Source organism: Cupressus sempervirens, chromosome 4 (genome assembly GCF_028749045.1).
Source record: "Cupressus sempervirens isolate cs-2001-9-10 chromosome 4, ASM2874904v1, whole genome shotgun sequence".
In the NCBI taxonomy this organism is placed as follows: Eukaryota; Viridiplantae; Streptophyta; class Pinopsida; order Cupressales; family Cupressaceae; genus Cupressus; species Cupressus sempervirens.
In genome coordinates, this window is record NC_143121.1 from 708649860 (window position 1) to 708721948 (window position 72089).

The following is a 72089-nucleotide window of genomic DNA, read 5'->3' on the forward strand; positions in this document are numbered from 1 at the left end:
GTTCGGCATATCATCCAAAGACTGATGGTCAGACAGAGAGGGTGAATCAGGTTTTGGAGGATATGTTACGGATGTATGTGATGGATAGGCAGACATATTGGGAGGACTATCTGTATCTAGTGGAGTTTTCTTATAACAATGGGTATCATAGTTCTATTGGCATGGCACCTTTTCAGGCATTATATGGTCATCCTTGTCGTACACCCTTGAGTTGGGACAACCTTGAGGATTGCATTTTGTTGGGTCTTGAGATGCTTCGTGATATAGAGCAACAGGTAGTGCGTATCCGCGAGCATTTGATTACGGCACAGGATAGGCAGAAGAAGTATGTGGATGCTCATAGGACTGATAAGCAGTTTGCAGTGCGAGATAAGGTTTTCTTGAGAGTGCGACCGCGAAAGAGTCTGATCCGTTACGGAAAGGGTTCTAAGCTAGCACCTCATTTTGTGGGACCATTCGAGATTCTAGAGAGGATTGGCCCGGTTGCTTACCGCCTTGCTCTACCGCCCAGCCTAGCTCGCATTCATGATGTTTTCCATGTTTCAGTGCTTAGGCAGTATATTCCTGATATTGTGCATGTTCTTGATTGGAATGCGTTGCAAGTAGAGGACGGGCAGCTTTATCATTTTGCTTATGAAGATTATGCTCATTTTGTTGAATTAGTTGATTAATGTCTTCTTGTGACTTCATCATTCTTTCATTGATTTATTTTGCAATATTTAGGTCACTCTTTAATTTTTCAACAATTTTCTTTTCACATCTTAGTTCTCTCAGTATTCTTTCATTAATTTCCCTTTCACTATTTAGATCACTTCTTATTCTTTCATTCTATGCCTTGAGAATCCTGATTTCTTCATTTGCTCCAGAGATTTGATCCATGAGGTCTTCATGCTGATTGGATTGATTATTTCTTGCCTCCAAGTCTTCATTTGCCTTGTTTCTTTGTTCCAAAACTTCACATAGCCAGATTGATTGGATTTCTTGTTCTCTTTTAAGTTTTCTTACTTCTTCCTGCAAAGAGTCATTCTTTGCTAGGAGTTTCTTGATTGCCTCATTAGCTTCATCTGAGTTGCTTGATGGTAAAAGGTCTTCAGTCTTTTCTTCAACATACTGATGGTCATTCATTTGTCTTGCAAGTTCCTTCCTTCTCTTCAGGGATTGAGAAAGATGCTCCTTTGCTTCTTTGAGTTGAGCCATGGCCATTTCCAGATCTAGTTTTTCATTTTCAATTGCCTTGTCAAGTCTGAATATCTCCATCTGTCCTTAGATCTTTGCTCAAGCTGCTAAACTTTTATCCTGAGAACCACAAAGCTCTGATACCAATTGTTGAAAATATTCAGGATATGACAGGTTACTGAGAGAGGAGGGGTGAATCAGTAACCTTAAAAAAATTTATTACTTTACCACACATCCATCTATACTATTGCATGCATAAATTCTGAAACATAAAACAATCATTACACAAGTGAACACAGTATTTGGTGACCCAGAAGCCTTCCAAATAGAAAGTAAAACTGGGGTGGGGATGATACCCACAAAACTTCAATACTGTAGTATAAAGTTGGCCGGTTAAGGCTTACATTGACCACTTCTAGTGATTTGCTCTATTAGGAGCACAAATGACTACTAGATCCACCTTGTTAGAGGATTTGCAAACATACAATGAAGTATGTACTATGTTAGGAGATTTGTACAAAGACTATTAAGTCTACCTTGTTAGAGGATTTGAAAAATCTAATTCACTTATTAGGATGAAGCAGTGGATCTACTTGCAACTAATTGCTGATAAGATCCCTTATGCACTAATCACCTCATGTGATGGATATAACTTTTCAGTCTCTGAATTCACCTTGTTGTGTACCTTGAACTGATGTTGATGATCTTTCGCATATACTTCACATTACTTCGCAATTCCTTCTCATTCCATGCATTATACATACAATACATACTTGATATCTTACAATACATCCTACATATATACCTTTCAAACTTACAAAATTACAAGGTCAGCCAAAATACAAGTAAACAAATACATTACAGAGTCAACCCAATAGTAAATAACTGGGGTTCACTAGACTGACTCGGTGATATTTTGATGCTCGGTGTCCACTACATTACACGGCATCCTCATGCAATCGGGTGATATTTTGATACTCGGTGTCCACTACATTACACGACATCGTCATGCACTCGATAGAAGTGAAGGCACAGTTCATACTAATCACTCGATGTAGTTCTAAACTCGATAACCACTAGTGACTTGGTAGATGTAGTGTCACTCAGTAGATACTGTACATTGAGTTTACCTTGCTTCACTCGGTAAACACTAAACACTAAGTTTACGTTGCTTCACTCGATAAACACTATAACTGAGTTTACCTTGCTTCACTCAGTAAACACTGAATCTTTCATTGCTCAGTTTGCACTGAATCTTCACGACACAGATTATCTGCTCGGTAGACACTATGAAGCACGGTAGATACTGAGAAGCTCGGTAGACACTGCTGAACTTCACATTATCTGAATTTGCTCAGTAGCCACTGTCTGCTTGGTGTAAACTATTGAACTGCTAAGTTTACAAGGTAACCACTTGATTCTCGGTAAGCATACAGAATTGAGTAAGTGTTGTCACTAATGACAAAATAATCATAATGCCAACATACCTATGCACTATATATACTCTCTAATATAGGTTAATAGCAACCAATAAAGATTTTCAAGCCATAACGAAGAAACAACTCTTGTATGTGTTGTATGGTGCCCAAGCATCTTATAGAGACCACAAATATAACCCAATGCATTATCTAAGCAGCTTTGGGAGTGATAAATGACACTAATGATAATTCAAATGATATTGAGTGTGAGCCACATCTCCTGTAAATCTAATGACACTGAGCTCACTGGGTTTTTCACTCTTATTCTCCAAAGAGTAACCCAAAACAAGATTAGAAAAAACTATAACATCTATCAAATCTCAAGTTGAAACTCATCAGACCCACGGGAGAAATATCAAGGAAATTTGTGGAAGAATTACAGTCCATAATAGAAGGAGAATAGGACCTTATTGGATGACTTAAGTCTTCAACGAGAAGTGAATTTAGATCAGCCAGAATACAATCTTACACCAAGGCAATTGAGATTATTTACTGCAACCCATTCCACCCAAATTTAAAAAATGTATAGGTTGCTCGATTATGGTGACAAACAAAGATTTCATCCTCCTTTGTGGGAAAGAGCAAGGGAAGTCATCCCAAGCCACTGCTAAATCCTTGAGACATGCAGAGACAACGTTGTGTATAAGGTTAACATGGATTTAGAAAAATCTTGCAAAAGTCCACCTGGTAGACATGACATCAGCAAGGGAGCGATCGCTAATCTAACAGACTTGCAAGATCTCAAACCATCTACATCCAACTTATACCACTCATCTCTAGCATCCATTAAACCACAATCCATAATGCAGCCCCAATCGCGGTGAAGTGGATCCCTCTCATCACTAAAGGGTATGTTCTACTATTATCAACCTATGGTTGTCTCTTTCAACACAATTTCCTGAGTCGAGATCCACAAAAATACCATGAGATTTGATCTCATAGACGCAGGCTCTCTAGTTTACATTCATTTCAAAAAAATGTGATTCAATAATTAATTGACCCTCACAAGCTTCTTTGTAATTACCATTTCAAGTATGGGCAACTGCAGAATGATTATCTTCAATTCAAATAATTTTCCATCTTAAAAACCTTCTATCAAGGTTACCAGGAGACAGGGAGACTTAAAGGTCTCCGGTACTGGTACTGGTACGAGTACCAGTACAACAATTTTCAAAAATAGGAGACAGGGGTACTTGGACACATAAATTTTCTTAATAATTTAAATAGTCTAATACTAAATACAAAATAGTAATATTATAAAACTAAAAAGACTAAAGTAAATAATAATAGTAATGTCACATTAATATAGAGTCAAATACTTCAAAATTCACATCATCACATTATTGTATCTCATAGTCATACTTGTTTTCTGAATATTGCATATGATCATCATCATATAAGATTGATAATCGCTGAGATTATCATTAATTATAAATTCAATAAAGTATAGTTTGATGCTAAATTTCCAATATGCAAACAAAAATGAACAAAATTAGTACAGTAAACAAAAACCAGAAATCTATCTAGTACTAGTATGTTGATGGTACTAACATCTACTCCATAAGGTTGTGATTATCCATCTCAAGGTCTTTGTTAGAAATTTGATGTGGGAATAGTTGCCCCTTGAGCCAAATGCCCACCTACCACCTGACGGCCTATAAAAGCAACAGACAAAAATATTAAATGCGGGTAGGTGAATTCAAGTCTGAAAATGAGAGGGAAAACATTTTGCAGTAAGACAAAAGGAATGAATCTTATTCATTCGATGAGAGAGTAAGAGAGAAGAGCAGAGTGCAAAGACAAGAAGAAGATCAGCAGATCAGTAGAGGAAGAATATTCAAAATAGAGATTAGAGGACAAAAGGAAGGTTCACCTTAAATGTTTGTAGTAGCACGTATTGAATCTCTCTGTCATTCTATAAGTTCATTTAGTTTGTCCTGAGAAGTAGTGATTGCTCCAGGCATTCTTGCATGCATCCCTTGGTGTTGTAAATTTAAGATTAAGTTTATTAGTTTGAAGTATTTTCTAGTTTTCTGGTTGAAGCCGAATGCTCCCAAATTTTTTAATAGTTTTTAAACTAGTTGAATAGAAAACAAGAAAGCAGGCATACTAATCGATCCAGTTGTGTTGTTTCTTTGTTGTCTACTTTCTATTTGTTATTGCATGCTTTGTATTTGAGAAAGTTTATTGTTATGCTCTATGTGTTTTAAAGATGAAAATGCTCAGACTGTAAGTCTATTAAACAACTCACTCGATTCACTCCTTAACGGAGCTCTCCCTTTGTTGTTCCTACCAAGTTCACTCGGTCTAGGTGTTGGTTGTGTGTACAGCTCGCTAAGCTCCACCTTCCCTTTGCAATCGAGCTCACTTAGCATACTCTATGTCGAGCTCCTTGTAGAGCTCACTCAACATCAAGTGTTGAGTTGCCCCTTGCTATCAAGCTCACTTGGCTCCTTCATGTGTCGAGTTAACTCGACACCATCTCCCTGTCACTCGGCATCTTTGGTTGCTGAGTGAAATTTTTGAAGTTGTGATTTTTTTTCACATGGTATCAGAGCTTTGAGGCCCCACATCCAAGTGAGTTAGGGCATTTTTTTCTAGGTATATTTGACATGGCAAGAGATGCAAGAAAGATATGGGAGGAACCACCATCCTTTAATGGACAAAATTATGATACATGGGCAAAGAAGATGAGAATCATTATGATTGTTAATGATTTGTGGGAGTTTGTGATCAACAGGTTAAATGATGTGACCAACGTAGCACAATATGTTTCCCTCACAAACCCACAGAAGACTCAATTGGAGTCGAGAAGAAAGGATGCGAAAGCATTAAGTCTGATTGAAAAAGCAATGACATAGACAGTCTTTCCCAAGCTTGCAGTAGCAAATTACTCAAATGAAGCATGGGATATCCTTGAGGTGAACTTCAAAGGGACTGGTAAGGTCAAAGTAGTGAAGCTATAGATGATCAAAAGGGAGTTTGAGAACCTTCAAATGAAGGACAATGAACCTCTTGCACAGTTCAGCTCACAAATCTCCACTTTGATAAACTAGCTCAAGTCAAATAGAGAAGGGTATGACGAGCAAAGGATTGTGGAAAAGATATTAAGGAGTTTACCTCAGAAATATGACAACCTTGTGATGACCATTTTGGAAGCAAAGTATCTCACCACATTGCCCATGGATGAGTTAATGGGAACTCTTCAAACCCATGAGCACAAGATCAATAGATCAGTAACAACTTCCCAAGAGCAGTCTTTTAAGGCTCAAGAGAATTCAAGAGGAAGGGGGAGAGGAATAAATGACTCTGGTAGAGGCTCAAAAAGTAGAGGTTGTGGAAGGAATGGTCAAAGGAATGTTGGTGCAAAAAGCTCAGAATGAGCAAACAACCAAGAGGGAGCAAACACCTCTCAAAACAACTCTAGAGGAGGTAAGAAGAATTACAATTCCAACAAGAGCAATGTTGAATGCTACTACTTCATAAGTTTGGGCATTATGCAAGTGAATGCTGAAAAAAGAAAAGTGGTCAGTCAAAATAGAATGCAAATGTAGCTGATGTGAACATGAAAAATGCAAACAATCCCACAGCCTTTATCATGTGTAACATTGGTGAAGAAGGCAGCCCTAAGGTATGGTATTCGGACAGCGGTTGTAGCAAACCAAATGAGTGGTAATGAAAGTTTATTCTCTTTCATTGATAGAACTTTTAAATCTGAAATTAAGATGGGAAATAATGGAACCATTCTCATAGTGAGCAAAGGATCTATCATGATCTGCACCAAGCAAGGTGAGAAGAAGGAGAGACAGAATGTATATTTTGCCCCTAGTATGAAGCACAATTTGATGAGTGTTGGACAACTCATTCAAAATGGTTATAAGGTGCTGATGGAAAATTAAAAGTGTGTCATTTAGAGAAGGATAGGAGTAATAGATTACTTGCAATAGTCCAAATGACAAGGAACCAGATGTTCCCTTTGAGGATAGAGACATGTTTCTCTTCTCAAGTCAATGTTGCACCTCTCAAGCATGCATGTACAATAGTACATCAGCAATCAACTATTAGGAGCGTGATTGAAGACCCCTCCAAGCTTTGACATTTTAGGTTTGGACATCTTGGCTTTGCTAGTTTAAATCTATTGTCCAAGAAAAGAATGGTAGATGGTTTGCCAATCATTGTAGATGCATATGACAAGTGTTAAGCTTGTATTTTAGGTAAGTAACATAGGCTTCTCTTTAATTCAAGAAATTCTAGAAGGGCTAGAGCACCATTAGAATTGGTGCATTCTGATTTAATAGGCCCTATGCAAACTACTTCTATTAGGGGGAGTACATATTTATGACATTCATAGATGATTTCAGTCGTAGGACATGGGTGTATTTCTTAAAGAATAAATCTGAAACATTTGATAAATTTGTTGAATTTAAAGCCCTGGCTAAAAAGGAATGTGGACACTATATCAAGGTCCTTAGGTCAAATAGAGGAGGGGAGTAAACCTCCAATTTGTTTGTAAATTTTTGCAGGACTAATGGCATTAAGAAAGAGCTTATAGCTAGTTATAATCCGTAGCAAAATGGAATGGCTAAGAGAAAGAATAGGACCTGATGGAACTCTACTATTTTGGCAAATTTAGAGCCCCAATTCATGATCAAGAGAATGAAAAGGATGCTTAATTCATATTTGGCATTTTATTTGGGTCTGCAGTTTACAGAATTGGCCATTGTTGATCATATAATAATGCTTTCATGATCATAGAAAGGAAGTGTCATCATCAAATAAGGAAGTTGTAACAAGAGTATTTTTTCAGTGGTTTTACATAGATGCCATAGAATGCCTTCCATCAGTAGCACCTTGTTTTCAAAAAGGGTCTGCTCGTGATTCCCTTTATGATTCTTATGTAGCAATATTTGGGAAGGATCTCCAAAAGAAGCTTGCTCACGGACAATGGCTAGTTGTAGGTGTTGGGGCTATTGGATGTGAAGTTCAGTACAGAGGCTTGAGAAAGGCATTTCAATGGGTGTTTTTCTAACCATGCTATATGCACTGTTGGTTATTTTATAGGGGACTGTGCCAAGAGCAAGGGAATACACAGCAAGACCCTAGAGTTCACACACAGTAAAATACAACAAATAGCTTGTAGTAGCGTATGGTATGAGTAATGGTTGAAAAATCCTTCAAGTCCTGATCAGGTTTACTTTCTCATGACAACACAGAGGTGCCGTTGGGAATATGAAAAGGCGCAAAACAAAATGTTGCCAATCATGTTTATTGAAGCCACAATAAGAAATCAGACAAAGAAGTCCCGAATTAGTTTGGCATAAATAAAAATAGAATTGCCCAAACCTGAGCATGTAGAAGTAGGTGATTTGATTGTGATAAGGTCAAAGCAAGGCACCAACAGATCATTAGCGGAAATTCTACCTGGCCAACAGACTTGCATCACTTGCACACAAAGACAAAGCATACCAACCAAGGAATCTACTATATCAATCGTGTCATGTGGAATCCGCATGGGTATGGAGTTGCTTATTCAAAGCACATCCTACACATATATACTCAATTCAATATGCAGCGATCCCAGTCAGAGAACATGAACGCCGACAGCAATATTATTATCATACAGCCCTGATAAGAGCAGGATATTGAGTCCACCGGTGATGGAGTTCCCACGTCACATTATAATGGATTTGTAGAAGCGGAAATGTTTATGGTAAAGGTATTTGTGTGCTAAATAAAAATAACGAGCCAAGGTATAACATATGCAAAGGATTAAAGTAATGGCAAAACACCAAAACATTTTATGAAGTCAAAATACACCTCTTGCGATTCAGTTAAAGTTGTCGGCATGTGTGAAAATTGCTACACGATACCTCTAGAAGCCATATAACGTTTGAAACACAATTTCGCTGAACACTGCAATAAGGAAATGGTGTTCATGAATATAAGGGCGACTCATTTTGTGGAGGAGAAGACAAATATAGTGGAAATTGATCGCAGTCAGATATATCCCAATGTATATTTACATGACAAGAACCATGAGCGACAAGATTAAGGAACAATTAATATTGATAAAGCCAGATGAAATATAGCTGTAATATTTCACGAAGCAAAAGGTGTCATTAGTTTGCCGAGTCAATAAAATCATGAAGATTTTTGAAGGAACGTAGGAGTATTATAAAATAATCATAATATACCTATAATTAGTTATAATTTAAATGATGCGATTGAGGATGATGTTTTTTATTTGTTAAAAAGAAATGACTTTACGAAAAGTCGTGTTCTTTTATTATGTAAGGTATAAAAGAATAAAAAATCATTTGAAGAAAGGGAGATATACAAACATTCATTCAAATATTGAGAGGAGGCATTTTAAATTTATATTTTATTGTGAGGAGGAATAAGGGTTCAATATGATTTTATAGTAAAATTCTATTATTTTATTATTATTTTATTATTTTATTTTAATAATAAAATAAAAATGTTCTTTGTTTGTTGTTAATGGCGTAGAGATTTAAACCACAGGGGAATCGTCTTTCATAATTATATTTTAAAATTTTGTATATGATTTTGTTATCAGATAAGTGGACATGGTCAATTAGCATTTTAAATTTGATCATCGCAGGTGTTGTGAAATATTTAATTATTTCCACAGCTGTGTCCAATTTGTCTCAGTAGAGTTAAAATTCAATCTGGACTAATTTAAGATTGCATCATAATTGATCTGTCGCATCTAGATTATCAAATTTATTGGCAGTACAAGTCCATTGAACATTATGAAGTTGTATGTAAAAATTCTCTGAAGTTGACTCTATCGCCCGGATGAGCAAAGGAACTGGTCTTTTGTTGAAGTCAGAAAATCAATATATTCCTCCTGCAAGCATCAATTCCATTATTTACAAAATTTATACAGAACATTCAATCATCAAGTATTTAGCATCCAGTTTCAGTTTCATTCTGATCGAGTTCAAGGACCTTGCTAGCCGAGGAACTCGTAAAGTTTAAAATTCGCTATAGAAAACCCTTGAATTGGGTAGTCAGCGTTCAAGGTGAAGGTTCACCCGCCTGGGTGTAGCGGAGCCCGAAGTGTAGGGGAATCTAAGCGATTTCCGTTAGTTGGCCAAAATTTGATTGAGAGATTCTACCGGAAAAGTGGCAAGCTCTTGGATTTCCAGTCTGCGGTTTTGGGAACCAACAGGACCATTGTTAAAATGGAAAGAAGCATGATGAAAGAAAAAGGGTTCCCAACTGAATATTGGGGAGAAATTGTAGCAACAACAATATATTTGATTAATAGGTGTCCTACAATGTCAATTCGTGACAAGATTCCTCTTGAAGCATGGTCAAGGAATAGATGGACAGTTGAACACTTAAGTGTGTTTGTATTTGTAGCATATCCACGTGTCAAAGGAACAAAGACAGAAGCTAGATGACAAACGTGTGAAGTATATCTTCACGAGGTACAGCTCAAAATCAAAGGCTTATAGATTGTATGATCCAAGCACCAAGAAAATCATCATTTCAAGAGATGTGGAGTTTCTTGAAAATCAATCATGGGATGGCTCGGTTGATGGATCTTTAATCACTTCAAGCAAAGTGTCGAGTATTGATGATGAAGAAGAAGGCATTGGTGATCAGGAAGGTGGAGCAGCAAACATGGATTGCAGACAAAGGTAGAAGGGCAAGCAGCCTCTTACATGCCGAGTAATATCTCCAAGTAGTTCAAGGCAGTCCCAAGTGAGTATGCAAAATAGTAGCAGCAGCACTACTGAGAATCCAAATCCCACTCTTGCCTCCCTATTGCCAAGAAAGACCAAAAATCTAAGGGAGATATACCAAGATGAAAGGTATGAGGAAGAATTTGATGAGATTGTCAACTTCACATTATTTTCTCATAGTGATCCAATCTACTTTGAAGAAGCCATAAAGGAAGAGAAATGGAGTAATATCATGGATGAAGAAATAGATGCTATTGAAAGAAATGAAACATGGGAGTTAACTACTTTGCCTCCCAAGAAACAAATAATTAGAGTAAAATGGGTTTACAAGACCAAGTGCAATGCTGAAGGAAAAATAGATAGGCATAAGGCATGTTTAGTGGTCAAGGGGTACAAGTAGTAATATGGCAGAAATTATGATGAGACCTATGCCCAAGTTGCAAGAATGGAAACTGGGCATGTTGTCATAGCAATTGAAACCTAGCACAAATGGAAGGTATATCAAATGGATGTGAAGTTCACCTTCTTGAATGGTGTATTTAAAGAAGAGGTGTATGTGGAGAAGCCACCTGGTTATGAAGCCCTAGGTGAAAAACACAAGGTGTACAAATTGAAGATAGCTCTATATGGGCTTAAGCAAGCTCCAAGGGCATGGTACATCAAAATTGATTCATACTTGATGAGCAATGGCTTTAGCAAAAGTGATGGTGAGCCCACTCTCTACATCAAGGCTGCAAATGGTAAGGTGTTGATTGTTGTCTTGTAGTAGATGACTTAACCTTGACTAGATTGATAATTTCCTTATTTGTGAGTTCAAAGAGGCCATGGAGAATGAATTTGAAATAATAGAACTAGGTCTCTTGACGTATTTTCTAGGCATAGAAGTAAAACAAATGCATGATGGTATTTTTATCTCTCAAAAAAGGTATGCAAATCAGATCTCAGAGAGATTCAAAATGCAGAATAGCAAGGTAGCCCCCACACCAACAGCTGTAGGTTTGAAGTTGAGCAAGGAAGATTGCAGCAAAAGTGTGAATCCAACATCATAAAAGAGTATGGTTGGAAGCTTAATGTATTTGACAACAAGTCGGCCTGACATGATGCATGTAATAAGTCTGACTTCCAAGTTTATGTAAACACCAAAGGATTCCCATTGGCAAGCGGTAAAGAGGATCCTAAGGTATGTGAAAGGTACCAAGGGATTTGGGATTTTGTATACTATAGATAATGATTTTAAGTTGGTTGATTACACTAATAGTGATTGGGCTAGAAGTTTAGATGATAGGAAGAGCACTTCCGGATACATGTTTCATATGAGATCAGGTGCAATTTCATGGGCATCCATGAAGCAACCTATGGTTGCTCAATCTACAATAGAGTCTGAATACATAGCAACAAATGCAACAACATGTCAAACTATTTGGTTAAGGAAGATCTTGACAGATCTGAATGAAAGGCAAGAGGATAGAACCACAATCTTTTGTGACAACATTTTCTCAATTGCACTATCCAAGAATTCAGTCTTCCATGGGAGAAGCAAGCACATTGAAATCAAATATCACTTCATCAAAGAGTTGGTGGAGAATGGGGATATCAAAATGGAATTTTGCAAGTTTGAGCAGTATCTGGTAGACATATTCACCAAGCCTTTGAGCATAGTAACTTTTGTGCACCAAAGAGAGAGTCTTGGTGTAGTTGAATTGGATTAGAAGTGATCCTTGTTTTTGTTTGGCTCGAGACAAAGGGGGAGTGTGACAAATTTGATGTATGAACGGTTGCCTCTTGAGCCAAATGCCCACCTACCACCTTGATGGCCTACAAGAGCAACAAACAGAAATATTAAATGCGGGTAGGTGAGTTCAAATCCAAAAATGAGAGGGAAAACATTTTGCAGTAAGATAAAAGGAATGAATCTTATTCATTTGATGAGAGAGTAAGAAGTGTCGTTGGTAAATATTGTGTAGCTGACAGGTTGATGTCGATAAATATTGAGTAGCCGACGGGTTGATGTCATCAGCAAATATTGAGTAGCCGACGGGTTGATATCGTTGGTAATTGTTATGTAGCCAACGGGCCCCTTCAGAAAGGTTCTTTGGGATGGTATATGTACAACTTTGGATCATAATTGTAATCATCGTCATAAGCATTATATAATCTCTTTGGCATATATGTGAATAATAAAAAGAGTATTGTTGTTCTTGTTCATTATTTGTATGCATTAATCTATTTACCCCATATGATAAACATTTGGTGAGGGTAGAGGAATGAAGACTAATGCCAAATCAGCTTAACAAGGATAGAAATAAGATAAAGGGAAAAGATGGAATACACACTGCACAAGAAAATTTAATTTTGGAACAATAAGTCAAGCGTAGACAAAGGTTTCAACATATTGCCGACGGACACTGAAGCACTGAGAAATTGTTGGAAGAGACTCGATAGTGGTTGGATTTGGTGGAAGAAGCAAAGAAGGAATTTCTAAACCTTTATACGCCGAGGGAAGAGAATCCAGACGGAAGGGAATTAACTTGCATGGCTTGGAGTGTCAAGGGAGCACGAGCATGGAGTGAACTCTTCATCCGCGATAGACTTCTGAAACAGACAACTTCGCTTAACGATGATCTTTCTTCACTAAAGAACGCAGCTGTTGATAAGACAACTACTCAAAATAGTGCTAGGGTCGGAGTGCAAACCACCAAGATACAGAGTGCCAGTGTCAGAGTACAAACCACCAGGATACAGAACATCGATGTCAGAGTGCAAAACATCAAGATATAGAGCGCTAATGTCAAAGTGCAGAATAGCGTCGATGTTGCAATCTCGAATGCCACCGGTGGAGCAGTACTGAAAAAACACCCATATACAAAATCGAGTAATAATGGTAGGACCAAAGGAGAAGTTGCCAAAGTTTGAGGGTGATGGAGTGGCCGGTCCAATCAGACACTGTAAGACATGCTAAATAATTTGAACAGAAAATGGCATAAGTAATAGAGATGAATGGGTGCGACAATTTCTAGCAACCCTAAGGGGTGTAGCAATTGATTGGTTTGTTGACATGAATCCCCAAAAATTAACTACATGGGCGGATGTTAAAAAGAAGTTTATCACTGAGTTTCAATTGTTGCACGACGAGAATGAAATCATAGCACAAATCTACACCACAAAGCAAGGAAAAAATGAAACCGTCCATGTATATGCCAGAAAGCTTAAAGAATTAATAAATAAAATGGAAAGTAAGTCGGCAGATGGTCTAAAAAAGTGATGGTTCATTGAAGGACTACGCCTGGAGTTAAGGAATAAAATGAAGATTGTGTCGCCATCATCATACACCGAAGCATACAATCGGGCAATGGACTTAGAGAGTGAACAGAAAATGAAAAAGAAGAAGAAAAGTAGCTCATCCAACTCAGATAACATGTTTGTGGAAAAAGATAGCAGTGATGATGAAAAGGGCAGCAAGAAGGTCTAAGCTCTCCAAAAGGATATGCTCTGAATGATGAAGGAATTTAAGAATATGCAGAAGCTATGGTGCACAGAATGTAAGACAAAAGGTCACACGAAGAGATCCTATCTGAAGAACCAGTTCTATGAGATCTACCAAATTAGGGGATATTCCTTAAAAGAATGCCCCTTCAATATGAAAACAAAAGGGCCTCATCAGGTGCTTCTGACACAGGAAGCTTCCATATCAGGAGTGAACGAAAACACCAGCAATGATGGTGCCACTTTGGGTGGGTACAAAAATAATAGAAGAGGGAAAAACAACAATACCAACAATAATAATGGGAGTCGTAGCCAAATTCAGTATGATGTGAACGGCCATTCGATGGTTCAATGCCAGGCATGCAATTTGTGAGGCCACTTTGCCGAAAACTGTATATCGGTAAATGCACCGAAGTTATTATGCAGATGGTGTGGTCCTAGAAATCATGAAGATGCCAAGTGCTCAAAATCAAGAGTGAATTTGATCACTATTGAGACGAACGAAGAGGAGGTTTTGGAAATCACACGGAAACAAGAAAAATTGTACCCCAACCCAACAGAAGAAAAGAAGAGATTGGAAGAAGCACAGGCGAAAATTGAGAAAGCAACACAGGTGACAAAATCACAACTGAAGGACACTACCAATACCTCAACAAGAAATTATGCGGAACAAAACATCATACGACAAATATTACAAACTAAAGTACCAGTCAGAATAAACGATTTGTTACTCACAATGCCTCAACTTCGATCAGCACTCACAAACATCGCTCCAACTGCTAAATTACCAAGAGAACGCGGAAGGGAGAAGGAAAGTGGAGCAAGTACAACGGACCCAATGCTACTACCACTCACATCCGAATGGCATTTGGCAATCGTCGAGATGGATATTAGGAACGGTCCTTTTAGACACAATTGTGGACAGAGGCTCTAGGGTAAACGTCCTACTAGAAGATACCTGGAAGAAGTTGGGGCAGTTGACGTTGTGGCCACCTACGTTCCAATTACTAACGACAAACCAACATAGCATTAAACCTCTTAGGATCCTGATGGCACAACCAGTGACTATTGGAACACAGTCGTTCCTACTCAATTTCGTCATCATTCCATTGAAGAGGAGAGGATATGACGCCATTCTGGGCTGAGGATGGCTCGTACAAGCAAAGGTTAAGCATGATTGGAAGAAGAATACACCATCAATGGAAAGAAAAGGACAAAAACTCATTATTGCATTACACACACAAATAGTGGGCAAAGAAGTTGTATCATCTGATTTTGAAGAAGAGGATGAAAAAAAGCAGCGATTGGAACCCAATGAGGAAGGATTCCTATGGTTGGAAAGTGGATTGACGGACGATGATTTGGATTCGGTGAACAGCCTTTTCCATTGGCAAATGGAGGATTACGAGCTCTTTCCGAGCTTTAATATGTTAAGGATCAACGAAGGTGAGAAAGAAGAGGGAAATGAATGTCCAAAGGAATACAGAGAAGCGGAAGGAAAGATGGTTACGACAAAAGTTGAAGGGAAAACTTTGGAGGTCTTGTATCTAGAAATTTGAAAGATGTCTGAAGAATTTGAGAAGATAATATTTGACCATACTTAAAAATGATATTCTATTTTGAAAAAAGAAAAGAAAAAAAAGTGATTAAAGTCACCATACGGCAGCCAACACAGTCACCATACAACAACTGTTAATGCCCATCATACGGTATTTCAAGAAGCCTCATGTTTGACAAGAAATAAAAAATAATAAAAGGCGAAGACTTATTGATGAGCACCATACGAAAAGCTAAAGCATAGAGCATGTCGATAAAGCCACCGTACGACAATTTAATGATGGGCAAATGTGAAGTAGATGATGCGTCACTGTACGGCTAGACAGGCCAAGTAAAACTTACAATGTACAGTAAGCAAGAGGAAGGACAATTAAACAGCATATTCGTACAGGGGGGACGTAAGGAAGTCGTACAGCGTACGGGGTCAAGGTAAGAAGCCAGGTAAAGACCATACGTATGAGCAACGAGTATAATCGAAAGCCAATAGCAGGGAAATTGTAGGGGTGGGTCGTACGGCAGTAGAAAGTTGAAGTAGGGCTCGTATGGAGAACAAAACAAAAGAAGTTGTATGCAAGGAAAGTCTAATGGGAAGGCTAACACCGTATGGTATAGTAGAAAGGGGGACAATATAATTTATTTTGCCAAACCACAGCTATAGTATTGTCGTACGAACTTGTGCAAGTAGAGGTCAATTTTGGGTTGGGCTTTGCAGACATTTTCTAAGTGATTAAAGAGAAAAGGAGAAATAGTTAGTCGTGCAACAAACAGAGATAGAGGAGGGAACAAAAAAAAATGACAACAAATCAAAATAGTTTAGAATGAGTAACGCATGATGCCAAAGGAAAGGGAAAGACATAAACAGGTAGTAAAACATAAGCAATTGCCAGAAAGAGTTTAAAATCGGAAGAAAATCACAAAAATGGTGTGTTCCATGGAGTTTTGTGTGACTTTCAAAGTGCTAATTTGGTCTTGGCGGTGGAGGTGCTGCCCCAGGATCCCACAGGGGCACTGCCCCTTGACCCTGCTGGGGTGATGCCCCTTAGACCCCTAGTCAATACATTTATCAATCGTGGGAAGTGTGACCAGTTGATGAGACCTGGAGCTGCTGCAGGCATAGTGTTTGTGTGCCAGAGGTGGAAAGATCAATGGAGCAAGCCTTTTGAGAGGGGTGATATGCTTTGAGGCACTTGGAGTAGGTGTTGGACGTGAAGCTGTCTTGGTGGATGCATAGAGAGCTCGAGAGGAGTTGATCATCCAATTGAAGGTAGTATGACACTTGGCTCAGGGTACCCAGGAGTTGGAAGCAGAGAAAGCAACACGGGTGGCTATCAAGATCAACTTGATTAAGGAGACAGTATTGTGTTAGTAGAGGCTACAGATGCAACGTGGTTTGGAAACTAGTTTGGTGCAGGCATGGGATGAATGTGAAAATGGTGTGACAGAAACAAATCTATCTTGTTGTAGTTAGACAATTAATGTATTCCATTTTGTTAATCTGTCTCAGAAATTTTGTAATTATCATCCAGAGATGACTTTTTCTTTTGGGGGGGATGATGTCGTCAGTAAATATTGTGTAACCGACATGTTGATGTCGTGGGTAAGTATTGAGTAGCCAATGGGTTGATGTTGTCGGTAAATATTGAGTAGGCGATAAGTTGATGACGTCGATAATTGTTATGTAGCCGATGGGCCCCTTCGGGAAGGTTCTTCGGGATGGTATATGTACAACTTTGGATCATGATTGTAATCATCATCATAAGCATTATGTAATCTCTACGGAATATGTGAATAATAAAAGGAGTACTATTGTTCTTGTTCATTGTCTATATGCATTAATCTATTTACCCCATACGGTAAACAAGAAGAGCATAGCAGAGTGCAAAGACAAGAAGAAGATTAGCAGATTAGCAGAGGAAGAATATTCAAAACAGAGATCAGAGGACAGAAGGAAGGTTCACCTTAAATGTTTGCAGTAGCATGTATTGAATCTCTCCGTCATTTTATAAGTTCATTTGGTTTGTCCTGAGAAGCAGTGATTGCTCCAGGCATTCTTGTATGCAACCCTTGGTGCTGTAAGTTTATGATTAAGTTTATTGGTTTGAAGTATTTTGTAGCTTTTTGGTTGAAGCTGAATGCTCCCAGATTTTGTAATAGTTTTTAAACTATTTGAATAGAAAACAAGAAAGCAGGCATACTAATCGATCCAGTTGTATTGTTTCTTTGTTATCTCCTTTCTATTTGCTATTACATGCTCAATATTTGAGAGGTTTATTGTTATGCTCTATGTGTTTTAATGGAAAAAATGCTCAGACTGTAAGTCTATTAAAAAACTCACTTGATTCACTCCTTATTTGAGCTCTCCCTTTGTTGGTCCTACTGAGTTCACTCGATCTAGGTTGTAGAGCTTGTCAAGCTCCACCTTCCCTTTGCAATTGAGCTCACTTGGCATACTCTGTGCTGAGCTCCCTGTAGAGCTCACTCGGCACCAAGTGTCAAGTTGCCCCTTGCTGGCAAGCTCACTCGGCTCCTTTATGTGCCAAGTTAACTTGACACCATCTCCTTCTCACTCAGCACCCTCTTGTGCTAAGCAAAACTGTCACTTGGCACCTTTGGTTGCCGAGAAATTTTTTTGAAGTTGTGATTTATTTTTTCACAGTCTTTAGCTATCATGCTCTCAAAATCATTTAAATTGTCATTGATCTTAATTTTTGCATTTAATAACATTAAAATGAGGGCTAAAATACATATAGTTTTATGTTATGTTTTACATTTATTTTTTACCAAAAGACTTCATCATGAAGTCTCCAACCTTTTTTGAGGTCTCCGGAGATGCAAAAAGTCTTTGAGACGCATCTTCGTCTCCAAGACGTGTCTTTTAGGGGGGAGAGAGGTCTCCAGGTAACCATGCCTTCTATGCTATCCAAAATTTGAGGAATGAGTTTCCTGAACTTCCAACTTGGGGCATCTCGACAACATATGCCGTTTAGTGTGTTTTAGAGAATCTTCGTCCGCCTATAGTTCTCACACAGGAACACTAAATTATACATCAAAGTTTGTTGATTGCAAAAATAAAACCTTTGATCAATGATAACGAATCCAAAGAGTTTAGTTCCAGTAGGTGTTACGTCTACATGCCGGTTGGGATAAATCCTGAGATAACTCACAATATTTGTGGCTTCGATTACACAGTCAATTATTGCTCATTTCCATGGCAGCAAAAGACTTGTTATTTAGATGTCGCTATGACACACCAAACACGTTATGGGCTATCCATCTTCCAGCATCAAAGGAGATTCAATACGCAAGTTTCTACAAGTGATTCATGAGCTTGTGAAAATTACATCTCAACGATGGTAACCATAGCTTTGATATCATGTTGAGTTTAGGTGCTTGTTTATCACAGACAATGATTTGCCCTTTCAATATTAGACAATGTCAGATTGTCTCACTTGAGCATTCATCTGCTTGAAAAAGTAGATTGTATCTTTCCTACTACACTTATGAAAAATGAGGAAGATTGATCTTCCTTTATATCAAACAATTAGGCTGGGTCCCAGGGGCTTGCCCAAGCAATTTGCTATTTTTTAGGAAATATTTTAAAACTAGTGACATATGTTGTATATTCAAGCTGCCCCTAAATTTAAGAAAAATAAATCATAAATTAATTAAAATGGCAAAAGCATTTTCTCATGGGCCTATTTCCAGCCACACCCACCCCTTTTCCACCTGCTTCCTATAAATTAGGGACTTCTATTTTTTAAGAAAAGATTCTAAATAATCCCATAGCAAAATAAAATTTTGCTCATGAGACCACCACTTCCTAAAAAATAGAACTTAAGCCCCCCTCATGAGACTTTGCCTTACGATCCAAGGAGGGACACCCCTCTTCAAGATTCAGAACCTCAATTTATATTATTATATAATAATTATATATGATAACTCTAGCCCTTAATAATATAATAAGGTTGGGCCCACCCAAATACATATAATAATTAATATATTACTATATAATAATACAATAATTATTATCAAAAAAATAAATACATCATTTCACAATAATATAATAATTATATTAATTATATTATCTTGCAATATAATAATTACAATAATTACATAGGCTTGTAATTGCTTATCACCTCTTCCACCTTAATACAATGTGTACATTCAAAAAAAACCCTAATTAAGTTGTCCTATTTACAATTTTAGTCCCTTGCTTTAATGATGTAAACTTCCAATTATGTTTTCAAATTAAATACCTATCAATATATCCCTGCACGTCCTAGCTAAGTGCTAATCTAGATAAATCGCAGCTTTCCAGAAAGACCTGGGTTATTATAAAGAGGGTTGATACTTTCAAAAGATTATCTGTTGGTCATTATTATTACTTTCTGTTCATCGAATATTGAGTTCTCCGCTACTCTCAGCCTGCCACGGGATGATAGCCCAGTGTAAGCTACCTAGACGTAGCCATTACTGGCTAAATATCCTTTTCTTATACTCTAGTTGATCTTCTTTACATTCTTACTAATTTATTCTTGCTCCAGGTACTGGAAGATGAGCTTTTCATATATTTCCTTTGGGTTTCACATAACATCAACTCAAGGAGAAAGGGACCATCTGTGCACCATGCTCTACCATCTTCTATGGCTCATCTTTCTCTGTGCATCTGTTTTGCATTCATGTAGGTTGACCATAAATTTCTCAATGATTATACTAAACGAAAAATACTCGTGTATTCATGCTTTAATGAACATCCACAACCTATTGTGAAGCTCCCACTTTTGTGCACAAGTAGAAAGAATGTTGCATATCCTACAATCCTCAATTCCGTAAGTTGAGGTCTCTTTGTTGCGCGTTGTCAAACCAGCACATGTGCTTCGTCTGTGCCTCCACATTTTACATGCATATATATCAGAGCATTTCCAACTGTATTATCTGGCAAAGACCATTCCATTTGCTTTCATGGATATCAAATAATATGTTGCAAGGCTTCCAATTTAGACATGCCCCACTGGAGGAGCAGAGATAATGCAGGCAACATTTTAGAATTCAGCTTCATTCTTGCATCTACTCAAAAGTTTCTGAAACCTTTTCTATAAATCTATTTTACCCCTCCCTTGTTACGCTTTAATGAATGTTTGTGAATTGTTCCAAAAACTCTCAAATTGTGTACGCAGCTAGGATGTTGAAAATGATTATTAGAATCGGCACTGCCCATTCCATTTGTTCAGAAGTCTCCAAATCTGTTTTTCAGTGAAGCCTTCTTATGTGGAACTCGTCACTGTTGTACTCCATGAGACAGCATTTCTTTGTCATAGTTTGTCAATAGTTCAATGGCATTGTGTTACATCTCAAGTTTTGACCTAGCTTGAAATATAGCTGTTGAGGTTCGCACGAAGTCAGTTGGTAGTTTAATTTGATATAATCTAACGAAATGATAAGATAGTTGGTCGTTATGATTTCAAATGAAGATGACATGTTAATTGATCGGTTAATCGCGAATTCATGGAATTAAGATGAAAGGTTAACTGTTATAATTATTTATAATTAAATAATATATAAATTAATTATGAAGAATTTCCTTGCAAAAAGCATGTCAAAAGGGTGAAAGCATTGTCAAAAAAAATTAGACAGGGCATCACTATCACTACACAGACGAGTAAAGGACCTAGCCAGAATACATCCCTAGGACTCGCATGAATTATTAAATAATTTAATTAAAATAATTGAGTTAAAATATAAAGCGTATTTTAAAGAATTTTAATTTATCTTTTGTTATATTATTTTTAATAAAATATTTAACTACGTGCATTTATATAAAAATAATAATAATAAAAATTTGGCATCATTATCATTTAATAATTTAATATTGTATGTTATAATATTATTCGAATTATAATAATTGTATTATTATAATCTTCTAATTTTTAATCTTCCAATTCTATTTTGCTTTTAACCAATTATTATTTGACATGTTTGATAGTATTTATGTTTTAAATTCAAATAGACTTCTTCAGAATTCGTATAGATTCTTGTAACTGCAAGAAGTCGTTGAGGCTCTTCTTTTAATTGAACTTCATACCCGTAACGATTAATTATTCTATTTCTTTTCTTTTATATCATTCCTTGCTACGGTAGCTTGGAAAATCGTCTAGTCTGAAAGTCAATGCACTTATCTGCTCTTACGTCCGTTCCATTACTCCTTTTCTTTGCATTCTCCTCCGGCTTCTTATTCTTCAGCAATCCGAGTTTCTTTGTAGCTGTTTGTAAAGACTGATTCTGATCATATATCCGCCTTGAGACAAATCAATATCATTTTTCACAAGCCACCGTGACGGGTTGAAACAAGTGCGGGCTCTTCTCAGAATTTGGTGATGGAGAGAGTCACGTAAGATAATCTAACTTATGAAATTCGTTTAATGCTTACCTTTGATTATATGACTGAAATTCCTTGAGCCGGCTGAGCAGTATGGGGTAGAAGATCCGATTGTATATAAGTCTACTGTATTTCAATATGAGTGCATCGTTTTTCCTTTGTATTTACGATTTGATGTTTGCATGAACCCTGTCTCAATTATCTAAAGATTGTCGTGTTCTTTGGAAGTCTGCTGACTGCCTTATACAATAACATTGCAATGATTATATTTGAAATCGTATTCCTTTTCTATTCTTTTCTTGAATGGTATTGCTCATGAAATTGCTCCTTTAGCTGACGTCTAAGTCATCTGATTTCATAGTAACAGCATAGAATACTATTTCTCCATTTCAAACAAGAAGTTTTCATGTATCTTAATTTGTCATTTTTATTTGCAATACATAATACAGTTAATAAAGTCTAATGCCTCCCTTTCTGTGATTTGACATTGCCGTATTTCTTTATATGAGAAAAGATAAATATCTCTGAAAATCTTTTATAAATCAAGACAAAAGAATAACATTCCAGTATTAAATTATTACAGCCTGATTGGCATATATAAATGTCTTCTTAAGTAAACACCAAGGAATTCACCAGAGTATGGTGAAGAAGGTGTGAAGTATCACAGTGAATATAAATTGATAGCACTAGGGAGTCACCGGCTTGCTGGCCTGGAAAAGGTGAGGAGGTGCAGAGTATCTGTTGGATGTGAAGTCCAACTGTCATGTCTGTTCATTTCACATTCTTCTTATTTATCTCTTCGTCTTCTCTTGAAGAACTAATGTATAAATAAAAGGGCAAAGCCCTGTGTATGTAAGTTGCACGTCTACATAACTAGGGAACAAAACATGACAACTTGATCTCCACATATTAGAACCTCATGCTCTAAAGAGCAAAACCTGTCAAGAGAACGTCTATCATACCAACACTCTAAATAGATCACCATGACACAATAGAAAACATCTACAATCTCATGGAGGGAACCATCTCATGATAGAAGATTTGTTTTTTTTTTTTTTTTTTTAAAACTCCCACTGCACGATGACAGTGAACTTTCCATAGTATCAAAAAATAATAATAAAAATGATACCAAATATCACACTGAAGCTGCAACTTCTCCATACTTCGGAAAAGTAGATCCAAACCGGCACCTCGCAATTATCAGCATCCAGACCCACATCATCAAAGATGAAGCCAATTTCTCTACAGGTCTTGCGCACAATCTGCTCATAATCTACATTGGCCTTGGTGGTGATTTCACCGAACACCATAACCATGTTAGTCTTGGTGCAAGTCTCACATGCTACCCTGCTGTCAGGATCTTGCTCCAAACATGCATCCAAGACTGCATCAGAAACTTGACCGCACAGTTTGTCGGGGCGCCCCTCGTTCACAAACTTGGATGTAAATAGAAAAGTCTCCATCTTACATAGATACTGTTGCTTGAAAATAACAGAGCAGCAGCTCAGGCAAAGAAAAATTGCAGAATCCGGAAGAGATTTGAAGCTCAAGAATGCCCTCTTCTCTCCCAACAAACTGCAATGGACCTTGAATAAGGCTTTTCTATTCTTACGGTAAATCCCATTCTTCCTCTGCAGTCTTCCATTTTAATAGGCTTTTACTTGTCTTGAGCTCTTAAAGTCAGCTCTGCTCTCCAGGATCTTACACGCTCTGATACCACTTGTTAAATCTAAAAGATAAATTGCAAACCACAAAATAGAGAAAGAGAGACATGATTTATCGTGGTTCACCACAACTGTGGCTACGTCCACACTGAGAGCAAAGCAAATATATTATTCAGTAATTGCAGCTTACAGCTTACATACACAGGGCTTTTCCTTTTTATTTATACATTAGTTCTTCAAGAGAAGATGAAGAGACAGATAAGAAGAATGTGAAATGAACAGACATAACAGTTGGACTTCACATCCAACAATCTCCCACTTGAAGTTAAACTCATGCTACAACCTCATATTTGAATATCCTCCCACTTAAACTCTGCTTTCCCTTACCAAATCCCATGGTAAGCAATTGCCAAAAGACAATCTTTGTAGCCGGAATAGCAACCACAGCTAATCGCTAATCACATCCAACTATCCATACAACATCAGTAAATTTATAACCACATAACCAGCCCATACAATAACTCACCAAATATATTTTTATCAGAATAAACAATAAACCACGATAACTAGTTGTGGTGAACCACGATAAATCATGTCTCTCTTTCTCTGTTTTGTGGTTTGTAATTTATCTTTTAGATTCAACAGTATCTACAATAAACAAGAATGTTATCAGAATGAGATAATAACATGATAATCAATTAATACAGATGCTCATGCATGTTTCACTCATGAAGAATGTTGTGAAATGATGGTTTAATGAAATCTTCTTGAATTATTGTTGGAGTCGTCTGCTCTAAGAATTCCTAATACCTGAGACTCACCTGGTTGTGTAGCCATGAAGATGGTGATGAGGTTTGAGAAAGGATTCATCAACATCATGAATCAGTATCAATTATGACATATCAACATTTATCATATAATAAAAATTAGTTAATAGCTCATGCATATCTCATGCATATCCCAGTTAATGTGATCCCCTGTTGCCAAGTCATATGGTGAGCTAATTACCAGGAAGCCAGTAGATGGTAAGATGACCCCTGCCTATTCCGTATAGGGAGGGCCTTTCTCATCAAAGATCATGTGGGGATAAGTTGTGGTCCGAGGTTGGGTGGTTAAGCCCCTGACAATGTTTCACCTTTCAAGAAGTCAGACATGTGTCACACAAAGATAAGCTATGCATTCGATTGTTATCGGAAACAGGTAATATAATTTTTATTTATGAGGAGGTAAGATTAAATTGAGCCAATGTATTGTTACTGTTAGATGCAAGATTTAGAATCGTGAATTGTTTTGCATTTATATGGAAATCAAATATAAGTATATATCTAACCTTGAGTTACTGTCATAGTTAAGCAATTGAAAGGAAAAGAATCTAAAGCCCTATTCCGGGTAGGGAGGGCCTTTCTCATCAAAGATCGTGTGGGGATAAGTTGTGGTCCGAGGTTGGGTGGTTAAGCCCCTGACAATGTTTCACCTCTCAAGAAGTCAGACATGCGTCAGACAGAGATAAGCTATGTATTCAATTGTTATCAGAAACAGGTAATATCATTTTTATTTATGAGGAGGTAAGATTAAATTGAGCTAATGTATTGTTACTGTTAGATGCAAGATTTAGAATCGTGATTTGTTTTTCATTTATATGGAAATCAAATATAAGAATATATCTAACCTTGAGTTACTATCATAGCTAAGCAATTGAAAGGAAAGGAATCTGAAGCCCTAACTAGTTCCATTGTTGCAGAAGCCCTAAATGAAATCCGTCGTTGTGGAAGCCTTAATTGAATCCGTCGTCGTGGAAGCCCTAATTCAATCCATCGTCACGGAAGCCCTAATTGAATCCATTGTCGTGGAAGCCCTATTTGATTTTGTCGTCGCAAAAGCCCTAATTGAATTCAGTGGTATTGAAAGCCCTAATTGAATCCGTGGTATTGAAAGCCCTAAGTGAGTTAGCGGTATCAAAAGCCCTAAACAAACCGAAGGTAAACAATGCCCTAATTGATACAGTGGTATGTGATGCCCTAACTTTATATAATGGTATTTTATGATAATTGTTATATGATCTTGGTTAAACAATGTTGGATAGAAGTCGTTTTTGTGGTATTTTTATAAAGGCATTTGTGGACTAATCCGGGTGGTTGCAGAAGTATCCCTAGTTGATTTTTTATCTTAGTTTTTCGAGGTATGAGGTTTTCAATTTCTGTAGTAATTTCATTTAATGGTATTTCAAGTTTTTAGTTAAGAAAATTTCGTCAAACTGTTTTTAACGGTAAATCTTATTCACACAAACATGAATGATAAAATTGTCTTTCTATGAAACGAAATAGTAACTGTATTTTTTGAGTATGTTAGATGTTAATTTAGACCCGGGAAATCAAGATGTTACACATTGTCTACAATTCCACACTTTGCAGGTGTGCACATACACACATTTCATATGTGCAGCTCATGTTTTCATTTTTGCATGCTTATCTACTTGAGCCAAAATAGATACCCCGGCATGGTTATGACTCCATGTTTGGCATGTGTGTATACTGTGGGTTGTTCCAACTTACTCTCAAAAACCCCATACTCAATTTGAGTCTGATATATATTCACGCCGCTCCTCTTGTGGTTCTCAATCTTGTAAGAGTACAATGAAAGCTGATAGATGGTGGTGTGTTTTATATTTCTGCCAAATGGTATCTTCACTGAGATGTTTCGTTGAGTGGCGCTTCATCCAAACCCTGTCATCATTTCATCCCACAAGCTGACCTCTCTTTGGAATGTGTTGTCGTGATCATGTAAATGGGTGTGGCTTGGAAGACAGTTATTTTAATTGTTTATATCCATTTGCAATTATTGTTTTTCGAGTTACACTTCTTTCTTATTGAAACCTTTTGTAACTTCAACAACTCTTCATTGTTACCGATAATACACTAGACTTAATTTCTTTGCGATCTTTAAAGTTTCGAGATATTTTTTAAAGTTTTGCCTCTCTTTAGAAATTCTTTACAAGAGATCGGAGGACGAAATTTCACTCCTCACAATCAACAATTCAAATGAACTATTTTGTAGTGAAGACATTACTCTAGAGATAAGGAGATTAGCGAGTGGACAAACTCAGCAACACACACAGTTAAGCTGCACCTTAAAAGATTGATTAAAATTTGTAAGACAAGGCATTAAAGCTACTGCCACCATCAAAGTTCAGTTTGGTAGGTAAACAGGAAGGAAATTCTAACATGGTATGCGTAATTTCACTAGATGCCATAATTTTGTTTGGTAGATATGACAGTCAAGGTTGTGAAATTGACAGTAACTACCAGCACAATAATATTTACGTATCTTGTTACTCGCACTGTGTAAGCGTCTGCAATTCAACTTACAACAAACAAGAAATGAACAACTGCGCTGATGAAGGCCACAGCACCCAAAATACAATAGAGTTTCGACTCGGAATTATAATAGAGTGGTGTTTAGAATCGGTACTTGCAATGCACAAAAGTCTAGCTGAATCATGATACCAATTCAACAGCCGAACTCGTAAAATAATCCAAGTCCCTTTTGTTCAGCACAACCGGTCATTGTGACAATGAAAAACAATAATTTCAGCATCTAATATAGGTTTCATGTATGCATGATTATATCACTCCGTCCTCCGGTCTCTCATAACAAGTCTCTAAATGAAAGGATTAAACAGAGAATGAAAATGTTGCAATAAGAAGAAATACACAACACTGGATTTATCCTGGTTCACCAAAATTAGTGGCTACATCCAGACTGCAGAGTATTGAATTAATAAGAAAAAGTTAAGTTACAAATGAGCAGGAGCAGCATATAAAAGGGCTCCAATAATATTACAAATGAAGAGTCTTTGGAAACCAAGAGACTCAATTATTGGAGGGAAAAGAAGACTTGACTGTTGGTCTTCACAATATCAACACTAAAGAGAGGCAAAACTTCAAAAAATATCTCTAAACCCTGAAGATTGCAAAGAAATTAAGTCCACTGTATTATCAGTAACAATGAAGAGTTATTGAAGTTACAAAAGATTTCAATAAGAAAGAAGCATAACTCGAAAAACAATAATTGCAAATGGATATAAACAATTAAAATAACTGTCTTCCAAGCCACACCCATTTACATGATCACGACAACACATTCCAAAGAGAGGTCAGCTTGTGGGATGAAATGATGACAGGGTTTGGATGAAGCGCAACTCAACGAAACATCTCAGTGAAGATACCATTTGGCAGAAATATAAAACACACCACCGTCTGTTAGCTTTCATTGTACTCTTACCAAGATTGAGAACCACAAGAGGGGCAGCGTGAATATATATCAGAAGCAAATTGAGTATGGGGTTTGGGAGAGAGTAGGTTGGAGCAACCCACAGTATACACACATGCCAAACATGGAGTCATAACCATGCCAGGGTATCTATTTTGGCTCAAGTAGATAAGCATGCAAAAATGAAAACATGAGCTGCACAGATGGAATGTGTGTATGTGCGCACCTGCAAAGTGTGGAATTGTAGACAATGCCATTGAACCATTGACAAGCTATGAAAAAGAAATGCTGTCTCATGGAGCACAATAGTGACGAGTTACACATAAGAAGGCTTTACTGAAAAACAGATTTAGAGACTTTCGAACAAATGGAATTGGCAAAGGTGGAGTGCCGATTCTAACAATCATTTTCAATATCCTATCTGCGTACACAAATGGAGAGTTTTTGGAACAAGTCACAAAAATTCATTAAAGCGTAACAAGGGAGGGGTAAAATAGATTTATAGAAAAGGTTTCAGAAACTTTTGAGTAGATGCAAGAATGAAGCTGAATTCTAAAATGTTGCCTGCATTATCTCTGCTCCTCCAGTAAGGCATGAATAAATTTGAACACTCAATCCTTAACTTCAGGTTTGCCATGATTATTGTATCTTATAAATCCACTCTAAGTTAATGTTGTTGTTCTGTATAAAATAAAGAAAGACATTGACAGACTTACCGGTATAACATCTTGAAGAATTCACCAGAGCTAGAAGATGAGCTGGTAACCAAGAGAGATCATAACTACTGTTAGAATGCTCCCCATCACCGTTATCAAGCCTTGAGGAGATCTGAATCATTAGGAAATAGTATATCAAGATAGAATTGGACACAATAAAGAAAACCACTATCTTCATATGCTTAACGTAAAAATATTCAGACCAAAATGAAACTGTGCTCTCAAAGTTTCATCTTACAGTTAAAGTTGAGAAATGTCTTACCTCTGTCAAAACATCAATTTCTGCACCAGATATCAGTGTTGGAATTCCCTAAATGAAGAATACGGCATGCATCAAATCCACATTTAAATACTAGATTCCCTGTTAATGTTGAATCAAGTCAAAGGAAAAATTACTTAGTATTGCAAATAAACGCGTTTTCTGAAACCTGTGCAGCAAAACCACGTTCCTGTGAAGACAGGAAAGGCTCAATGATGGATGCACAGGTAACAAATATCAGCTCATTTGAAATTTTCACATTCTTCAACCAGCTTGAGCAACTGGGAACAACCCCGAGGCAGAAAGAGTAGTGTTGCGAGATCTGAGATTCAAAATATATCTATATTAAAAAAATATGCTCAAAGACAATGGGTTTTCTTTCTTCCATACCTACTGCTTCTCAACCAAAGACATTTATATTAAAAAAATGCTCTAAGGAGTTTTCCTTCTTCCAAGCCTATTGTTTTTTGAACAAATATATCAATAATAATAAATATGCTCAAAGATAGGGTTTCCATTCCTCCCTGTTATTTTTCAGCCTAACCCCTTCCTATTAAATATAGTGTTCCAAAGACAAGAAGATTTTCCTTATTCCGAATATCGTGTCTTAAGTCGAAAAAGCAAGCATTAATGAAGAATTTATCGATGACAGTCTAACAGTAGGTACACAGAGAAGCATATTCTTAATAACTTTCAACGATAAGGTCTCCCAATATGACAATTAAGTATATAAGTTTCCATACAAGAGGCTTGTCAGGCCGAAGAATAGATGCAATTTAGTTTACATATTCGAATGATATGGACCAGAAATACCAATTACAAACTTGTGCAGCATTTCAGAACCAGAGCTGAAGAAAACCCTAAAAGACAATAAAAATAAACAAACATACAAATCCCAAGTGCTTTGAAAATAACAACGCAAAATAGAAGTAAAATCGGTGCTTACTCGGAGTGACAGAAGGCATGTTTTCGCATTTTTATACCCTTGGGATCCTGACAGCAAGGAATAACTTCAATTTCAGATTCTGTAAATAATATCATTCAGTTTTTCTTGCAACTTCCAGATTGGTCCCAATGGACTTCATGAGTGCTAGTCAGAATTTTGAAATAAGAGAATTAGCTAAACTGTTTTAGGGTGTTGAGCTTACTATCACTTTCTGGACTCGCCTGCTGCACATTTATGTGGGGGCTGATTTGTTTAGTTTATCTTATGATTTGCATAATGTGGATGCAACTACTACAGTGCTCCTTCATACGGTTGTCTGTCTTTCTGTGTGCCACCGTTCAGCGCCGTGGAGAAAGGTCCTTCCCACAATGCACCACTAGGTGAAATCCGAATCTCCCCTTCTTAAAGGATGTGCCCTTGAGATGTTTTCTCAAATGTTGTGGGATTTGCATTGTGAGGAATTTCAATCTGATTTGGGAATTAACTTTCTTGCCAATTGCCTAATGCAAGAAGAACATTTTTCTGTGCAGCTTGGAGGTCTAAAATTAGTCTCTCATAGCCCTTTTTGTGAAGAGCTCATGCCTGCGACGGTAAATGTTGTAGCAGATGCGATTCAGGAAAACAATGATGCTGCTTTAGATAGATCTCCTTTAATATTTACTAAATATCTTGAGAATGGTAGATTCAATGCATTGGTTGCAGAGCCATTGCAATTAATTAACATTTTGCTACGTGTGGCTAAGATGGCTGAGTGGGGAATGCCCAAAAGGCATCTTGCGGAAAACATCATCATTGACCTTCTAGATGCTCACTACATTTATTATGGAGAACCAACGATTTACCAAGTCCAACAGGAAATTAATGTCCTTAATGACATTTAAAAAACCCTAGACACTGATGTGCGAGTTCTGATCATAATAGCCACAATTTATTTTTTGTATGAAGAACCTGCATCCATGGAGTTCTTGATAGAAAGAAGTTTACAGATGGTGGAAAATACAGTTCAACCTAACAAGTCAGCCGTCAAAAGGATACGCGGGTCTGAAATATTCCAAGGAAACAAATCTTTACAATATTTTGCTAAGTTGTTACTCTTTTTGACTAAATTACATCTTTATGGTCTTCAAACTCATCCAATCCTGCTTTGGATGGAATTGTATCGACTGCTTCCATTTGTGGGGAATCGTTATAGGGGCCTTGTTCATTTGTGCCTCGAGCGCTTATACTCTAACTTGTAGGAGAGCATATGGTTTGGCTAATTGTGGAAGACCTGTTTGGTTTCTATTTGTTTAATCTCGACTAGTGCAAACATTACATGGGAATTGACACTATCGATCGATTTGCTTAATGTTTATCATCTGCTCCTCAAGTATGTATGGGACTTTTAATCATCTAATTGCTATATAAAACTCGTACTTGCATTGATTGGAAGAAGTTAAACATTGAATTGATGCTTGTAGCCCATAGAGATGGTTGACTTTATGTTAAACTAAGCTAGTACCTTATCAAAGTTTATTCACAATAAATAAAGCGAATTGAATTTTGTACATTGTAGAATATTGTAAGGAGAATCATTGTGTTCATTGGGTACTTCCAAATGAGTCGTATCAACTGAGCTATTCCCAACCAATTAATAGTATATCACATGAATAACTCAAATTGATTGAGTGCATCAATTGGCCTGTTGGAATTTTTAATCACACCAATTGGAACGATTGGACTATATATTCTAACTAGGTTACGATTAATTGGACTGACTGATGATATATATTGCAAAGAGAATCATTGTGTCTTTAGGGTACTTCCAAACAAGCCACTGTATCAATTGAGGTATCCGTAACCAATCAATCGCACATCACATGAATAACCCAAACCGATTGAGTGCATCAAGTAGACTATTGCTCTCACACTAGCACCATGGATATCTCCAAGTCACAGCCAAGGATGGGATAGCCGCCAACAGAACTGAACTACTTAATGCACCTGCGAACCTTGAAGTGAATCCACCATCTTGTAGCAAATCCAACAATGGGGCTGATTGGGTTCTCTTCCAAAACACCAAATCATTCAAGTTTCTATCCTAGGGTTTTACAGGACCTTCAAGCAAACCTTCAAACTGGCATTAAAAAAACTCAAAATAAAAATGACAATCTCCAGAATGTCTTCAAAATTTCCATTTTCCTCCTTTTACAATAGCCTTTTCCCTATTTTGGGAGAAATATTTTATTTAGTTTCTTCTGTTTCATTTTTTCTCCATAAGGCAACTATATGTCGTGATGTAAAGTTTACATTATGATAAAGTCTCTTTGCTAATTAAACTCCTATTGTTCATTACGTTGGTTTAGGTAGATGATATTATGATTTTGGCCCCAATAAATAATTATTTGTAATTGAATCACTTTATCTTTTCTGCTTCTGATATTAAATTTTGACCTTGTTGATTTCTAGCTCCATATTGAGAAATTACAAATAATAATAACTGTTCAAACACTAGTTTATTTTGTATTCAGGTGGATCTTCAAGGTGTTTTTGATATGGCTAAAGCACTTAACAATGACAACTTTCATATTGTTGGAGTAAAAGCCTATAGGGTGATGGATAAGATAAGATTTGTACAGGAAGATGTGCAATAATATCATCCTCAGCAGTTTTCAAAACCCCTGAGCACAGGTAAAATCAAGCCATACTTTTTTACATTGTTTTTTCCCCATGTCTCAAGCCATAAAAGATTAACGTGATATTACTTATGTGTCAATTAGATAATTAGTGCTTAAGATTACTCTGTGTGAAGGTGATTGGAATATCACCACATATGCATTGCAATCTACATATCACTATAATCTAATTGAGGGAGTTCATTGTTAGTTAATCATTTTTTGGGGTCAAGGTTGTCTACACCGGTCACTTTTTGTGAGTCAATTAATTGCAGAAGTGAACTTTTGTTGATCGTTTTTTATTAAGAATAGTACATAAGAAGTTAGAATCTTGATTGTTGTAGTAAGAATACCACTTATGGAATTAGAAACCTTGAGTAGCATGAGGAAGTATATAGTTTGTCTGGGTAATTAACAACATGTAAAGGCTTTAGACGGCATGCCTAGGACACCTGCGCTGCTCACATATTGGAAGTTTGGTACATTTATTTTCAGCATACATACTTGACAGCAAATATTCTTTTATTCTTATCGGAGTTTATGATCAGATCAGCATACAAAACCAGGACATCTCTGTTGCTTATCCGTATTGGTTTACTCTTTAAGAGAGTCTTACCATTGTCATCAAACTGTTGGCATGTGTATAAATTCTGCAATCAGGAAAACACACCATATTATTGCATGTTTCCAAAGTCTAAGTAACATCAGCGAAGAGTTTGCCTGAATATAAACTTTACCAGGACAGCATTCAGAAATTGGACCTAATCAATAGATCCATACACATTCCATTGCATGGTTAAAAGTCTTCTATCTGAGACAGTGATTGTTAAAGAATCAAACCATTCACTTGGTAATATTCTACATTTACAATCTGCTCGGTTATACCCATGGATCTTCTCCATTATTAGGAATTGCACTAGAATCCAGATTCAACTGTTCTTGAAATAATATGTATACAATAAGATAGGTTGTCCTCCAAGGAATCAAACAATACCATCTACTAGAGTTTCCTATATATAACTCTCACCAATGATATCTTACAATTCTTTACCAAGAATTTGCATATTGGAAGAATAACAAAAAGGGAACATTAGATGACAACCCAGGCTCGTCCAAAAATAGAATGTGCACTATTTTGGAGCACTCGTGTTAGAGTAAAGGCAAGTATTACAATTCCTTTTACAGAAATAGGGACAGATTGGATTTGAAATCAAATGAAGAATATCTAACACAATGTAGAAAAAGAGGAAAAACCACAGACATGAAAAACATCAAAAGAAGGATTTTTGACAAGTAGTGCAATGAGTGCAGCAAAATTGGAGTTTTCCAGTAGGAAATCCACCGTATTTTTCTGTAATTGAACTAGTATCAATTCCTCTTGTTAAAACATCATTCTCTAAGAATTATTAATAAGGGGTAAACACTCTTCTAAAAGAATATATCCAAAAAGTTGCAGTATGATCTACACAAATGCATTTAAAAAATAAAAGAGAAAAATAAACATAATAAGACTCAATCTTATTGCTCTTGACCCAGAACTTTTTCCTTGTATACTCTCAAGGTGCCAAGTGTGCAATTGGCTAGCAGAAGGGTGAATGCCAGTGGTGACTATCATCCTTTCTAGTATATCATTCTCTCAAACCTAGCTCTAATACCATATTGATTTTAATATCAGAATTAAGATACACAGCAAAAATAACAAAAATGATGAACACAAAGACACAGAAGTACCCTAAGATAACCCTTCAACCTGAGGGAGAAAATCCTAACACAAAATCTCACTTCATTAATAATGATTTGTCAAAAGACTGAAAAACAGTTGTCCAAAACTATAACAATAAACTGAAACAATAATAAGAAGCTCCTCTAAAAATTGTACCAATGCAGATAATATCCTCCTCTAACATAAACACCCAACATAGAAACTTGAACCAGCTAACTCAAAAACACCATTTTACTACATGACATATATATATATATGACTATGCAAGGAAGAGATGGACTCTTCATTGCCTGGCCAGGCAATGAAAAGTCTGCTATTACCTTTGAAGTGCCGACAGTTACAACAAAAGTGATTGTCGATCCAAATAGGAATCACTGTTGTTGCAAATAGATAATGACTCTTCATTGGCTTGAAATGTCTATCCATTTGACCAACTCCAAAAAGCGTACACAGAGGCCAACATTTCTTGGTGAGCTAAAACTCTTATTGCACAACTCAAAACCAACTCTCACCAGCTTCGATGCCAAACCAGACAGTAGATGAGGCCAAAAGAGTCTTGGGAAGAGAGAGTTTGCACATTTTACAACTCGGGGAAGGTGGAACAACACTTTATTTTAGAATGTAATGCATACAGGGACAGCAGGGTCAAGTTCATGGATATTATATCTGACAGCTTTTGGTACAACTTATTCAGCAAGGAGAATATTGAGAAGCTAGGTGGGCTCATCATCAGCTTCCACAAAAAAAGAACCAAATTACCAAAGTTGATTTAGTGGGATGGCTATCCCGTAGGCTATGTTTAGCCTTGTGGACATTAAAAACTCATCTATCTATCTATCTATGCGTGTCTCTCCATTTGAAAATAATGGTTGTCGATGAACTAGAAACATCTAGGAAAGCATTATAAAGAGAGATGAATATCTCAGAAATCAGGAGAAGGATATCTCCCAAAGCTATATCTCCAACAGTTTCAACCTGTTTTGTGGGAAATTAGTGACAATTCCTTTTTCAGCTAGGGTTTGAAACATTTGTTTCCAAAAAATTGTGTTTTATTTTGCTACTTGTGGATGCTATTCAGACTGGAAGGGTTTGTTAATTTTTTGCCATGGAAAAAAATTATAGGCGGATTTTTAATAATTTTTTGTCTTTCAAAAAAATTATGAATGCTTTAATAATGTTTTTCCTTAAAAGAATATAGGAGGGTTTCACAATTTTGTCCATAAAAAGTTATTGTGGGTTTTGTGCGATTTTTTGCCTCAACAATTGTTTTGCACAAAGGGTTTTACCATCTTCCCTCGAAAGCAAAGTTTTTGATTATGATTCGTGTCTCTGATTGTGTTGGGTTTTAATCAATTTTTTCCTTTAAAACTGTGTTTTATTTTTTTAATTTTATCTTCAAAATTCATTTTTGGTTGCTGCATAATTTTGTTCAACTTGTGCCGAAATCTATCTGATGTGAGCTCGGCCAATGTTTCATTATATCTGTTTGCTGAGCTATGGTCTGGAAGTAAGCTGGACGCTTATTTCTGCATTGACCCGGGAGTTTGGTTGCTTATTCTGCTATGATATTGTGGCCTTTTTTATATACCCAAAGGATTTCGGAGTATTTTGTAAATGCTGGAGTTTAGTACTCTCAAATGTGATACATAAAAAGGATTTGAAAAGTCAAAATTACAAAAATTAAAAAGGCAAGTGAACTCAAAGATACGAAAGTGTAAAAGACCTGATATTATGTGCTGTTCATATTCAGTGTTGAGCTTGCGTATAAGATTGGCAACATATTTTTAGTTGTGGATTGTTTTGAGCAACTTGAATTACATTAATTTGTAGTTAGCATTCAGTGTAACTATATGTCATTTCATGCTTCTTACTAATGCTTGTGCCTTTGTTTACCAAGGTTGTGTAGTTGGATTTTGTGCAATGTGTGCCGTTCAGGATCATGCCATTACTGCTGCAGGATCATCTGGCAAGATTTTGTCACCTACTGTTCTTGTCAGGAACTTGCGATGTATTCAAAAACTCTCCATTTGTGTATGCAGATAGGATGTTGAAAATAATTGTTAGAATCGGCACTCCACCTGCCAATTCCATTTGTTCGAAAGTCTCTAAATCTGTTTTGCAGTAAAACCTTCTTATGTGGAACTCGTCACTATTGTGCTCCATGAGACAGCATTTCTTTGTCATAGCTTGTCAATGGTTCAATGGCATTGTCTACAATTCGACATTTTGCAGGTGCGCACATACACACATTCCATATGTGCAGCTCATGTTTTCATTTTTGCATGCTTATCTACTTGAGCCAAAATAGATACCCTGGCATGGTTATGACTCCATGTTTGGCATGTGTATACTATGGGTTGTTCCAACCTACTCTCTCCCAAACCCCATACTCAATTTGCTTCTGATATATATTCACGCAGCCTCTCTTGTGGTTCTCAATCTTGGAAGAGTACAATGAAAGCTGACAGACGGTGGTGTGTTTTATATTTCTAACAAATGGTATCTTCATTGAGATGTTTTCTTGAGTTGCTGACGCAGGCAAAGGATGAATAACTAGGGTCAAAGGTTCACCCAGCTATCCAAACCACTCTGCAAGAGTTAACACAATGAAAGCAAACACAAGGAACAGCAACCAAAGGAGGAAGAAGAGTGAAATATTTTTATTGATTCCTCAAAATATCTTCATACATGCCCAGCTGTAAGGCATTATGGGTTACAACCAAATACAAATACATTCACATTCAAAGATCCAATAGCAAATTTGCACTTTCAGTTCTGCTCTCTAATCCTCTTCCGAAAACTTCCCCGTCCAAAACTTGCCTAACTCTATGCCTAAACACTCTATATATACTTGCCAAAACGGCTTACAGAAGATTCTAGAACATAGAAAGGCCACAAGTTTGCTCTTTACAAATATTAGCTTCCTAACATAAATTAAATGAGAGCAGAGTCAGCCCAAACTAGAACCAGACACAAACGACTCGGAAAATGAAAACTGGCACTCGGCATCCACACGAGCTCAACATCCAAAGGAATCACTCAACAGCAACTACGAACTCCGCATTCTCCAACGCTCGGCAACCAAAGGAAATAACTCGGCAACCAAAGGATTCACTCGGCATCCAAAGAATTCATTCGGCAACCAAAGGAACTCGGCAACAACTAAGAAAGACTCGGCATCCAAAAAGTTCGCTCGGCAACCAAAGGAACTTAGCAGACACTAGTAGAAAGAGCAAAAGTGCAGGATTGCAAGGAAACCTAGGATGCTCTTGCATCAGTTACGCTTCATCCAAACCTTGTCATCATTTCATCCTACAAGCTGACCTCTCTTTGGAATGTGTTGTCGTGATCATGTAAATGGGTGTGGCTTGGAAGACAGTTATTTTAATTGTTTATATCCATTTGCAATTATTGTTTTTCGAGTTACGCTTCTTTCTTATTGAACCTTTTTGTAACTTCAACAAATCTTCATTGTTACCGATAATACACTGGACTTAATTTCTTTGTGATCTTCAAGGTTTAGAGATATTTTTTAAAGTTTTGCCTCTCTTTAGAGACTCTTTACGAGAGACTAGAGGATGAAGTTTCACTCCCCACAATTAACAATTCAGATGAACTATTTTCTAATGAAGACATTACTCTAGGGATAAGGAGATTAGCGAGTGGAAAAGCTCAGGATATTGATGGGCTGTAGGCTGAATTTTCAAAGTGTGGGACAAATTTGTTGACCCCACATATCAGGAACATATTTAATATGGTCACGCAAGGCTGCTTTCCCACAGAGTGGACCACCAGTATAGTTATTTCTCTCCATAAAAGAGAGGATGTCAACAACCCGTCCAACTACGGCACCATCATGGTGAACCCCCTATTAAGCAAGCTCTGCGGGAGTATGGTAGAGCAGAGAATCAGCGGATGGGCAGAAAAAGAAGGGAAAAGAGCTACGGGATAGGCGGGTTTCAGACCAAAACATTCCACCATTGATCACTACATTACCCTAAGGTTCCTCATCGAAAAAGTGTGGGATAAACAAGGGAAGAGGATTTTTGATGCTTTGTTGACTTCAAGAAAACTTTCAACACCATCCCTAGGGATAAGCTATGGAATAGGATGGAAGAATTGGAGGTCCCAACAGAGTATAGAGTTGTTGTTTATAAACTTTACGAACAGGTTAAAGCGAAAATCAGAACCAAAGAGGCATGTTAGAATGTTTTGGAAGTGACATAGGGGTCAAACATGGGTACCCATTATCTCCTACCTTGTTTGGCCTCTATATTGACGAGTTAGAAGAATGGCTAAACAAAGTCAATGGAGAGGGAATTCGGCTGGTTGAATATGTGATTAGATTACTTCTTTATGTTGATGATCTTATTCTCATTGCTAAAACAGCACAGGGGCTGAGGGAACATTTGAAGAACTTAGAAACCTTTTGCACAAAGGTAGGGATAGAGATCAACACTTCTAAGACCAAGATCATGGTCTTTTCCTTGAGGAAAACAAAACAACTATGCACTTTCATATTTAATGACAAAGCGCTAGAAATTGTAGAAGAATACAAGTATCTAGGGATAGATTTCCTTTACCGGCTAAGTTGGGAAACATGTAGATCAAAAAAGATACAGGGGGATGGAAGGCATCTTATCTTCTTCAAAACAGATGCAGGACAGCGGAGTTATGGGATTGGAAGGCTAAGAAAACCCTCTTTAGGTTGTTGGTGATACCAATTATTTTATATGGCAGCAACGTATAGACGAGCAGCATATCAAACCATAAATGGTGGCAAATTGAAAGAATTCAGAAATACTTCAGCACAACTAATCTCAAAATCAAATCAACAGTTCCACACAAGATCATTTTAGCGGAGGCGGGTATGTTCTCGATGGAGGCCTCAACAATTGTTAGATTGTTGAGCTATCTAAAAAAGTGAGGAAAATGGAGGCACATCACTGGCCTAGTAAGGTGGTTGATGGAGAATTGGCTTGTCGAAAAAAGACATGGAAGAAACAAAATGATAAATGGTTCAACAAGTGGAATATTGACTACGAAGAGTGTACGGAAAATAATTTTGAAATTTAAAAAATGGGTGGCAAAAAAAATCAGATCTGCCATGTGGGCAAACCAATTAGGTAGAAAAACAACCTATTATGTCAAAGAATTTAATCCTACATGCGAACATAATGGCAAAGAGTATTTAGGAGCCAAGATCAAACGAAAGGCAAAAATCCTAATCGCTCAACTGAAATCTAGTTCAAGCCGTCTAAGATGTGAAACAAGTAGATGGAAGGTCCCTAAGGAAGAGTGGAGGACAGAATTTGCAGGAGGGTGTGGTGGAAATGGAGTGGCACTATCTGAAGGATTGTACTGCATACAAGGACATTCACAACCAGCACAAAGAAACTTTAAAAGTGAACAACATAAAAGACCTTTTTGAAGGACCAAGGCTCCTCAAAGGGGCCATTTTACTTATGCAAATTGACAACAAAAGAGACAGCCTGAAGATATCATATCAAACTGACTAGGAGTTTTATGTGGGTCCCTTAGCCTTATGACCTCGTGAACGTCATTAAAAATCTTTCATTCATTCATTCCTCATTCGATGTTAACAATACACACACCTATCAGATTTCTAAAGAAACTTTCAAAGCTTAATTAAATCGCCACTCACCCACTCATCATGTTATCGGCGCCTTGCAAAGCTTTGACAGCTTAGATTATTTTGAAAATTTTGTCGCCTTTCCATTTAGCCTGCAAGACTTAGTCCACCGGCCTTTCTACCATCTAGGCCAAAGAAATTTAAAAAAACTGATTACACAATGTGGCGTTTATCATCTGTATTTTGAACAACTTTGAACAACTCATTAGAGAGTACGAATCTTGTGTTATTCCAATTAATTATCAGTATGCAAAGAATATAATAGATTTCTACTTTAATGCTAATAATACTTCATAAATTTGGTGACTTTCAGCTCTTTGATTGATCCTCCTATTTCTTAATGACGCCATCAAGTATGTGAAGAAATAATGCAATTGTGCACTCATGCTTGCAACCGAGACCAGAAAGCTTAAAGGCCAACGAAGTTGATAACCTTTGGAATCACTAAGTCATGAAAAACATAAGCTGTCATATCTCGAAATCTCTGGATTGAGTCATTTTGGAAATCGGCGATGTTGTTAGAAGCAATTTCAAGATGTCCTCTACGACTTCATTTGACAAATATAGTCAGCATATGCAAATTTACGATCACTTTTGCATCTTTTGACGATGTGTCACCATATCTTTAGGATCAAAGAAGGCCATTTTGACTCGTGATGACTTGAAGGCTTCAATATCAATTGTTGTAAGCACGATGGTGACAGAATTTGAGGTATGCATACGTTAGTTTACTCAGAAAGAAAAATCATGCATATGGGTTGGATCAGGAAAAAAAATTGTCATTTTGAGAAACAGAGTAACAAGGTTGGAGGTTGACTAGAGACAATTTTATGTTGCCTAAGAGAGTAAAGGCATTTACATGGATACTGTTTAGGCTAGAGATAGCAGCATTGTTACTATACCTAAGTCAAGTGGTTGTGGCATCATCACGTGGGGCACATAGGTGAACAAGACTTAAACCTTGCTAAGTAAAATATGGTAGCTCTTTCAAATTGTTCTAACAGATTTGAGTTTTATGAACATTATGTGTTTAGAAGGAGAAATAAGGTGCAATTTTCTTTACAAAGTACCAGAACAAGGCTGATATCACAATGATGTCTTTGTCTTGTAGATATGCACTCAAATGGTAAGTTCTGGTACTATGTCTCTTTCACTGATGAATCGATCATTAGTAGTCCCTGCCTTTATGTAGGAGACTACTGTCACCCATTTGTTATTAATTGTCCTTGTGGAAACCATGTCAGCATTTATATCCTTTGTTTCTCATTAAAGAGATCTATTTTTGCCACTGGTTTCTTTTCCAAATAAAAAATTTGCAAATGTATGTGGTTTGTAGGTGGCATTCATAAATAGTTCATGCACCTTGTCTATTCTTCCAAATTTTAAATACACACAGAGTCAGGTGGGAGATGATGGCTCTGCCCAGTGTCGAGCTAGCTACAGGGTTTTAGCAAAAAAAAAAGGAAACGACATTGGGCCTTCTAGCATTAGCTTTATGCACTCTCCGCAACAGCTCACTCATCTCCTCCTGCCTATGCCTGTACAAGGCCGCCTCTTCTTTCTCCTCCATCTCATCCAATGGGATTGTGGCAACTGATATTAAAAATCTGAAGGAGGCAAAAGTCTGCGGCCACGGCTTTTCCATACTCTTTTGAAAAAGAACTTGTCCAGATCAAGTGCCAAGATTGATAAAATAACTGAGGAAGGTTCGGTTGTCTACAATCCAATGAGGCTTGTTTATTTTCAACTCTTGTTTTAGATTCTTTGTTTCATTTTAATATATGATTTGTACTTAGATTTCAATCTTTTTCTTGGAGCATCCAAATTGGGGCCATTTATTTTCAGCTCTCGTTCTAGGTTTTCTGTTTTGTTTTAGTGTATGATTTTTACTTAGATTTAAATCTTTTTCTTGCAACTTCCAGATTGGTCCCAATGGACTTCGTGAGTGCTAGCCAGTTGCACACTTGGCACCTTGAGAGTATACAAGAAAAAAGTTCTAGGTCGAGAGCAATCAGATTGAGTTTTATTATGTTTCTTTTTCTCTTTTATTTTTAAATGCATTTGTGTAGATTATACTGCAACTCTTTGAATATATTCTTTTAGAAGAGTGTTTACCCACAATTGCTAATTCTCAGAGAATGATGTTTTAACAGGAGGAATTGAAACTAGTTCAATTACAGAGACATACGGTGGATTTCCTACCGAAAAACTCCAATTGTGCTGCACTCATTGCACTACTTGTCAGAAATCCTTCTTTTGATTTCTAGTGTGTCAGATATTCTTCAATTGATTTCAAATCCAGTCTGTCCCTATTTCTGTAAAAGGAATTGTAATACTTGCCATTACTCTAACATGAGTGCTCCAAAACAACACACATGCTATTTTTGGATGAGCCTGGGTTGTCATCTAATGTTCCCTTTTTGTTATTCTTCCAATATGCAAATTCTTGGCAAAGAATTGTAAGATATCATTGGTGACAATTATATATAGGAAACTCTAGTAGATGGTATTGTTTGATTCCTTAGAGGATGACCTATCTTAGAGTATACATATTATTTCATAAACAGTTAAATCCGGATTTTAGTGCAAATCCTAATAATGGAGAAGATCTATGGGTATAGCCGAGCAGATTGTAAATGTAGAATATTACCAAGTGAATGCTCTGATCCTTTAACAATCACTGTCCAGAATGAAGACTTCTAACCATGCAACCGAATGTATATGGATCTATTGATTAGGTCTAATTTCTGAATGCTGTCATGGTAAGTTTATTTTCAGTCAAACCTCTTCGCTGATGTTACTTAGACTTTGGAAACATGCAATAATATGGTGTGTTTTCCCGATTGTAGAATTTATACGCACCCCATCAGTTTGATGATAGTGGGAAGACTCTCTTAAGGAGTAAAGAAATACGGATAAGCAACAGAGATGTCCTAGTTTTGTATGCTAATCTGATCATAAACTCCGATAAGAATAAAAGAGTATTTGCTGTCAAGTATGTATGCTGAAAATAAATGTACCAAACTACCTATATGTAAGCAGTGCAGGTGTCCTGGGCATGCCGTCTAAAGGCTTTACATGTTGTTAATTGCCCAGACAAACTATATACTTTATACTTAATTCCTCATGCTACTCAAGGTTTCTAATTCCATAAGTGGTATTCTTACTACAACAATCAAGATTCTAACTTCTTATGTAGTATTCTTAATAAAAAGCAATCAACAAAAGTTGACTTCTGCAATTAATCTCATAAACCCTGACTCACAAAAAGTGACCGATATAGACAACCTTGACCCCAAAAAATGATTAACTAACAGTGAACTCCCTCAATTGGATTACAGTGATATGCAGACTGCGATGCATATGTGGTGATATTCCAATCACATTCACATAGAGTAACCTTAAGCACTAATTATCTAATTGACACATAAGTAATATCATGTTAATCTTTTATGGCTTGAGACATGGGGAAAAAATAATGTAACAAAGTATGGCTTGATTTTACCTGTGCTCAGGGGTTCTGAAAACTGTTGAGGATGATATTATTACACATCTTCCCATACAAATTTATCTTATCCATTACCTACAAGCTTTTACTCCAACAATATGGCAATTGTCATTGTTAAGTGCTTTAGCCATATCAAAAACACCTTGAAGATCCACCCGAATGCAAAATAAATCAGTGTTTGAACAGTTATTATTATTTATAATTTCCCGATATGGCGCTAGAAATCAACAAGGTGAAAATTAAATATCAAAAGCAGAAAAGCTAAAGTGATTCAATTACAAATAATTATTTATTGGGGCCAAAATCATAAAATCATCTACCTAAACCAACGTAATGATCAATAGGAGTTTAAATTAGCAAAGAGACTTTATCATAATGTAAACTTTACATCACGACATACAGTTGCCTTATGGAGAAAAAATGAAACAGAAGAAACTAAATAAAGTATTTCTCCCAAAATAGGGAAAAGGCTATTGTAAAAGGAGGAAAATGGAAATTTTGAAGACATTCTAGAGATTGTCATTTTTTATTTTGAGTTTTTTTAATGCCAATTTGAAGGTTTTCTTGAAGGTCTTGTAAAACCCTAGGGCAGAAACCTGGATGATTTGGTGTTTTGGAAGAGAACCAAAATCAGCCCCATTGTTGGATTTGCTACAAGATGGTGGATTCACTTCAAGGTTCACAGGTGCATTAAGTAGTTCAGTTCTGTGGGCGACTATCCCATCATTGGCTGTGACTTGAAGATATCCATGGTGCCAATGTGAGGGCGGTAGTTCACTTGATGCACTCAATCGGTTTGGGTTATTCATGTGATGTGCGATTGATTGGTTAGGAATACCTCAATTGATACAATGGCTCGTTTGGAAGTACCCCAAAGACAATGATTCTCTTTGCAATATATATCATCAGTCAGTCCAATTAATCGTAACCTAGTTAGAATATATAGTCCAATCGTTCTAATTGGTGCGATTAAAAATTCCAACAGGCCAATTGATACACTCAATCAGTTTGAGTTATTCATGTGATATACTATTAATTGGTTGGGAATAGCTTAGTTGATACAACGGCTCATTTGGAAGTACCCAAAGAACACAATGATTCTCCTCACAATATTCTACAATGTACAAAATTCAATTCGCTTTATTTATTGTGAATAAACTTTGATAAGGTACTAGCTAATTTAAGATAAACTCAACCATCTCTATGGGCAACAGGCATCAATTCAATGTTTAACTTCTTCCAATCAATGCAAGTACAAGTTTTATATAGCAATTAGATGATTAAAAGTCCCATACATACCTAAGGAGTAGATGATAAACATTCAGCAAACCGGTCGATAGTGTCAATTCGCATGTAACATTTGCACCAGACAAGATTAAATAAATAGAAAACCAAACAGGTCTTCCACAATTAGCCAAACCATATGCTCTCCTACAACAGTGTATAAGTGCTCGAGGCACAAATGAACAAGGCCCCCATAACGATTTTCCACGAATGGAAGCGGTCGATACAATTCCATCCAAAGAAGGATAGGATAAGATTGAAGACCATAAAGATATAATTTAGTCAAAAAGAGTAACAACTTAGCAAAATATTGTAAATATTTGTTTCCTTGGAATATTTCAAACCTACATATCCTTCTGATGGCTGACTCGTTAGGTTGAATTGTATCTTCTACCATCTATAAACTTCTTTCTATCAAGAACTCCATGGATGCAAGTTCTCCATACAAAAAATAAATTGTGGCTATTATGATTGGAACCCGCACATCAGCCTTTAGGGTTTTTTAAATGTCATTAAGGACATTAATTTCCCATTGGACTTGATAAACCGTTGCTTCTCCATAATAAATGCAGTGAGCATCTAGAAGGTCAGTGAATATCATTTCCACGAGTTGCCTTTTGGGCATTCCCCACTCAGCCATCTTAGCCACACGTAGCAAAATGTTAATTAAGTGCAATGAGTCTTCAATCAATGCATTGAAATTACCATGTTCAAGATATTCAGTAAATATTAAAAGAGACCTGTCTAAAACAGCATCATTGTTTTCCTCAATCGCATCCACTACAACATTTACCATCGCAGGCATGAGCTCTCCACAAAAAAAGGGCTATGAGAGGCTAATTTTAGACCTCCAAGCGGCACAGAAAAATGTTCTTCTTGCATTAGGCAATTGGCAAGAAAGTTAGTTCCCAAATCAGATTGAAACTTCTCAGAACACAAATCCCACGGCATTTGAGAAAACATCTCAAGGGCGTATCCTTTAAGAAGGGGAGATTCAGATCTCGCCCAATGGTGCATTGTGGGAAGGACCTTTCTCCACGGCGCTGAACGGTGGCACACAGAAATACGGACAACCGTATGAAGGAGCAATGCGGTAATTGCATCCACATTATGCAAATCAGAGGATAAACTAAACAAATCAGCCCCCACATCAATGTGCGATAAGCGAGTCCAGAAAGTGATCGTAAGCTCAAAACCCTAAAACAGTTTAGCTAATTCTCTTATTTCATGATTCTGGCAGGACTCTAGGTCTAACTTTTTCTTTTAATATGTCAATCGGTCCTGAGCCTCCTGCTTCTCGCTTCCCGAGCACTTAAGATATGTAATTGTAGCTTTAATAGTTCTGAGTTGCCCCTCCTGCAATTCAATTGAGTCCTCCATAAGGAAAGACAATCAAGAAAATTCTTCGTAGAACCCTGCTTCAAAAATGTTTTCACTAATATAAGTAGTAACACAGAGCTTGGCCTCTTAAATCTGATGGAAGAATAGATCAGATCCTCTCTGCAGATTGAAGAAAGTATTCGCCGCCAGAGTTTGCCTGGTCTTTTTAAAGACTTCCTTTTCAAACTTTGATTACGTGTACCTTAAACTGAAGTTAATTTTCCACCGGATTTTTAAGCTTAATCATTTATTTATTTCAGAAAACACAAAACTTCGTGATTTGGTATTAAAAATAAATTATATTAGTACTTGTATATGTTTTAAGTTTATACAATCTGCCAACAATAATTTCAAATTTTGCTTATCAATTATAATTTGCGTAAATGAATCTTTAAATGTCAAGTAAGAGTATTTTTCTATATAATAAGTTATAATTAGTTTAATTTGGTTTATCAAATATTTAAAAATATTTTAGCAGAACTATTTATGAGCAATTGTAGAATATTAACTTATAATGTTAAATTTTAATTGGTAAGTTAGGTCACTTGCTTCAAGCTGTACAAATGAAACAAAATTTTATAACTAAAATATTTTGAAATTGTGAAAGTAATTATATTATTGAGAGATTATGTGAAATGTAAAGTTATACTAAAAAGTGTAATGAGAATTTTAAAAATGATAAACTCAAATCATACTCCTTTTAACTAAAAAGTACCGCCTGTACATTTCTTATCAATTGAGGTCAAACACTAGCGAACTATGGTAGGCATTGCGAACATGGATGGAAAAAATGTAACATTGGTAGACTCTTATGTGAAGTATAAGAAATACACCAAAAACTCTAAAACAATAGCAAACAAAGATTGGGGATTTAGATCGAAATATGAAAGGGATAGGGCTCCCATTGTAGAGATGTCTTACTCAAATCGGCTTCAGACCCTTTTGGATTACACAAAAACATATCTTATTCAAAGGAGGGAGTTTCTTTTGGTCAATGATTACTTTGCTCTTTTCCAGTCCAAAATCTTAGCACTCATGGGCCTCATGCAGTATCAAGGAAAGACGTGCATCCAAGGTTACGAGCTTCATCCAAAAATGAGATCCATCCTTCTCAAGTGGATAGTTGTGGATGGATCCCCATCAAATATAGGCGCTCCAAGATAAGCCATATGAAGAATTCTTCTCTGAAACTAGGAAGCAATAATGACATTTAAGTCATTCCTATTATTAGGTCCTCACATTTGAGTTCCTCTGGTGCAACTTCAATCTCATTGGGATGACAAAAGAATTTGAGGGGTACCCACAATAAGTCACCATCTATCACTCGTGCTCTCTCTCAAAAAAAAAAAGATTATGTTGTTAAGGAAAAAAGGTATCCTTTAACTTAAATCCTCAAATTTGCCAATATTGGAAAAGTCTTTATCAATGAAGATTCACCTATGATGACTCAAGATAAATTAATAGAGGGGAAGGAGACTGCATATTTCTCCACCTTTATCTTAAATAAGATCTATACGAAGGGTCTCTGAGATCACTAGAGGACATGTGGGCTCTTTACATTTTTGTGTGGACCATACTTGGCCTTCTAAAGATTATGAGTTGAATGCAGGAAGTCATAGGGTCATAGATAAGTAACATTATCCTTTCATCCAATTATCTATTTGTAGACTCTAATATGAAAGAATTTAGGAAAGCCCTCTTAGAAAAAGGGCTTATTTTTATGAGGGTTAGAGCATTTCTTTCTTTAGATGGACCTCAAATTTAACCCTACTAATTTTTCATCTTATATTAGTCCTAAGTGCTCAATTATTCAAGATTTTCCTATAAAATTACTTCATAGTAAAATCCTTTGATAGGTAGGAATTTTGATTCACAATGTGGTAGGTATTGAAGAATTTTTTATTTTCATCTTCTATTAAATTCCTTGTAAATCTTAGCATTGAAACCTCTACTTTAAAAATCCATTAAAATTGTTACCAATCATTCTTTGTATAATTTCTACCTAGAAAGTTACAACGGCCCGATTAAGGATATTGCAATTTTCATGCAAGAAGGCATCAATCATGAAGGTAAATTTATAACTCTAGCTACCAAAACATCAAACTGGTGTTCTAGGTTTCCCTGGGATGTCTGGATAGCTTTAACAAGAAAGGTAAGTTTGTCCTTATTAACCCTTTCCAAAAAATTTAGATTATTATTGATGCATAGTTAGATAAGTTAGTTGTGTCAATTTCTCCCTCTTCCCTCTCCACGATCATGAGCTTAATTTTGAAGGATGACATAGAGGAGGGCGAGATCGCTAAAAACTTGGAGTCTTCCACATAATAGTCAAGTATGATATCAAGTAACTCTAGCCCCCTATTTCTCTAGCTCCAAGTCATTAATACAATTGGTGCTAGTTTCCCCATTGATGGAGTCTCTCATATAGTCCTCAACTATTGAACATGATTACAGGCTTCTTTGATTGTTCCACAAGGTGAATCCCCTTTACTCATTGTTCGAGATCAAGTTTCAAACTTTTATAATACTCAAATGAATACTTCAACATCAGTGGTAAAGAAGAATCTCTAGTGGATCTATCTTTTCCTTCACCTACAAGGGTGGATATTGTTAGAAACAATAGTCCACCAAGATGATTGAGAGGGGGGTGGGTGAATCAGTTATTGAATCGCTTATCCAACAATTAAAACATATATCTTCTTTAACCAAACTTAACCATTTAACCAAAGTAAACAACAACCATAATAAGATGCACATAGAAAATTACACCAGATATGTTGACTAGGGAAACTCTTGATCAGAGGGAAAACCCCAATGAGAATGATGCCCACAAGATGATGTACTAATATAAATATTCCTTGTTAGAGGATAGACACTGTTAGGGGTCTATCACAACATTTAGTATAATGAGTCCCTGTTAGGAGACTTTGAATCCCTGTTAGGAGATTCCAACTTTAAACAAAAGACTGTTTTTCTTCTTTTCAAATCCTCTTCATCAATCATTCTCCACATTGATATATACTTTCTGTCAAACTGTCATGCATAGTGTTATCCATGCCAAACTTCAACAGCATAATGTTTTTCATGCAATATTTCTCCCTCATTCACATCAATGTCGAAGGTTTCAGCAACCAACATTACTGCATCAAACTCTACAACAATTGATCCTTACTAGCTCTCAAGTGCCAAAAGACACTGTTCACAAAAACATCCAATAAGAGTCCTAAATGACTCTATCCATCACAAATACTCCCCCATACAGGAAGCATCAACATTCAATCCAAACAAACAATGATGCTCTATTATACTGGACTGATGCACTCTTAATTCTTCTACTCTGATGTAGGAAGGGGCATAACCCCAAGCATACCTCACAAATACTCAAAAGCCTCTTTGGGAAGAGGCTTAGTGAATATATCTGCAATCTGCTCTTCCGTGCTCACATACTCCAATATATTTCCTTATTTGCAACTTTCTCTCTCAACATGTGATACTTGATAGAAATGTACTTGGTCTTAGAATGCAATACTGGATTCTTAGACATATTTACCATGCTTGTGTTGTCACAATGTATAACAATAGGTTCACTGATTTCTACCCTTCAATATCTACTTCATCCAAACAACTTGATTGCAATTATTTGTTGTTGCAACATACTCTACTTCTATTGTACTTTATGATGCACAATCCTACTTCTTGCTTAACCAAGAAACCAATCTTCCTCCAAGAAAGAAGGTTCCACTACTGGTGCTCTTTTTGTCATCCATACTACCTGCCCAATTTGCATCAATATAAGCTTGTAGAGTAAAATCATTTGATCTGTCACAGCACAATCCAAATTCTAATGTTCCCTTCAGATATCTAAATATCCTTTTTACTACTACATAATGTGCTTCTCTGAGATCATCATGGAATCTTGCAACAATTCCAACTGCATTTACTATATCCGACCTTGTGTGAGTCAGATATTGCAATCCTCCAATCATAGATATGTACTTCTTCTACTCAATAGTAGGTATTTCATCCTTTGTAGATAACTTGTGTCTAGTTACCATAGGTGTTCCAATGAGTTTGCATGTTTCCAAACCAAATCTTTTCAGTAAATCTTTCAAGTACTTAGTCTAAGAAATAAAGATTCCTTCTTTATTCTGTACAATCTGCAATCCTAGGAAATATTTCATCTCTCCTATCATACTCATCTCGAATTCTTTCTTCATCTCTTCAACAAACTTCTTGCTTCCTTCATCATTTCTTCCAACTATGATATCATCAACAAATATTACCAAAATTATCAAACCATAGTAAATTTCTTTCCAATATAGATTACTATCTATCATACCTTTACTATATCCAGGCTTTGTCAAATGTTTATCCAACTTTGTACACCAGGTTCTCAGTGCTTGCTTCAGAACATACAATGCTTTCCCTAGTTTGCATACTACATCCTTGTCATCTGTTAAAGGACATCCTCGAGGTTGTTCAATGTATACCTCTTCTTCAGGTTCTCCATTTAGAAATGCTGACTTAACATCCATCTGATATACTTTAAAATTCTTCTGTACTGCATAGGTTAAGAATAATCTTACTACTTCTATTCTAGCCACTAGAGCATAAGTTTCCTCATAATCTATTCCTTCTTGCCATGAGTAACCTTTACATATCAATCATGCTTTGTTCCTTACAACTTTTCTTTTTTCATTCATCTTGTTCCTAAATACCCATTTAGTTCCTATCACATTCTTGTTTGTCGGTGTGGGGACCAATTCTCATGTCTCATTCTTTACTATCTGATCCATTTCCTCTTTCATAGCTTGTTTCTAGTAATCATCTTTGCATGCTTCATCTACATTCTTTGGTTCAACTTGAGATATCAAATATAATTCTTCATTGACTCTGCTTCTTGTTATCACACCTTTATCTTTGCTTCTGACGATCTACTCAGATGGGTGATTCTTTATCATATTCTTTCCTAAAGTAGGAGTTTCTATCTCAACTCTTGGCTTTACTAAATGTTTTGAGCTTTGTTCTTTCCTTAGCTCTCCTTCACTCTACAAATAATTGTTAGTCTCAAGAAATACCTCATCATTCCTTGGTTTAATAACAACATCATCATCTGAATTGTAATCAACTATTCTCTCTTGTATTCTAAATTTCTCATCAATTCTCACATTTTCACTTTCCATAATAATCACCAAAGTTGTTTCTTCTGATGCATGTTTTTCATTAACCAATCTAGACTCATTAACACATTCTTTCAAGGATCTTTCCATACTTTCTCTAAATTCTTCAACTTTATTAAAAAGTAGATCTTTTCTAGCTTTTCTTAGTTTACTTTAAAAATGACCTTCTTTACATGTCCAACAAACAAAAATTTTCATACCGTCTGGTTCTCTCTTTGTAAGTAGATCAATACCTTCCTTTACGTTTATGTCTTCTTTTGATCTAGATCTATCTATTGGAATTACAATGGGAAAGGTAAACTTATGAGGGTGGAGGGGGGTCTGAATCAGTAGTTTAAACTTGGACCCATAAAACTTTCACCACGCATTCATCTCATACATTCAATGAGTAATACATAAAGCATATACATCTAAATCATGTAAACACAAATAAGTAATCACACACATATGACACTAGATATGATTACCCATAAACCTTCCAAGTGAGAAGGTAAAACTGGGGTGGGGATGACACCCACAAATCTTCACTACTATAGCAATAAAGTGTATCCAATGAAGGTTACAATGTTTTGACCATAAAAGATGATCTACCCTATGAAAGGTTTGCCCTATTAAAGGCTTACAAAGACTGTTAGGTCTCACCTTGTTAGAGGATTTCAACACCCTGTTAGAAGTGTGCCTGGTTAAAGGACTTTAACTTACAACTAAGTAAGCACCCTGTTAAAGGATTTCATATAGTCTGTTAGGACTAATTTGTTAAGAGATTTTGACTGAAATCACCTATTAGAATGTCTCAGCATAGATCTTGTAGTTAGTACTTGCTTGCCTGATAACATATCACCTCTAAACAATATCTTCTCAATCCTTCTTGATCATATGTCTCTTTGTTGTATCTTTTTCTATATCCTCTGTTCCACTCTAACTGATTTTGTAATGCAGTTTCACTTCATAGCTTCTAAGCCATCATGAATGCTTTGTTTGTGCATGCAAACTTCTTTTTAACACCTTACACACTCATAGAGAGTTTTGTCTTTCATCCTCCTTAAGAAGACTCTGGTGACTTAGGGTTAGGTATGAATCTATGGCTAAGATTCATCTATTTTTTCGCTTAATCCTTTCTTTTTTTCTGATTGGTTGCATGTAATTGCATAGGGAATCCAACTAGAAATTTTTCCTTATCTCCAAAATATCCAAATTCAATCTTAAGTTGGCTAAAAAATAGTTTACATAGTTGTTTGTGCCTTTACAAGCAAATATGTCAAAATTGTCTTACTCGGCATTTGACGTATCTAATACTCGACATACACTAATATTTTTGCTATGACTGAACACCTGTATCACTCAGCATCTACTATTTACTCGGCTCCTATGTCACTCGGCATGTACTATCTACTTGGCTTTTGAGTGACTCGGCACATGAGTGGCTCAACACTTACTATGACTCAGCATGGTCTATTATTTACATGTTGTGCTTAGCATGTACTACTAGTTTGGCATGAACTGAGTAAATAACTTAAGTGTGTTGACACTCACTTTGTCAAAACCAATTTGAGATCAACAATCTCCCCGTTTGACATGAGTGTCATAAATACTTGAGTATACATTATCATCCTTAATCTTATGAGCATAACATATCTCAACTTAGCTTATATACAAAACTTCAAAACATCAAAATTTTGTAATAACTTGTATACCTCAAAATTTGATAACCCCAACCCCCCCCCCGAGTTTATAGATCTATTCTGAAACCAAAATTTTGTACTTCTTCTGAGTAAATGTGTTTCTGCTGATACACTTTGACTTCATGCTTTGTTTTTCTAATATTTGTTCATCTGATACGTCTTGTATTTTAATGCTCCCTCTTTGCTCTATTTCTCCCTTATGTCTCTTATTTCATTCTCCCCCTTAGCTCTATTTCTCCTCCAAAATATATGTCTCCCCCAAAAATATATCTCCCCCTTTTTTGCACTTATGTCAATGGGCTACACACTTATTGTGTGTCTGTCCAAAAAATATTTATGGACATCAAATGTTATCTTAAGGGTTGCATCCCAGTTATTGCATGCTACATCCAATGACTTGATTTGGATTGCTAGCTCGAAAACAAGGTAAACTAGACCATCCAAGGTAGAAAGACTGGGGTCTTTCTTCATTAGGGTTTCAGCATAGCCTAGTTCCTTGTGCAAAATTTCCATATGAGGGGTGAGAGTTGCTTGGATGCTAATCAGTTTGACCCTTATGTTGGCCTCATCTGCAATCAATACAACTAACTGACTCTAGGTTTGAAGCAATGTCCTGAAAAGCTTCTCACTTTGAGTTGGATTCATTGGTAGTTTTGCACCTGATGCAGTAATTTGTCTCTCCAAACTTAGAATGTGACTTCTAGTTTCTTGGGTGAAGAGTGAGAGATTGCACAATCTAGTGTACAATGAGAATATGTCCTCAAGTACCTTCTTCACATCCTCAACCTTAGTTGCCAATGCAACTTGTGTCAAAGTTCTATATCACTAGATATTTCCTCAACTCTTTTCGATGTCCACCTTTGTCTAGTGCACTATCATTCTCTAATGTTGGTTTCCCTGTACCTAACCTTAGGACCTTGTGAGAAAGCAACCTATTGGGCGCCCTGAGTGGTAGGGGTAAGAGAAGTCGGAATGAATGGTAGTGCTTGTGTTGATGAAATAGGAGGTAGACTTTAGCCCTAGCCACATAGGACTTTGTTTTGGAACTTCTTTTTTGAACATTCTAATAACTTAGAATTTGTATCTTGGTCTTCATTACTGACCTTTTCCACTATGTTTGTCAACTATTCCATTAAAGTGGCTCAATCTCATCAGGAGTCGGCAAACTAAATGCATCTAGAAGGATGTCTTTAATGTCTTGTAGTGCCTACTTCTGTCTGTGCTCTCTCTTAACCAAAGTTTTCCAATGTAATATTTTGCATCTTCATACCTATTCTTTCTTCTGTAAGAAGATCTATTTTCTCAAAAGCTTCTTCAAGATTTCTCTTTAGTTGTTCCATACTCATAGGGATCTTACTCAAGTTGTTAAGCCTCTGCTAAGTAACTATTCTCTAATACCAATTGTTTGAAATTGATAATACTAAGGGAGGGTGGGGGGGTGAATCAGTATTCTATAAACTTTTGCCCACAACTGAATATTGTTAATTACTTTACAACATGCATATGTAAGTGAACCAACAATGTTGAACAATAAATAAAACCATACACATAGAAAACTCATAACACTATTATTTATTAACTAGGTAAACCCTATCCAAGGGAAAACCTTGATGGGGATGGTACCCACAAAATGATCCACTAAACAAAAGAATCATGTTAAGGATATTGACCCTATTAGGAGTCCATGAATAACAAATAGTGTCTTGGTCCTTGTTAGAGGACTAGGCCCTGTTAAAAGCCTCAACCCTATTAGGAGTTTCTTCAACCCTGGTAGGAGTTGGTAGTATAACTACAATGTATGCAAGATGAGCCCACTACCCAAACATACAATATACAAATAAGTTTCTTCACAAGAATAGATATACATACAATACTGTCTCACTATTGTATTTTGCAATTCTTCTAATTATACATTAGATATCACATGAACATCCTTCACAATAGTTTTCATATCATCACTCCTCACACTTAGTTGCGCAAGATATGATCTTTACTTATACCTTGCTTAATAGAAAATTTTGTCTAGTAAGCCTTGATACTTCACAATGTTTGATAAATTAACTTAGGGTTAACATCTATGATGTCATCCCATCATAGTTAAGTAATTATTTTGTTACCAAAGTAATTCCTTAAGCCGTACATATCATTTTATTGTTGTGCTTTGTTCTACTTTGTTAATTACATGTATTGGTAATTCCCTTATAACTAATTTTGTACTATTCGTACAGATTTGCACACTGGCACATGTCATCATGACATTATCTAGTTTCCATCCTCAACTATACAAATGTCAACTATGACTCTATCATCCACACTCATAGAATCTTATCTCTGTGCTGCTAGAACTATCTAATAATTAGATAATTTTATGTCTCCTGATTTCACAATGAAATACCAAAATGTATGTTGTAATAAATGAAAACAATATTTCATCTTACCTAGCTATATTTCCAACAAAAAAATTACTAATCTATTTGTTAACTTCCCTCTTCCTATCCCAAACATCTCCTATAGTAGGGAATGAACTTTGCACATAAAAGAAAAGACATACAACCAGAGAATCAAACTTTCATAAACTATTCTTTGCTTTCCTGATTGTTTCTAGCTTCTTGGCCAACTAGGTGAGTTATAACTCAGCCAAATCATAATTGTGATCCTTCTTCATAATCTTCTAACCATTGTCCACTGCCACACATGACACATTGTTCAAAACTTGTGGGCAATAAAATACATGAAAAACTCAATTACATGGTCCTCAATGGTTAAAATGGTCATTCCTTGGGCATTCCACTTTTCCTTTGTGTTATTTTCAATTGTATCCTTCCCTTTTAATCTAATTAAATTAACCCTATCTATCATAGGGCATCCAGTTACATGTTGCACCATTGCCTTAGTTATCTTAACTGGTCCTTTCTCTAGCCAATTTTTCATGTCATAAAAATGGCTCAACATGACCTTAATCTATTCAACCTTGCAATTCCTTGGAAATTTCAAGACATGAGTTAACCCTTTCTCAACCACAACCTTGAAATTTTCTTCCAACTTGTTATTTTCACATAGTTTTTCATATATGCACATCATCTCAAAATCACTAATTTTTCTAATGTTGCACATATATCATGATCAAACATCACATATTATTATAACCCTCAGTGGTATCATAGATAATTTACTAGATAAATATCCTTTCAATGCAATCTCAGGATAAGCCTTAAATTTTGGTGGAGGACATGCTTCATATCTCATCAATTATGCATTGCTAGCCTTCAACATGGCCTTTTTCTCAATTATGGATGTCATTTTGTATCTAGGGTTTGAATTATCAACTTCACAACTTGATTCTCAAAGACTTTTCACAACTAACCTTATAATATTGATGGCATGCTATGATTTCTTTCACAAATTGCTTAAATTTACTCTTCAATCACTTGGATGCTCACTCTATGAAATATCAATTGCTAGGTAAGTGAAAATGGTTTTCAAAATCTACTTTATAAGTTTAAATGGTCAAATTAGGTTCTCATTTAATGCTTCTTACTTAAAATGAGTGTCCAACAACTATCTTAGTTGATATTGTTAAATTCAATATTCGTTTATGTTGCTCGATCACTACCTTGTCTCAGTTGATTCTCCACTCCAAACTCAATCAATATAACAATTTGGTTCATATTGACATTCCATTCTATAGCTCAGTCACAACTATTACTTGGTCAACACTAATTTCTCAACTTGACATCAATAACACTTCATATATTAGACTTCAAATATGCCCTCGTGTTGATTTGGACTTATATGCATATAACATTAGAAACTAGTATGTGATATAACAATTTGAAACATAGTCCCTAACATATCTTTTGATTTAGTTTGAGGTGGGGGAATTACCTAATCCATTGAACACGATGATCACACCTTCATCATTGGAATTGTTGCCTCTATCAGACTTCTTCTTCCATATTTGATTCATTTAATTCCTTAATTCTTCAATATTGACCTTTGGTTTTCCATTATTTACTTCTTCATTATATGCTGGTGCTCGATTCCTAGATTCTTTGCTCAGGTGACCAACCTTCTAACAATAAAAATATACTGGACCAAAATTTTCCCAATTCTTTCCCCTAAAATTTATCTTCACACAATTTTCCACTATGTATCCATTCTTTCCACATAACTGACAAGTAACCTAAGTGTTGTAATATTAACCTATTGTATTACCTTTTCTTGGTGCATTTCTTTGATTCATAGGTGTCTAATTAGGCTTTGTATTAGATCTACAATATTGTACTTTGTGACCAAACTTCTAACATGTGTAGAAATATCCTTCAAATATAGATCCTTTATTGACCTTTGTTCTACACTCATGTTTGGTGCCCATACTTATTGCAGTTAAAACAACTCCCATTAAATTTTGGTTTAGGTATTTACTTAGAAACTTTGCTCCTACAAACATTCATTGTATGGCATGGTTTTCCATAGTGGTAGCATATATGTTTCTTGTACTTTGGTTTTTCAATTTTGTTCCTTTGTTCTCCTTCTTGTGATAATTCTCCTTGCTCATTATCTAATAGGAACTTGGCATAGCTTAGTCCAAAAGTTTCATGTGGTCTCCTTTTTTCTTTTATTTGTTCATCAAGTAATATTATGCATTCCTTAGGTTTTTTCATCCTTTAAATGACTTTTTTTAGCTCTTAGTTCATTCTTCAATTGATCATACTCAGATGTCAAGTTTGCAAACTCTTCCACTTTGGTAGTTATCTAATGATTTATATTTAGGAGTCATACTATTTTTGCATCATCCTTTATACTTCAATGATTCGTTCATCAAGTCTTATAGCCATTTTCTCTTTTCTTCATCAACCATTTCCTTATCATCCTCAACTTTCTTCTTTTGTTCCATGACCTCACATAGCTTTATTGAATACATTTCATGTTCCCTTTTTAGTGCTCTGACCTATCCATTTGGATTCTTGTTTTTCTCCAATAGATCTTCTATTTCTACATTAGATTCACTTGATCCTTTTTTATCAAATAGTTCTTCAATGGATGCCTCTTTGTATTGTGCATTATTCTTCTAAATTTTGATCTCTTTCCTTCTCCTTATAGATTTATTCAATGTCTCCTTTATAGACTTTACTTGTTCATATGCAAGCTGGATATCAATCTTCTAATTCTCAATGATCTTTTCTAGTTTTTCGACTTCCATCTCCAAGATCTTGACTCTCAAGTGGTTAGAATTCTTATAGGAGAACCAATTCTCTGATACCAATTATTGGAAATCTTATGGTGTATCATCTTTTCCTTGTGCAATATTTGAATTGAGTTTATTGGTTGAGCTCACTCCACCTTCGTTTTATCCCTCAATATGAGGTCTTGAGGCACTCAGCCTATCCTCACTAGTGGTACGTTATTCTACTTGTACATTATGATCCTCTATTTTCCCAAATTCCTCAGTAGTAACATTTCCATCTTCTTGACTATTAATGGTTTGTAGTTTTATCCCTCATGCAATATGCTCTTCAGTGGTAGATATCCCTTGTTCCTTGGCAATAGTGACATCTACCTTGGCTTCTACTTGAACTTGCACATTGGAATCAATGGGAAATAAAGATATATCAATTATATTTATTCTTACCTATTGAGGTGCCTCTTGACTTCCAACCTTATGGATATTTTTTGATTTGTTCAATCACTGGATTGGATTCTAATAATGCTTCTCTTATGGGCTTTGGATTAGGAGTTTTCTCCTTCTTTACTTCCTCAACCTACCCAATCTTCTTTGGTTCTATTGCAATGCTAATCACTTTAATCAATGGATTTTCTATGGATTTATCCTATATAGTGATTGTATCTTGTTGCTGACTTTCATGTATCTTCCTTTGTATTTATTCCTCCATAGTTTCTTCCTCAAAATATTCTTTGTTATCTAACTCTATTTGTTCATCATCATTTTTCTCCTCATCAATATCATCATCTAGTGTTAGCCCATAAATATTCTTCTAAATTAATCTACTTTGTTTCACAATATCTTCTATGATATTCTTTAACACTAGGAAATTTCTAGAGTTTGGCACACATATATTCCTATATTTCTCCATTGACTAAGTAATTTTCTTCTTTAATAATTCAGACACAATCTAGGCTAATGTAGCCTCTCTAATCCATCTCTTGGTCATTATGGCATATTTCCATTTCTCATAAATTTTATTGTATAACTCACTAGGAACATTATCACCTATATCTAATGGAGTATATTTAAAAATTTCCATCACATCAATCATGGCCTCTTCAACTTTAGATTTATCATGTTTTTGAAATTTCTAATACTTAATGTATTTGAAACTAGATAAAACTAAAAAGATTATGATATTATCAAATACCTCATCAATGTCTTGAGGTCTTTGTTGTATAGCTACTTGGTATTGGATCACATCATCTGATTTAGTTCTCTCAGCATCTTCTTCCTCATCTTTATCTTTTCTGACAATGAGCCTTCTCATTAACGTGTTCTTTGTTTTACTAGGCTTTACCTTACGTTCAACTATAACAATTTGTTTACCTTTACTTTTTTGAGGCTCAATAACTACCAATTATTTTCCCTTGCCTTCTTGTTCTTCTTCTTCATTATTACCATCACTAATAACATATTCTCCTTTCCCTTATGAAATCATTAAGGGAGATTCTCCAAATGTTCCTCCAAGATTCTTAATCATCTTTTGTCTTTTCCTATTTATCTTAGGAACTTTGGTCTACATTAGCATTTTAACCTTTATAGTTTCATAGGTGCCAAATGGTTCTATAGTTCTATCTATCTCCTCAAACAATAAAGTAGTGATGGTAACTAAAACTTCATCAATTTTAACCTCATAGTGTAGAGGTCTCAACAAAGAAACTCTTGGTATAACAACTTGTACATAGTTATAGTCGATATCAACCAAAAAAAATAATTTGATCATAATATTGATCAACGACCAACTTAGGGATTCTAAACCTATTTTTCATCTCTTGTTTAAACTCCTCAAAATAATCATCCATAGTAGTCTCAAAATTGTCTCCCATTTTACGTATAAATTCATTGATCTATTGTGTAACCAACCTCTACCTATCCCATACAACATCTCCTATGGTGGGGAATGAATTTTGCATGTAAAATAATAGACATACAATTAGAGAACCAAACTTAAATGAGTTATTCTTTTCTTTCCTAATTGCCTCTATGTTCTTAGCTGATTGAGTGAATTATAGCTTGGCCAGATCATAATTGTGATCCTTCTTTACAATATTGTAACCAACATCCATTGCAATGTTCTAGTAAACTTGTTATATCTCTTATCAGAGTTATTATTTTGAGAATTAAGGTCGAGGATGTGTAGAATACATGTCGATGATGATGTGGCTAAGATCACTCATCATAATATTGCGTATACCAAAAGTTATTCAAGTTGCAAGGGAGAAGATTATTGTTATCACTAAGTGTAACATGTTCTTAATGTGGTCCTATAATAATTAATTGAGAAGGTGTAATAGCCAAGTTAGGGAATTGTTTTATAGACTCGGTATAAAGGAAGAACATTTTCCTTTATCATGCAATGTAATGAATTGATGTGGATGATATTTGTAAGCAATAGAAAGCGTGGAATGTGAAATTGACTTGCAAAAAAATCTCTCCAATGGCTATGCAATTAAACTCCTATGGTTTTGATACCATGTGAAAATTTAGTATAGCTCTAATACCATGTAAGAATTTTCCTAAGGCAATTATTCACTACCAAGATCAAGAAGCTCAATAGATAGCACAAGAGAGACAAATGATGATCAAATGAGAATGGATATCAGATAATTGGATAATTGGATTGAATACATGTAGTGTCTGCCCCTAAGTTACATTTTTGCTATCATTGCCAAACTCTTTTAGGCTAGTTTTATGTTTGATGATCAATACTATTATTTTGGAGATTATCAGATATTGTTTTACATTTAGTTTATTATATGATGAGATTACTTGGTACTCTATATTTCATGTATGTATGATGATTATTTAGTGTTTTCAATTATTGATGATGATTAGTTAGGTGGTTTATTATCACATGTGTTTTCTTATGGATACTTACCCCATACTGCATGTGTATGGTGTGTGTGTTTGTTTTTTGTATATATGGCATTTCTGATATGATTAAGGAAGGGAGTCGTAGTCACCTACTAGTCAGGATCTACACAATGCACCACTTCCAGCCATTGCTTGTTTAGCTTAGAATATTGTGTCTGTACATGCGTGGATTTTTGCAGGTTGCAGGTACTAGGTATCGACTTCCCTAAATTGCCAAGATGAGTGTACTCTATCGCATTATCTCAATAATAAGAGAGGGGAGATAAATTCTCAAGTCCAAATCCTAAACCTTTAAGCCATTGTCCTAATAAAAAATTAGGACAAGTATCTAAGTCAAGTACCCTCCAAACGCATCGAATGACGTTAATTCATGATTATAACCCTTTTGTTTGATTTGGTATTTGTTTTGCTATGATGGGTTTTTGTATGTTGTTTATGAGTCCTTGGAGTATTTTTCTATTAATTAAGTTTAATTAAAAAGATTAAATTAATGATTTAATTTAATGGAAAATTATTATGATAGTTTAATATTTAATTAGTTGAGAAATTAATTAAGTAAAAAGAATAAAAACTAGAGATTAAAGTTGTAAGTATAAATTTAGAATGTGATAATATTTATTTAATTTAATAATAATATATTTTGAGTTCATTTTTAAATAAATGCTAAATATTATTGTTATTTAAGTTAATAAATATTTTATCAATTAACTTTCTAAAATAAATTAAAAGTGAAAAAAGATATTAAATTATTAAAAGATTCTAGATCGCATGATGCGTGCATGAGTTGAATATAAAAGAAATTAATTAAAAAGATAAAACATGTGGACTTAATAAAAATATTTTAATTCATAAATATTGCATGAGATTAAAGTAATAAATTAATTAAAAATAGAAGTCAAGTGAAAAATTAAATAAAGTAATTTAATAATTTACTTAACGTGCATGAAAATATAAAAGAAATATTAATAAAAGTTAATTTTAGAGTTAACTCTTGTGAGCAAGGAGTTCTCTCGAGTGAATGCACAATTAGTGCCTCGATTTGAGGAGAGAACTCCTTATTATCACTAGAGGGTTCATTTTCGAAGGGAGGAGTTTTGAAGACACGAATTTTTGGAGACAAATTTTAGAAAACGAATTTCAAAAGGAGAATTCTAGGAAAGATTTTCAGAGAAAAGCTCTTGAAGAGGAGAAAATTTTCTCACAGTTTTCGAGGATTGAGTATTAGCATCAGGCTCAGGTAGGGTCTTGTGTTTTGATTACTAATTAATTACGCAATTATCCTTTCTTGTCTTCTTCATGTCTATGGATTGTTAATCTGAATTCTCTGTGATGAAAGCTTAAACATTTCAATATTGTGAATTATTAAATGCTTGTCATTAACTTCTGTATACGTAGGGATTAGAAAAGAAATCGAAAAACCCTCATTTTCTAGATTAAAGAAAATAGGATTTAATCGGGAAGGGGTTGAATTTAAAGATGAAATTCTAAATTAAATTTTTTTTGGATGGTTGATAGTATTTTCTCCATCAGAGTAAAGATGAAAATAATTCCAAAAATATATATATTTAAAAAAAATGTTTAATAAATTTAAATATTTATAAAATTTATAAAATAAATAAATTTTATTTTATTTTAAAAGAAAATTGTTTAACAAATTATAATATTAACAAAGTTTTATTATTATTTTAAATATTTGGGGAGGGGTGGCTTAAACACCCCCTATCCACCTTTATACTACACAGTAGGTGACTGTTGTACACAATCGTACCTGTTGACACAGGACGACTGCGACAGCAGCCCCTGCACTGCAATTAATCACAACCAACAATTATTAATCGCTTGGTAATATGTTTTTAAAAAATAAAACATTTTTTTATATTCCTTTTTAAGTAGTGGAAATTCGATTGTGTTATGTGGTAAGTTTTAATGTTATAAATTTGCAATTAGTTTTTATTAAAATTTAATTATATTAAATTAATGTCGTCATTTATTAACAATTCTATTATTACATTATATTAATATTTTATAAATTGATACAATATGAATGTAATATATTTTAAGAAATTATTAATTAATTTAATTGAATATATTTTAAATAAGATTTATTAATAATGTAAGTTATTAATGAGGATTAATTATGTTTAAAATAAATTATTGATTTTAATAAAATCGTAATTATTTTATTTAAAATCATTGATGGTTATTTTTATAACTTAATAAAGAAAAGATTATCCTCAAATTATTCTATTAAGAAATTGACTTTTAACCTGAGGATAGCTTTATATATATGGGTTAAATAAATGATCGAGTTAAATTATAAGGGTAATACTGAAAATCTTATATACTTGAAACGTACATTGAAATGAAAATTGAAACTTTACTTTTAACCCTAATGTGTATTTTTGAAATCAAATCCAAACTATGAAACTATACTATTTTGTTGTACTGTCTATGCTTTTGGGGTTTTTGGGGTTGACTAGATGTTGACCAGTTTAGGTTGTTACTAGAGGCTCGGGGGTTATGTGATTGTGATAATATGATGACTTGTTCTCGATCTTTCTAAACCCATCCATGGTGATGTGTTGATATGCTCTATGATGTGTATGGATTATTGATTGTTATTGTTTCCAGTTCCCTTGTGTGAAGTTGAGGTGTATGTTTATGAGATACCTGACTTAACCATTTTTGAGTCATCAATCAATTATATTTGATTTGCTTTCCAGTCACTTTGAGAGGACTGAAGTGTTTTGAGTGATTTGTTCTTGATGATGTCATGTTGTGACATGTTTTGACTTGACTATTTTGGAGTCTTCCATCAATATTGTGATTTATTTTGGGATATTTTAAGGTTGCTCATTGAGAACCATTGGATATTGTGATTTATCATTGATGTCTTCAGTTGCTGATCGAGAACTATTGTGATTATTATGATTATCATTTGATGCTTTTCAGTTGCTCGTGGAGAACTAATGTGATTTTTGTGGCTTATCTTTTGATGCTTCCCAGTCACTTGTATAGGGTTGAGGTGATTTTATGATTTATGATTTCATGAGCCTAGGGTAGGTTATCTATGTGTAATGTTGGGAAGTGGCTTGCAATGGGGGATGGGGGCCCTAAGAGGCTTTGGGGATGGCTCATTGTACGTTGTTTTTAATACGTGATAACATTACACTAAATACTGACTTAAATGAACCTAATAAGATTAATTTTATGTTCTCACCCATGCCTCGAGTGCTAGTACAGACTAGGATGAGAGTTGAGAGAATACTTGGTTATGACCTTGCATTCCATAGTATGCCTCATTAGTACGAGAGGATACTAGTGGTTGCAGGATCACTAGGGACCCACGATTCCTAAGGGATTGCTCGGGTAACTTCCAACGTGATTTGTGAGATGAAACTTTCCTGCTTACATAGTAGGTTTCTTACATGTCTTTGTGTGCTTGTAGGTCTAGATGTCGATCTATTTTGGAACCTTTGAAGTAGCATACTTTTAGGATTCCTGGACTTAGAGAGTACTTGTGTTATGTGATTTGATATCATGTTTGGGACTTGAGACTATCTCCTCAATGTGATGGGAGTGGACCATTTAGGTTCCATGCAGTCGGGTGGTAGTGCTTTTCCACTGTTACCATTGAGATCCGTCCATAGTCACTGTGGCTGGAGCTTCTTGGCATGCTTGTTCATCATGTTTAGGTGATGTTATCTACTTTGGAAGATCGTCTTATGCTTTATTCTTGCATGTTAGATTTATTTATGCATATGTTGTAGCATGTTTTAGGAGTGACATCCCTGTTATGATAGCACTGATGATCTCTTTGATGGCTTGGGATGTTACGTGTGGGGGATGACTAGGGCCCACGATGGTCTAATGATGCTATTGATGGTTGGGAGGAACCGCACACTTAGTTTTATTTTATGATGGATAGTTGTATGGATGTATCATGTATGTTATTAGTTTCATTTACTTTATTGTACTTTGTATCATGGATTTGAGGATGATGGTGTATCATTATATGTATATTCTTTTAGCCTTTCATACTCTGTGACATGTACAGTGGATGATTATGCATTCCAATTTAATTTTCCAAGAGGTATTCAGAACAAATGTATATTATGGACATTGGGCTTTTCATTATTCTTTCATGTGGATATGGTAGTTGTTAGACTTAGAATTAATTAAACTTAAACGTGACTCAACGTCTAGGGATCCTTAAGGAATGTAACCTGTTATGTACGTTTACAATTTATTGTATGTCATTGCTTCCGCTACTATGTAATTGATGTGAATGATTTATCTATCTTATTTTTTTTTTTAAAGTGTTTGGCAAACTTAGTAAAACTTTAGGTTAATTCTTTTGGATCGCTTGGTGGGGTGTTACAATACACACTAGAAATGCCTATATATAAAGGCAACTAGAATGACTAGTAGTCAGTAAAGAGATAAGCATCACAACTAAGAACATGTCCACCAAGAGTGGATTATCCTCCATTGAGCACAAGATTTTGCGTGATGATGAGAGGATAAGTTTACATAGGTGTATCTCATAAAGAGATGTTGTAGACTATCTTTCCTAAACATTCAAGATTCAAATTGACAAAAAGAAACTATCCTAAATGGAGTGCTTTGATGATTGATCATCTAAGAGAACATAAGGAAGTGTTTCCTTGTCTATATTTGAAGATATTTCCACCTAATACTAATTGGGGACATCTTTCTCTTCTTCTTCACTTTATGTATAACAGTATGAGTAAGGAATATTTTGCTCCTCTTAGTAAGGCAAGTAGCCCTCATGACATTTGGATCTATCTTTGGGAAGCATATGGAGATTTATGAGTCCCTTCATTACCAAAGGACATTCTACCTCCAGTCACTCCAGTTGTGGCACCTACAACTCCAGTTGAGATCATACCTCTTGATGCTCCTGTTGCTTCTACTGATCCAATTCCAGCCACAGATGCTCCTAATTTAGTGTAGTAGGAAACACCATGTCTTCTTATTTCAGCTTCATGGGATGACTTCCTTCCACACATTGTAGTGTTTTTTGTGGAATCTTACATTGAAGATGTGGGAGACATTATTGATGACATCCATCTTCTCTTTGTTAAGGATAATTCTTCTTCACTTGTTGCAAGGGAACACTCTGATCCTCAACCACTTGATCTTTCTTTTGAGACTGGCATGATTGTGGACACTTCTTTTCAGCAATTGGAGGAGGACTCTTTTACTTCAAAGGAGCCATATCAGTCTTTGGAGATTGTATTCATGTTTCCTCAAACATCATATCTTTTGAGGATTCTTCCTACTAATTAGGGAGCATTCTCTACTACATCTATGACACCACTTCTTCCTACAAGGAGAAAAATCATTTAGTTTTCATGGTGCAACTTCTTTAGTCATCAAGGAGCTTCTTTCATGGGTGTGCATTCATCATTGAGGGGAGGCTACATTGCTTCTCTTCACGTATCTTCCTATAAGGATGATTCTTTGACTTTGGAGTTTAATTCACTTTAATACATGGACATGTTACCTTGTTTGCCACCTTCTTTTGGGCATCCACCAAATTGTCTTGTGGCATCTAGATTCATCAAGGACTTGTCAACATATGAGCAGACTTTAGAGGCAACATCCATAGCATACTACTTATGGATTCCTCATCCATCTTCATATCCACAATGGGAAGTATACTTGCACCTATACTTGGTGTATCTTCTTCCTTAAAGGAAAAATGTCATTTGTAGGCATTGAATACTTTTTTGTCTTCATGACATCCTTGCAGGAGATTATTCAATATGGGGGGATACCATCATGTATCTTTTCTTATGGGGGATATATGCTTTTACATGCACGATGTATGTCATACTAGGGGGGTCTTGATTACTCCATCCTTGCATGCATCTTGTATTTCTTCATCCCTCTTTTTGGAGGAGTTTTTTCCCATGAGGTTTTCCCTCTTTCTCCATTTTCAAAGATATTGCATTGCATCACATTTTATGTAGAGCATTGCATTTGTACATGGGTACCTAACATGGCCTAGTAGCTAGGACCCACATTGCATCTTGCATTTAGCTTTGTGAGCTTAAGTGCATTCCCCTAAGTTGCACTTAAGGGGGGTGTTAGTGTAAATAATTAATTAATATTACACCAAGTACTTAAGTTTACTTAGAAATATGCATAGTCATATGAGTTGTCTTGTTAACTGAGTTAGCAACGTATTTGAGTACATGGTGTCTACAACATCTCTTTATGAGATACACTTATGTAAACTTATCCTCTCATCATTGCACAAACTCTTGTGCTCAATGGAGGATAATCCACTCTTTTTGGACATGTGCTTAGTTGTGATGTTCATCTCTTTGTTGACTCCTAGTGATTCTGGTTGCCTTTATATATAGGCACTTCTAGTGTGTATTCAATACAATTATCCAATTATCCAATTATTTGATATCCATTCTCATTTGATCATCATTTGTCTCTATCATGCTATCTATTGAGCTTCTTGATCTTGGCAATGAATTATTGCCTTAGGAAAATTATTACATGGTATCAGAGCTATACCAAATTCTTATAGTTGGAGATAACAAATTCACGAAATCATTGGCTTTTAAGTAACTCTTGTTGTAGTATTATAGAGATCAATCCCTTTAGAAGGTAGAGGAAAGGAAAACACAAAGGCCCAAAGTTGATGTTCAATAGATCATACAAGGGATTGAGGGAGAAACGATGACCAAGTTTGAGGCCATTACTCCAAAAGAAGGAAGGAAAATTGTAAAAGAATTAAGAGTCCTCTTGCTCCCAAATTTAAATATTGCAGATGCCATAATTTTTGACTCAATCATACAACAGATGAGGACAAAAGGCCTCATATTAGAAAAGTTGGTAGACTTGCTCAAGAACATACTATAGTAAATATTTGGGAGCCTTGGTCACATGGTCATTTTCAGCTTCTACCTCTAGAAAATAATTTATTGGTGAAGGTACTAGTGTCAAGTAAAATATTGTTTTGAAAAGAGTGGAGGATGTGAAACTCATAGGTGCTATAGGTGACATGAGTGAGTATGCCTCCTATTTATGGAATGTTGCTAAAGGGAAAGAGAAGAAATTTGGAGAGTTGTAAGAGAGGTATAACCATATCTTTGTTGCATATGAAAATCAATCTAACATGACAACCATCTTGCAAACTCAAGTAAGCATGTTAGAGTGGAAGGTAGATGAGTGAGAAGTGCCTGAGCCTCCTAGTATGGAAGAAGCAAGCTCTTTAAGGAAATTGAGTATAGTGTCAGTCACTCCTGTAAGTGCAATAGTGCCTCTTCAACAATTTCCACCTAAAGAAGCAAGGAGTGTTGATGCATTGATTAAGGAGGTGGTTGGTTTATAGTTGATGATGGAGAATGACAATAATCATTTTGATTTTAAGAAGGAAACTATTATTAGAACTGCTATGATGCACTTGCATGATAAGATCAATTCAAGGATGTTTAGGTTTCACCAAGCGTATGAGTTTCTATATTTAGCTAGCAATAAGTTAGAGAGTGACAAGATCGTTGTTTAGCCAACCTATCAAAAATGGGTTAGTAGAATAGAGAAGATGAAGAAAATTGACCTATGTGTCAGAGTGGATCCTAATGCAATTCTTGTAGTAAAAATTGTAAAATCATTGAGAATTTTTTCGGTTTTTCCTGACACCATTAAGAATAAAATGATGGAGTTAAAATATAGCTAGGAGAATTTTAAGGATATATTGGTCCCACCAATTTTGAAAGAAGACAAAAGTGTAAAAAGAATTTCTTGAGTGGAGATAGAAGAGCTCGATGAATTTATGAAAGAATTTCTATTGCCTTCAACTCCTGCTAGGACTTATGACCCTAATGATCTTGTTAGGCATACCCAGAGACAAATGAGAAAATGCAATTTTCCAAATAGTAAAGCAATATGGGAGGAAGATGCGATCACAGATTGCTCGGAGATCGAGGAATGTAGAGACAAAACTCTAAAGTGGAAGGAAATAATGAGCACTAAAGAAGAGATGAGAAGAACATATCTTTCTTTCAAGGGTTTCTACTATGAAGAGAGATATTTAAACAGATTCAATAAATGTATCTAAAATTATCAAGAGATAATGTGTTAAGTGCCCGCAGAAATAAAAAACAAAATAGAGCATGAACCTCTTGGGCAGGATATTGTGATTGAAATTGATGAAAAAGAGGAACAACTAGAAAGTTCTTCTTGGGCTCAAGGTGGTAGGAAGAGGCATAAATTTTGTTTTCCTTTCTCTATAATCTTATGGGGTTATTTTGACTCTGGGTTATTTTGGATTGGGTTATTATGACCCTGGGTTATTTTGTCCTTGGGTTATTACGACTTGGTTATTTTTTCCAAGGTTATTTTGGTCGGGTTATTGTGTCCTATAATCAAAGAAAAAAAATTCAAAATTTCAATTAAAGTGTCAAATTATGAGCAATTCCTCTTATATAATCCAAAATATTATTATTGTCATAACCATCAACTAGTCTTTTTAGTCTTTCTTTGAGTTCACGGTATTTTTTCCTGCTTGGTTGTGTAGTGTGTCCAGCCATATATTTCTCTATTTTATTCTCTTGGTGACCCTATTCTTTTTTCACTAGTTTGATGAATCTCCAGATTGAGCTATGCAATGATTGAAGCAATTCACTAAATCCTCTATGCCATCCCTCAATAGAATTATTAGTTTTGGGAAGATCATCTTGAATAGTTGAATAGTAGCTCCACATTGTGATTGGAAACTTGGGTGACCATCTATTGCCTCTTCTAGTTAGTCTTCCAATCCATGTGTCTTCAAAATAATCAATTATGGGTTGCAAAGTCTCCTCATGTTCTATATAATGTGGAGATTGTAGAAGTATTTCAAATGCATTGATTACATATATTTGAGGCACAAAAGCTAATGCAACTAGTTTTTTGATCTCAAATGAAAATACTTCATTGACACTGTAATGTGTTTGTAGACCTACTTCTTGAACTTTCCTCCACAAGCACTGAGAGAAATGGAAAAGACATCGTCAAATAGTGATATTTGGAAAAAAAAAAAATAGAAATAGCTCCCTTGAAACCTAATTCAAAATCAATAAGTATAGTTTTTGGGATTAGATTAGGTTGCAGTTGTTTTAATTTTATAAGTACTTGTGTATAAGTGTATCTTGTTTTGTTGGTCATAAGAATATAGACAAGTGGAAATATTGCATCATTTTTCAAGTCATGAATTGTGTACAACTGCTGAAAAATACTTGGTACTGTTTTAAATGTACCATCACTAAACCAATTTTCAGATTCTTTTAGTAGTTGCAAATTTTGTGTGGTGGTGAATATTAAAAAATGATTCTCACCATTATCGTCATGATATAGAAACTTTTCCCCTCTATTGGTAATTGTATATTCAATTGGTAAGATAAGATCTCTTGATGTCCGAGGATTTGGTGGTGGTGCTTCAAATCTTATTCTTTTCCTTGGAATCATTTTGGATAATGCATTGGTTGATGATATTGCTCCTGCTACCAGTAATGAAATATTAGAACATGTAGTAGAAATGATATTTCACGTAGAGTCTTGAGTCAAGCACACCATGTCTTTCATTTCATTCAACTTTTGTTTGACAACAATCATCTCAATTTTTGGAGCATGATTATGTCCTGTAATGCTAATCACATCTCCAGATTCTGTTTGTGTTCTGGTATAGCACCGACTTGAACATTTATTTGTAAAATATTTTGCACAACGCCAGATCATTTTATTGACAACTTCTCGATGAAGCAAATATGGTTAACCATTTAAAATGAGTAATTTCTTTTTTTTTTGACTTGTTAAAAATTCAAGAGGCATTGTATATATTAAAATTTTTGAAGAATTTCTTGATTCCCTATAAGTATATTTATTTTTGTATACTTTATAGAAACCCCTAGAAAAATTTAATATAATGTTTAAAAAATTATATTAAAAAATATTTTTTTTAATGAATTTTGATTTCTTTTTTTTCGTATCACTCTACAAACTCTTCATTCTTCTCCCCTTCTTCCTTCCTTTACTTCTCTAAGCTCTTAATTTTACCACTTTATATATCCTCTTAATGCCTCTTCATAATGCCTTTTGACTTACATCTTTTCATAATAACTCTTATTTAGCTTATTCCCACTAATTTGTCTCTATTTTTATGATTATTTACCGTTTTATAAGTTATTTAAGCAAATTAAAGATGTTTTAAGGCTATTTTATGGGTATATAATGGATATATGGTCTAAAAATGACCTAAATATCCCCTATGGTGCCTCAAAATCTCTTTTTAAGCATACTAACTTGATCTAGAATGACTATGGGTTATTTTGACCATGGGTTATTGTGACCCTAGGTTATTGTGTCCTTTGGTTATTATGGCGGGGTTATTGTGTCTGGGGTTATTTTTTCCGAGTCATTATGTGCGGCACCCACTTCTAGTACCTTTAAACTAAATCAATAGATGGCTCGAATACCAATTGTTATAAATGCTTTAGAATAGCTGAGAGGGGGGGTGAATCAGTTATTCAAGGTCCAAATGTCCAATTAAAACTTTTTCATCAAATAAAGTGAGCCTATTAAAATTGTTCATTCATCCAAACTTAAACCTTCCTACTTAGCAAGTTATTGTAAATCAACATGCAAGTATAACACATGAAAGATCAACACATAACACAGTGATTTACATTGAAACCCAATTTGGGAAAAACCACCAGTAACATGCTACTCAATTCTCACTCTTTTGAAGTGATGCCCTATGAAAGGCATGCCCTGTTAAAGGCTACAACACACTATTAAATGTAACCTGGTTAAAGGATTTAACCACCCTATTAGAAGTGGGCCTGGTTAGAGGACTTTAGAACATTCATTTGGAATTCCACCCTATTAAAAGATTTACAAATGGTTGTTAAACCAACCTAAGTCCATAGGATTTTACCCTAGCTTGCATAATTGTTAGAGAGTAACAACAAGGGCTTTTGATCAGATACAACTCACAACTTAACTTGTAGATTTCAGATCATAGTTCAACTCTTCACATTTCTTGGCTTTCAATCCCTATAGCTCTAACAACTTGTTTCTCTTTCAAGCTTTGTCTCCTTGAGTCTTTATACTTGATATACTAGTGCAATATTATTTCTAACGACTTATCAAAGCAGAGTCGTTGTGCTCTATTCTTCCTTCTCCTTGATGCCTTCTCCTTGACACCCTTCAACCACTTTGCAATTTAGCATGCCAACACCTCTAGCTTCTTGGCCTGT

The 72089-nt window shown here is 35.6% G+C and overlaps 1 protein-coding gene and 2 long non-coding RNA genes across 3 annotated transcripts; 1 reads left to right on the forward strand and 2 right to left on the reverse strand.

The window, feature by feature from the left end:
* Positions 1-22826: 22826 nt before the first annotated feature.
* On the reverse strand, positions 22827-23560 carry LOC149563241 (S-adenosylmethionine synthase 2-like). Its single transcript, XM_089823989.1, has one exon. The coding sequence runs from the start codon at positions 23246-23248 to the stop codon at positions 22889-22891; it is 360 nt and encodes a 119-aa protein (XP_089680115.1). The 5' UTR covers positions 23249-23560; the 3' UTR covers positions 22827-22888.
* Positions 23561-28185: 4625 nt separating this feature from the next.
* Positions 28186-29781, reverse strand: LOC149563242 (uncharacterized). Its single transcript, XR_016363544.1, has 4 exons — positions 29640-29781; positions 28863-29015; positions 28697-28744; positions 28186-28546 (listed from the first exon to the last, which is right to left on the reverse strand). It is a non-coding gene; the product is annotated as an uncharacterized LOC149563242 (long non-coding RNA).
* A 2199-nt stretch (positions 29782-31980) lies between these two features.
* LOC149563243 (uncharacterized) lies at positions 31981-36199 on the forward strand. Its single transcript, XR_016363545.1, has 2 exons — positions 31981-32309; positions 35914-36199. It is a non-coding gene; the product is annotated as an uncharacterized LOC149563243 (long non-coding RNA).
* The last annotated feature ends 35890 nt before the right edge of the window (positions 36200-72089 follow it).

What these genes read in the sequence shown, in the direction of transcription:
- LOC149563241 (XM_089823989.1), bottom strand. Translation starts at nt 23,248, where the DNA reads ATGGAGACTTTTCTATTTACATCCAAGTTTGTGAACGAGGGGCGCCCC.